Here is a 72,089-nt window from a genome sequence, read left to right on the forward strand (position 1 = left end):
TTTTAGTAATCTAAATCCTTTTAAAATCACTCCAAGTCCAAGAGCATTAGGAAATCATAAGGAGATGGGGATAAAAGGGGATTGGCGTAATGGTGTCAAGACTCTCTGCTATGCTTGAAAGAAAGACCTGTGGTTTTAATGTTGACCAGATCTCTAAGACCTGTTTAAAAAATCATATCCTTCTGTCTCTAGCCGGATAAAGAGTTTATTGCTTCACAAAATTAAGATTTCACTTTCTTTATCACAGGTTCTCCTGAGACGTGGCCTCTGTAGCTTTAGAGAAGTTCTCTTCCAAGCCAAAGTTTCTTTATAAAGTTAAATTAGTGCACATTCTCTGAGGGATCAGTAAAGAGAAGTAGCAACTTCTCTGAGGGCCCATTATTTACAAATAACTTGCCCATCTGAAATATAGATTCCAAAAGTTTCCAGAAAACACTGTTTGTGGAACAAAAAAGACACACCATGTCAGCCAAAGTTCTGATAGGAATATTTCAAATATCATTGTGCATATTTTGGAGAATAGAGAGGGGATGTTCAGAGACCCCAGTGAGGCAAATGTTGAGATATAGAAACTGTAGGACACTGATGACAAAAATTTGGAGAATTTGGAAGTATCGTTTAGAAAGGCAGTATGGTAGAAGTCTTTAGATTTGAGAGAAAAGAGCGAGAAATATCAATATTTAAGCTTATTGACTAAAATACTTCAGAGGAATGTGTGACTTCCCAATTAACATATAAAAGCAAACTCTTTACACTGAAAGACTAAAGAGGAAAAAGATTACTTAGATGTTATTACCTCTTGGTGATACTAGATCAGATCAGATCAGATTAGTCGCTCAGTTGTGTCCGACTCTTTGTGACCCCATGAATCGCAGCACGCCAGGCCTCCCTGTCCATCACCAACTCCCAGAGTTCACTCAGACTCACGTCCATTGAGTCAGTGATGCCATCCAGCCATCTCATCCTCTATTGTCCCCTTCTCCTCTTGCCCCCAATCCCTCCCAGCATCAGAGTCTTTTCCAATGAGTCAACTCTTCGCACGAGGTGGCCAAAGTACTGGAGTTTCAGCTTTAGCATCAGTCCTTCCAAAGAAATCCCAGGGCTGATCTCCTTCAGAATGGACTGGTTGGATCTCCTTGCAGTCCAAGGGACTCTCAAGAGTCTTCTCCAACACCACAGTTCAAAAGCATCAATTCTTCGGCGCTCAGCCTTCTTCACAGTCCAACTCTCACATCCAAACATGACCACAGGTAAAAAACCATAGCCTTGACTAGACGAACCTTTGTTGGCAAAGTCATGTCTCTGCTTTTGAATATGCTATCTAGGTTGGTCATAACTTTCTTTCCAAGGAGTAAGCGTCTTTCAATTTCACGGCTGCAGTCACCATCTGCAGTGATTTTGGAGCCCAGAAAAATAAAGTCTGACCCTGTTTCCACTGTTTCCCCATCTACTTCCCATGAAGTGATGGGACCGGAACCGTACTGGCTTCCCTGGTGGCTCAGTAGTAAAGAATCTGCCTGCCAATGCAGGCGACACAGATTTGATCCCTGGGTCAGGAAGATCCCTTGGAGAAGGAAACCCACTCCAGTATTGTTGTCTGGGAAATCCCACAGACAGAGGAGCCTGGCAGGCTACAGTAGGACACGACTTAGCGACTAAACAACAACCACAATTATTTGTAAAATCAACACCTGGGACACCAAAGTAAAAAAAGACAACACCAAGGTGCCTGACAATATTACATTATATGCACAGATGGGAAAGAAATTCAGAGGGAAGGAGAGATGTATGTAGGTTACAACTCATTATGAGAGACTTCTTAGGAAGCTCATTGAAGAAATGGCTTGAGATCACATATAAGTGATAACACACAGTATTTGCCTTTCTCTGTATGACTTATTTCATTACATGTAATACATTTCAGTTCATCCATGTTGTTGCAAGAGGCAGAATTTAATTATTTCATTGACTTATATTCCATTGTGTATATATTTATATCTATGTTACATCTTCTTCATCCATTCATATATTGATGCATACTTAAATTTTTCTGTATCTTGGCCACTGAAATAATTGGGCAATGAACATCAGGATGCATGTATCTTTTCTATTAAAGAGGGGTTATCAAGGAACATAAAGGCTGATGGATATGTTCACTATCTTGATTGTGATGATGTTCATTGTTGAACACATGTCAAATTTTATCAAATTGCACACTTTATGTGCTGTTTGTTATATATTAATTACACCACAATAAAATTATTTTAAAGACCCAAAAGATCAAATTAAATGTATTTTATGCTAATATCAGTGTTCTTTTGAAGATATTTTAATAGTTTGACATCCAGTGCATAACTATCAGGACCTGAAGTAATCATAGATAATGTTGAAACAAATTAGTCAGGCAACCAACATTACCTGTCTATTTAGAAAACATTAGGCATTCATTAGAGCATGCCATCCACATCAAGGTTTTCTGTTGGTGGCCACATATCATAGTGGCCAAGATATGATTTCTCTTGGAACTGGAACTATTAATGAAACCTTAACTGTATCTGATGATTTAGATTTAGTTAGAGACTAAGATTGCAGAAGACATCTGCCTAGTACTTACACGTTAAACGAAAAATAATCTAAAACTTCACTTATGGTTAATGCTTAGCTGCTTTATATGTGGATTTTCTTGTCTCTCTAATTTGATTATCAGAATATGCAAAATTTATTGCTCTTAACAAATAAGTTCCCAAGAGATGTCCAATGCAAATTATTTTCATGATTCTTGTTCTGTCCAAAATAGAGAATAGGAAAATTTCACTCAAGGGATTCCTTCCAGTGGTAAATATGTGTCAGGCTGAGGGAAAGTTCTTGCATGGATACTGTCTCTATCCAACAATGGATATTATCTCAAGCATATATTAGAAGAGAAGAGTAAAAAGTAATCTGGTCTTAGAGAAAATTGTGTATGGTAAGTTATCTCATATTCTCTGGGACTCTGTTCTTTAAAAGAATTTTTTTTCAATTTATGTATTTATTTATTTTTTACTTTACAATATTGTATTGGTTTTGCCATACATCAACATGAATCTGCCACAGGTGTACATGTGTTCCTATATCTGTTTCTGTCTCACACATGCCTGTTATGCTTGGAACTGAGTATGGCTCATTTAACTTCTGAACTTTAAAGAGATCATTCATGGGTTTTCTCCTCATATTCTATTCCTACTGGATTTTCTGCAGTTTCTTTAACAAATGGACATATCATCACGATGCTGTGTCTCAGAGATGCTCTCAAGTCTGCTTTGGGAGATCAGAGGGCTTTGACAGCTACTTGATTATGAAGAACTTCCAGCTATCCTGACTAAATGGCTCTTAACATTTAAGAAAATAAATGTTTTATATCAGAGAGAGTATTGCATACTAAGACAAATTTTAGCATAGAGATAGAAGTGAAAAGAGTTATGTACCCAGTGAGAAGTGATATAAAACTCATTTATTATGGGATTAACAGGATTAAAATTCGTAACTTGAGAAAAAAGGAAGGCAACATTAGGTAGAAGAAGGAACTTGGAGTATCTCCCTGTGTACCTCAACCAGTGTTTATATCAGGCAATCTATTAAATTCTCTGAGTCCAAGTTTCTGTTTGTAATATTATAAGTGTTGAGAATCTCACAGCTTTAGGATTACTATCATGAAAAAATTAATGGAAGGACATTGCATCCAGACTAGGATGAAAAATATGTTGCTATATTTTTTTTGTTGCTATATTTTAATACTCAAAAAGAGTAACTCAGTTTATTTCCTTTCCCTGATTTTTCAATTTCACTAATCCCAACTGAAAAATTCAAATCTTTCAATTTTACTACCTCCTTTTGTGAAAATCCACCCTAGGTTACAGAATTCCAAAGGTGCTTTAAAAGAACGTGTAACTACCTCTTGTCAGTCTTTTTAAAATATTAAATGCCTCCTGGATAAAAGCAGAATTGAAAGGTAAAAAGGTTATTAAGCTCGTGGAAAGCAAGAAGCAAGTCTGATAATTCAGTTGCCTCTACATCCTATAGGGTTGCTAAGCATCTACTTATTATTTTAGAGAAAATATAAGCAGTAGGTATTTTAGGGTCAAACTGGGGTCTCCTGCATTGCAAGCAGATTCTTTACCAGCTGAACTATCAGGGAAGCCCACAGAGAAAGGTTATCGCATGTATTTTGGTTACAGAAGGTGGTTGGCCATTCACTAAGATTTTTGCCAGTAAGTTTTGGAAACTGTAGAGCTTTAGGTTGCATTTTAATGAATGAAGAAGGGAAATAACTAATATTTATTAAACATGCACTATCAAAATTTTAATTGCTTTCGGTATATTTTCTGACTTGATTACAAGTCTATTAGATTGAGTGTTGTCTTTTTTACAGATGAGGACATGGAAACAGAAATAAATTTAGGTAAAAGGCATAAGGTCAACAAGTAACAGGGTTCAGACTAGATCTGACTATTTTAAAAAGTCCATGGTTATTCTATGGATTATCCCAAATGTTGGACTGATATTGATTGAATAATATCTCTACTAACATTGTGAAATATTAGCAATTTCAAAACTGATGAAACAATATGATTTCTTATTGATAAATTGTTCCCTTGCATTATACATATTCATCTTTTAGCAAATTTCTCTCTCAAACACAGTTGAAATTCTACTTTTGCTATTATTTATCTTCCATGTCTCTTATTCCAATCGGTACAAAACTAATTATTGAAAACTAGCTTTGGAAAGATTTACCTTGACAAAAGTTAAGTTCAAGGTAAAGGTCAAATTATTCAAATTTCTAAGGAGACATAGGCCATTTGAATGCAGAGTTCCAAAGAATATCAAGGAGAGATGAGAAAGCCTTCCTCAGTGATCAATGCAAAGATATAGAGAAAAACAATAGAATGGGAAAGACTAGAGATCTCTTCAAGAAAACTAGAGATACCAAGGGAACATTTCATGCAAAGATGGGCTCAATAAAGGACAGACATGGTAGGGACCTAACAGAAGCAGAAGATGCTAAGAAGAGGTGGCAAGAATACACAGAACTGTACAAAAAAGATTTTCACGACCCAGGTAATCACGATGGTGTGATCACTCACCTAGAGTCAGACATTCTGAAATGTGAAGTCAAGTGGGCCTTAGGAAGCATCACTACGAACAAAGCTAGTGGAGGTGATGGAATTCCAGTTGAGCTATTTCAAATCCTGAAAGATGATGCTGTGAAAGTGCTGCACTCAACATGCCAGCAAATTTGGAAAACTCAGCAGTGGCCACAGGACTGGAAAAGGTCAGTTTTCATTCCAATCCCAAAGAAAGGCAATGCCAAAGAATGCTCAAACTACCACAAAATTCCACTCATCTCACACACTAGTAAAGTAATGCTCAAAATTCTCCAAGCCAGGCTTCAGCAATATGTGAACTGTGAACTTCCAGATGTTCAAGCTGGTTTTAGAAAAGGCAGAGGAACCAGAGATCAAATTGCCAACATCTGCTGGATCATGGAAAAAGCAAGAGAGTTCCAGAAAAACATCTATTTCTGCTTTATTGACTATGCCAAAGCCTTTGACTGTGTGGATCACAATAAACTGTGGAAAATTCTTCAAGAGATGGGAATACCAGACCACCTGACCTGCCTCTTGAGAAACCTGTATGCAGGCCACGAAGCAACAGTTAGAACTGGACATGAAACAACAGACTGGTTCTAAGTAGGAAAAGGAGTACGTCAAGGCTGTATATTGTCACCCTGCTTATTTAACTTATATACAGAGTACATCATGCAAAATTCTGGGCTGGAAGAAGCACAAGCTGGAATCAAGATTGCCGGGAGAAATATCAATAACCTCAGATACACAGATGACATGACCCTGATGGCAGAAAATGAAGAGCTAAAGAGCCTCTTGATGAAAGTGAAAGAGAAGAGTGAAAAAGTTGGCTTAAAGCTCAACATTCAGAAAACTAAGATCATGGCATCTGGTCCCATCACATCATGGCAAATAGATGGGGAAACAGTGGCTGACTTTATTTTTCTGGGCTCCAAAATCACTGCAGATGGTGATTGCAGCCATGAAATTAAAAGATGCTTACTCCTTGGAAGGAAAGTTATGACCAACCTGCTGCTAAGTCGCTTCAGTCGTGTCTGACTCTGTGTGACCCCATAGACGGCAGCCCACCAGGCTCTGCCGTCCCTGGGATTCTCCAGGCAAGAACACTGGAGTGGGTTGCCATTTCCTTCTCCAATGCATGAAAGTGAAAAGTGAAAGTGAAGTCGCTCAGTCGTATCCAACTCTTAGCGACCCCATGGACTGCAGCCTACCAGGCTCCTCTGTCCATAGGATTTTCCAGGCAAGAGTACTGGAGTGGGGTGCCATTGCCTTCTCCATATGACTGACCTAGACAGCATATTAAAAAGCAGAGACATTACTTTGTCAACAAAGGTCCATCTAGTCAAGTCTATGGTTTTCTAGTGGTCATGTATGGATGTGAGAGTTGGACTGTGAAGAAAGCTGAGCACCGAAGAATTGATGCTTTTGAACTGTGGTGTTGGAGCAGACTCTTGAGAGTCCCTTGGACTGCAAGGAGATCCAACTAGTCCATTCTGAAGGAGGTCAGTCCTGGGTATTCATTGGTAGGACTGATATTGAAGCTGAATCTCCAATACTTTGGCCATCTGATGCAAAGAGCTGACTCATTTGAAAAGACCCTGATGCTGGGAAAGATTGAGGGCAGGAGGAGAAGAGGATGAGATGGCTGGATGGCATCACCAACTCGATGGACATGGGTTTGGATGGACTCTGGAGTTGGTGATGGACAGGGAGGCCTGGTGTGCTGCGGTTCATGGGGTTGCAAAGAGTCGGACAAGACTGAGTGGCTGAAATACGGTCTTTTGCATATAATATCAGAATATTTTTTCTTAGAAATTAAATAAATATAATGGAGGTTATGTTTATTTGTTAGTTGTGAAACTATTGTCACATGTTCCCATTCTCACAGCAAATATGTGACTTACCTAATTCCTTTAAAAAATCTTCTTGCTTTCCATCCTTTATCTATACTTCTTAGTTCTCAGTATGAGAGAAGGGAAAACCAGTGCTCATGATGAGGTAATGATTTTCATTTTTGCTCACCTGCTCTCCTTGGTACCACCCTTGAGATTTCAAAGGATAAAAGAAGATGCAACATATGTGCATATGAACTTACATACAAAACAGAAATAGACCCACAGACATAGAAAACAAATTTACGGTTATAAAAGGGGAAAGGGGCGGGATGGGATAAATTAAGAGTTTTGGATCAACATATATGCACTATTATATATAAATAGATAGCTAATAAAGACCTACTGTATAGCACAGGGAGCTATACTCCATATTTGTAATTATCTATAAGGGAAAGAATCTGAAAAATATGTGTGTGTATGTGTGTATGTGTGTATGTGTGTGTACAACTGAATACTTGGCTGTACACCTAAAACTAACACAACGTTGTAAATCAACTATATGTCAATAAAAAAATAAAATTAAAAAAAGGAGATTCAACAGCCTAAAAGTAAAATGAGGACAAGGGAAATAGATAAAATGGAAAGAGAAAGATATAACTACCTTTCCACCAGCCAGCTGGAAAGGAATTCTTAATTTACTTCAGGATGAATATTAGCAATATAAGCAATTCCATTTAAAGGTGATCTCTAAAGTTTTAACTTCACATCAGTTGGTACTAACATGTCTATAGCTTATTTTCACTTTAGAAAAGATACATTTAAAATTTTTATGGCAATATTTCAAAAAATCCATTGGCATAGTTGAAGGTAAATATTTTCTATTGATAAACTTGAGTTATAAAAAACCTTTGTTCAGAGGTCATTAAATCAGAATGTGAGTCTGGGTTGCCACCAAAGTAGAAACTTTGGTCAATCCCTTTCTCACATAACACTCCCCTGACATTTTTTTCCTAATAGATTCAGTTTACTAAATGAATTGTATTAATTGTAATCCTAACTAATGGTAAATTATGTGCTTATTTTGCATTTGAATGATCATGCCATGGTATTTTTTATATGGCCTTCTGTATAGCTTCTCTCCTAAAAAATCTTGTTCCAATACATACTTGAAAAGTGAAGTGGAAGTGTTAGTTGTTCAGGCACATCTCACACTGTGCGACCCCGTGGACTGTAGCCCGCTAGGCTTCTCTGTCCATGGAATTCTCCAGGCAAGAACGCCAGAATGGGTTTCCATTCCCTTCTCCAGTGGATCTTCCCAACTCGGGGATGGAAGCTGGGTCTCCTGCATTTTCAGGTAGATTCTTTACTGAGCCACCTGGGAAGCCCATATTTTAGAGTAATAAACTAAAAAGTTAGTTTAGTTTATTTTTAAGTTCAACTGACGCTTGAAGAAATCATTATGCTTAACACAGAGAAACTGTAATTTTGTGCCATGTCATTTGTTCTGGATTTCAGTATCTGTTCACCATCATCTTCCTAGGTAGACTACTTTTTTGGTTATTAACTTATAACAGATGTTGTTGGTCACCCATCCAGATTCTTTTCACTGGAGAAGCAGACTAAAGCTAGATTCTAGGTGGCCCAACAATCTTTTCTCAGCCTTTCATTTTGCTGTCTACCTTTCTCACTTGCTCATTGTGAAAGAACCCTCTCAGTCATTCATAAGAATCTGATCTTGGAAAGACAGTTTTGGGCATTTTACTTCTTTTTGGGCACACTACCCTGAATATTTTACCAAAATTTATCTTCCCAATTATACTTTTCACTTTCAGATGTAGATGCTAAATTTCAATGAAATTTAAATTTCAGTGAGATAAATTTTAACCAAAGTCTAGAAAATAAGTAGCCTTTCCCATCCTACTAACTGACAATCTATTTTTCTCTCTAGGTTATTTTAGAGGACATGCTGAGTAAAATGGATAAAAGAAATCTGTCTGTAGTGTCAGAATTCATGCTTCTGGGACTTTGCCAGTCATGGAATAAGCAAGTCTTACTCTTACTGATATTTTGTATGCTATATTTGATCATTGTATCTGGAAATATTGTCATCATGATCTTAATCATCACTGACCCCCGTCTGCATTCCCCCATGTACTTTTTGTTGGCCAACCTGTCCTTTGTTGATATGTGGCTTTCTTCAGTAACTACTCCTAAGATGATTACAGACTTTGTCAGAGAGAACAAGACTATTTCCTTTGGAGGCTGCATGTGCCAGATCCTCTTTGTGCATTTTGTTGGAGGGGGTGAGATGGTGCTATTGGTGGTAATGGCCTATGACCGCTATGTGGCCATCTGCAAGCCACTCCACTATTCAACCATAATGAACCTGCAAAAGTGCATTGGGCTTGTGGTGACTTCCTGGACCATTGGCTTTGTGCATGCCATGAGTCAAATGGCTGTGATTGTGCAATTGCCTTTCTGTGGCCCCAGGGAAATCGACAGCTTTTTCTGTGATATACCACTGGTAATCAAGCTTGCCTGCATAGATTCCTATAACTTGGGAATATTAATGAATGCTGACAGTGGGGTTCTGGCCATGACCTGCTTTATTCTGCTGCTGATATCCTACACATATATTCTTCTTACTGTTCACCAAAGCTCTAAAGCTGGTACATCTAGGGCACTCTCTACCTGCACTGCCCACATCACAGTGGTGGTGCTCTTCTTTGGGCCCTGCATCTTCATCTATGTGTGGCCACTCAGCATCACCTGGGTGGACAAATTTCTTGCTGTGTTTTACTCTGTTATTACACCTCTTCTAAATCCAGCCATTTATACCCTGAGAAATAAAGAGATAAAGAATGCTCTGAAGAGATTCAGAGGCTACTACCTACATTCCAAGAAGAATATTAATGCCTAAAATCTCACTGGAAGCACTTCAAATTGACAACATATAGACCTTATAAACGGAGAAGGCAGTGGCAGCCCACTCCAGTACTCTTGCCTGGAAAATCCCATGGACGGAGAAGCCTGGTAGGCTGCAGTCCATGGGGTCGCTAAGAGTCGGGCAGGACTGAGCGACTTCGCTTTCAATTCACTTTTCACTTTCATGGATTGGAGAAGGAAATGGCAACCCACTCCAGTATTCTTGCCTGAAGAATCCCAGGGACAGAGGAGCCTGGTGGGCTGCCGTCTATGGGGTTGCACAGAGTCGGACATGACTGAAGCGACTTAGCATCAGCAGCAGCAGCAGACCTTATACAAGAGGTTGAAAATTCTAGGCATTCAATTTATATCTACATGTTATGTCTGTCTCCAAGTCCAGAAATAGGATTAATTTAATTTATGGAATTTCAACAACTTATTAGTCAACCAGTAGAACACCATGAAATATTTATCTAAAATTTAAACACTAATAATCCCTTTTTGTGAGGGGATTATCTAATCAGTCTTCTTATGCCTTTAACTGAGCTTTAACTCTTTTAATGAGAGTTTAAACTCTCATTTGAAGTTTAACTCTGAAATGAGAAGCTTAAATTTATTCAGCCAAGTCATACCTCCCTCCTGATAGATAGCATCTGAATAAACTTCTCTTGATTTTTCTCCTAACTCCATTTGGAAAATGTTTCTGTAATATTCACTCTTTTCCTCAAGCTTTTCATTTAACCTCTGGTCAAGAGGCAACTGAATTATTGTTTAATGGAGTTTTTTACCCAAATACTAAAGAAAAGCTCTATGGGAGAGAATAGAAAGAGAATGAAATAACGGTGATACAATACATAAGGAATAGCAGTGGAGGTTAGAATAACAATGGAGGTTATTCTGTGTTTGGCTTCCATTAACTTGATAAAAGTGAAAAATAAATATAAAGCCTAATGATTTTTTTTTGATTATCTTAGTTGCAAGGACTAATATTTATGCTTTAAATTATTAACCATTTGTGTAAAACTTCTCAATTGTAAGCTCCTTAAGGGCAGGGGCTATGCCTTACCTGGTTAGTTCTTGAAATTTAGTACATAAGTTCATATGTAATCAGCATTTAACAAATATATTTTAATGTAAATATACAGGCCAGTTTTTCCATTCAAACACCCATAAACATGTATGGATCATGGTATATTTAAAACACTCTTCAGTCCTTAAAAACAAATTCCTAAAAATTTCAAATTATAAACAAAATCTACCCTCTTTCTTGCAGAATTATAAATTAAATGAATTGAAATTCAGTTGTAAGAATCAACAATATAAGCTCTAGAATAAAAATATGACACATATGCAGTTTTTATTTTTCTTAATATGGGACCAAAATACAAAAAAATAAGGCAGAATAAAAATAATGTACTGATCATTCTTGAATGCTTACTCTATGCCATTATATGTATTATTTTAAATGCATTAATTAGTCCCAAATTGCAAGTAAAAAATTAGACTCAGAAACATGAGTTAAAGTTCCTCAAGATAACACAGCTTTATTTTTCTTCACTTAAGGATTCAAAGATTAATTTGATTTCCAAGATTGTTCACTTATTAAATGACACTACGCAGTACAATAGAAAACTACTTACTGCAAAGAAAACGGAATGATTTTTTAAGAGTCTTGCCCATTTTTCTACTTGGAATTTATCACTTTAAAGATTTTAAAAACACATTTTATGAGTTATATGCATTCCTAGTATTTTCTCCTAATTATGTGATTTATGTTTCCAGTCTCATTTTTTTACTGAACAGAATTTAAAATTTTAATGTGTCTAATTTTTTTAGAGTTAATTTTTTTTTGCTTATTTCAAAGTTATGAAAACATTCTACTTAATTTTTTATAAGCTTTTCTATCTTAACTTTCACATTTAAGATCTACTATCATCTTGAGCTTAACTTCTCTGTAAGAAATAGAAGTCAAATTTCATTTTTCAACATGAAAATCCATTTGACCTAGATTTTTTCATTTTGGTAGAAAAACAAACAAACAAAAAAACCCTTTAAGTCCATCCCTGTTATGTATGCAGTCTTATCCCTGTATGTAGTCTTATTTTTATCATCTCCATAGGAAAGTGATCCTTCCCTCCTTTAGGATTAACACAGAGTTTACAACAGCACTACTAAATATTTAAACACTGTTTTCATAGTGTATATATTTTTGTTATTTTAAGTGTTAGTATATGCATGGATTGCTTTATGGATTCTCTATTTAATGCCATCTGCTTTTTGTACCTATTGACCAGTTCTGCATTCTCTAATTATCATAGCTATTTAATAAGTCTTGATATCTGGTAAGATAAGTCTTCTCAATTTATTTCTCTTTCAACTTTTTTTGGCAGTCTTGGCTTAATACATTTCCACATAAATTTGTGATCCACTTTTCAATTCGCACAAAAATTTATTGCTGGAATTTTGATTGGGATTACTTTGAATGGGTAGATTTATTGTCAGAATGATTAATTTTACAATCGATGATCTTGGCATATTTCTCTGTTAATTTATGTCTTCTTGAATTTCTCTCAGTAAATTTTTATAGTTTTCTATATAGCTTGCTAATATATATATTTTCCTTTTTCTCCACCAAGCCTCTTTGCCATTGTTTGCCAATGTTATAATATGGAGGGACAAGGAGAAGCAGGTTGTAATGTGAAAACATGGAAATCTGTAGCCAGTTGCATGGACGTTTGTAAGTTTGCGAACTGGCTTGTGGACCTCATTCCAACCTTACCCAGTATAAAGTCAATTTCTCATCACCTTCAGTTTTCTTCCAACTGAGGATACTTTTAACAGATGAACCAGTAAATCAGAGCAATGGGCAGGCCTAAGCTTCTTTCAAGGATAGTCTTGATATCCTAGCCTTGGAAAAAAGTTCCCAATTTTTCTAGGTCCTTTAACCCACTCTTAGGGTACCTTTCTGTCTGGTTGGAGTCCCCTCAATCCATTAAAATATTTTTCTGGTTTTATTGAGAAATAATTGACATATATCACTGCAGAAGTTTAGGTTGTACAGCATGATGGTTTGATTTACATATACAATGAAGTGAGTATCACAATAAGTTTAATTAGCATTCATCATCTCAGATGAATCAAAACAGATACAAACAAAAGAAAAGGAAGAAAATATCTCCTTGTGATGAGAACACTTAGGATTTACTCTTTTAACAATTTTCCTATGTATTATACAACCACTGTAATGGCAACTCACTCAAGTATTCTTGCCTGGAAAATCCCATGGATGGAGGAACCTGGTAGGCTGCAGTCCATGGGACTGCAGAGTCAGACATGACTGAGCGACTTCATTTTCTTTTTCTTTCTATTGTTTACTATAGCCATCATGTTTTACATTACATCCCTAGTACTTGTTGTTCAGTCACTCAGTCATGTCCAACTCTTTGCGACCCCATGGACTGCAGCATGTCAGGCTTCCCTGTCCATTACCAACTCCTACAGCTTGCTGAAACTCATGTCCATCGAGTCAATGATGTCCTCCAACCATCTCATCCTGTCGTCCCCTTCTCCTCCTGCCTTCTGCCTTTCCTAGCATCAGAATCTTTTCCAATGAATTGGCTCTTCACATCAGGTGGTCAAAGTATTGGAGCTTAAGCTTCAATATCAGTCCTTCCAAGGAATATTCAGGACTGATTTCCTTTAGGACTGACTGGTTTGATCTCCTTGCAGTCCAAGGGACTCTCAAGAGTTTTCTCCAACACTACAATTCAAAAGCATCAATTATTCGGTGCTCAGCCTTCTTTATGGTCCAACTCTCACATACATACATGACTACTGGAAAAAACATAGCTTTGACTATCCAGACCTTTGTTGGTAAAGCAGTGTCTCTGTTTTTTTTTTTTTTTTTTTTTAGCATTCTGTCTACATTTATCATAGTTTTTCTTCCAAGAAGTGAGTGTCTTTTAATTTCATGGCTTCAGTCACTATCTGCAGTGATTTTGAAGCCCAAGAAAATAGTCTGTCACTGTTTCCAATCTTTCCCAGCATCAGGGTCTTTTCTAATGAGTCAATTCTTCGAATCAGGTGGCCAAAGGATTGGAGTTTCAGCTTCAGCATCAGTCCTTCCAATGAATATTCAGGACTGATTTCCTTTAGCATTTACTGGTTTGATGTCCTTGCAGTCCAAAGGACTCTCAAGAGTCTTCTCTAGCACCACAGTTCAAAAGCATCAATTCTTCGGCACTCAGCTTACTTTATAGTCCAACTCTCACATCCATACATGACTACTGGAAAAACCATAGCTTTGACTAGATGGAATTTTGTTGGTAAAGTAATGTCCCTGTTTTTTAATGTGCTGTCTAGGTTTGTCATAGCTTTTCTTCCAAGGAGTAAGCATCTTTTGCTTTCGTGGCTACAGTCACCATCTGCAGTGATTTTGGAGCCAAAGAAAATAAAGTCTGTCACTGTTTCCATTCTTTCTCCATCTATTTGCCATGAGGTGATGGAACCAGATGCCATGATCTTCATTTACTGAATGCTGAGTTTTAAGCCAACTTTTTCACTCTCCTCTTTCACCCTCATCAAGAGACTCACCCTAGTACTTATTTATCTTTAACTGGAACTTTGTATCTTTTGACCACCTACCTCCAAATACCCCTCCTGCTAACACTCTATTTATGGCAACCACAAGTCTGATCCCTTTTTAAATGAGTTTTGTGCTTTTTATTTTTTTAAGATTCCACATATAGATAGACTGGTAAATCTGTTTTTTTGTGTTCCTGTGGAACTGGGTACAGTTTCACTAGCAGATAAGATTGTCCATTTCAAAGTAATATTTATTTGTCATTGTTCTGTTGCTAAGTCCTGTCTGACTCTTGGTGACCCCATGGACTGTAGCATGCCAGTCTCCTGTCCTCCACTATCTCCCAGAATTTGCTCAAATTCATGTCCATTGAGTTGGTGATGTCATCCAACCATCTCATCTTCTGCTGCCCTCCTTTCCTTTTGCCTCCAATCTTTCTCCTGCATCAGGGTCTTTTCCAGTGAGTTGGCTGTTTGCATCAGATGTTCAAAATACGGAACTTCAGCTTCAGCATCAGTCCTTCCAAGGAATATTCAGGGTTGATTTCCTTTAGGATTGACTAGTTTGATCTTCTTGCTGTCCAAGAGACTCTCAAGAGTTTTCTCCAGCACCACAATTCAAAAGCATCAATTCTTTGGTACTCAGCCTTCTTTATGGTCCAACTCTCACATCCACACATGACTACTGGAAAAAACTATGGCTTTGACTATATTGGCATTTGTTGGCAAAATGATGTCTCTGCTTTTTAATATGCTGTCTAGTTTTGTGATAGCTCTCCTTCCAAGGAGTAAGGGTCTTTTAATTTGATGGCTGCAGTCACTGTCTGCAGTGATTTTGGAGCCCAAGAAAATAAAATCTATCACTGCTTCCACATTTCCCCTTCTATTTGTTATGAAGTGATGGGACTGGATGCCATGATCTTAGGTTTTGAATGTTGAGTTTCAAGCCAGCTTTTTCACTCTCCTCTTTCACTCTCATGAAGAGCCTTTTAGTTCCTCTAGACTTCCTGCCATTAGACTGGTATCATCTGCATATCTGAGGTTGTTGATATTTTTCCTGGCAATCTTGAATCCGGCTTGTGATTCACCCAGGCTGGCACTTACCGTGATATACTCTGATGATCCCCTGGAGAAGGAAATGGCAACCCACTCCAGTATTCCTGCCTGGGAAATCTCATGGACAGAGGAGACTGGCAGGCTACAGTCCATGGGGTTGCAAAGAGTTAGACATGACTGAATGACTTAGCTCGCACTCTGCATATAAGTTAAATAAGCAAGGTGGCATTATTTATTTACTAAAATGTAATCTGATGAGTTCAGGTCACTTGGAAAATTTCCTTTTTACATTCCTAAGAGCTGTATAACTTACATAATATTTACTAGAGAGCCATGCCTCTAGATGGATATTGGATTTGTATTATAGTAGGTGATCCTTTATCAGTAACATTTTGATAAGGGAATTTAAGAGATTAAAGTCTGTTTTTTTTTTCTAGAAAATACCTTTAGTTTATTTACTTGGAGTCTAGCTGATAAGGAATTTAGTGTGGCTCCCCTGTCTTCTTTCCTTTACTCAGGAATTTCCTCATGGTGAAGGGAGTGAATGGATAACACACCAGCTGCTTTAATTCCTTCCTCTCATACATTTATAAACATATTACTTGCTACCATTTGGCCACCATCAAAATTGCCCCTATTATGACATTTTAACTGGACCAACAAATATATTCCACATTCAAAAAAAAAAAATCTGTAAGTATAGTAATGTGAAAAAATGGCCACTTAAGACAATTGACTAAAATGATGTTCACATAGTGATATTTGACAATATGGAAATTGTTCAACCTATAAAAACAGAAACAAAGAAAAGATTGTGAACAAAAGTTTTGACAATACCAATAGTTTAGACATACTAAGTCTTTTTCAATACATTTGCTTTCTTTATAATGTATTTAAAGAAAAGAACTTTATTATTATGTATTATTTACTACAATCATTATAGTAATTTCATTAATTACATTTTTCCACTTACCCCATATTCTGCAATTTGCCTATTCTATTGTTTCCTTTTATCAGAAATTTATTTCTCATTCTTTTTTTCCCTATCCTAAATCAATGTTTTAAATATCTCTGTAAAGTCCCATTTAATTATAAATTATGTCAAAAATTTCTTTTTAAAAGTTAGATGAAGAAATGATAGATTCAGGGACATAATCAAATGGATTCCTCTTGAAAATATGTGGTATGAGATAGTCTATTCAGTAATATCAAGATAGTGTGCTGTGCTGGGCTAAGTCACTTCAGTCGTGTCCAGCTCTTTGCGACTATATGGACCATAGCCCACCAGGCTCCTCTGTCCATGGACTTCTTCAGGCAAGAACACTGGAGTGGGTTGCCATGCCCTCCTCCAGGGATCTTCCTGACCCAGGGATGGAACTCACGTCTCTCCAGTCTGCTGCATTAGCAGGTGGGTTCTTTACCACTAACGCCACCTGGGAAGCCCATGGAAATAACATGTGACCCAGAAATTCCTCTCCCAAGGATATACTCTAAAAAAGTGAAAATATGTATTCACAAAATAAACTTGTCTATGTATAACTCATATAGACCAATAACGCAAGCAAATGCCATCAACAGTTAACTAGATAAACAAAATATGGTATATCCATACTGTGGAATTTTATTCAACCACAAATGTAATAAACTACTTTTCCAGTGGTCATGTATGGATGTGAGAGTTGGACTATAAAGAAAGCTGAGCGCTGAAGATTTGATGCTTTTGAACTGTGGTGTTGGAGAAGACTCTTGAGAGTCCCTTGGACTGCAAGGAGATCCAACCAGTCCATCCTAAAGGAAATCAGTCCTGAATATTCATTGGAAGAATTGATGCTGAAACTGAAACTCCAATCCTTTGGCCATCTGATTTGAAGAACTGACTCATTTGAAAAGACTGTGATGCTAGGAAAGTTTGAAGGTGGGAAGAGAAGGGGACAACGGAGGATGAGATGGTTGGATGGCATTACCAACTCAATGGACATCAGTTTGAGCAAGCTCCAGGAATTGGTGATGGACAGGAGACCTTGCATGCTGCAGTCCATGGGGTTGTGAAGAGTCGGACATGATTGAGTGACTGAACTGAACTAAACTGAACACATGCTACAACATAAATGAACCTTGTAAACATTATGTTAAGTGAAAGAAACCAGTCACAAAATGTCACATATTGTATGACTCCATTTATATGAAATTTACAGAATAGGAAAATCCATAGAAACAGAAAGTAGATTAACTATTTCCAGGGAATGGAGAGAGAGTAAATTAGGGAGTGATAGCTAATGGGTCCAAGTTCTCTTTGTGGTATGAGGAAAATTCTGGTTGATAGCATGAGGTACTAGTGTTCTTGAGATAGTTGGAAGAGGCAAACCTAACAATTTTGTAATTTGAAATATACCTAAGAGTCACTAGTCATTATCTTCTAACCTTAACCTACAGAAGACACAAATGATGTATTAAGAAAAGGTTTGGCTTTTTTTTAAAGAGAGCTCTTTCCAAAAATAATTATTAAAAGTACATATAAATGGCCAAATAGTAAAATTATTTTAATTAAATTTTGATGAGAAAATGTAAAGAAATAAAATTATGATAAATCAATTTTTCATAAGAAGGTGAATGCATTTTGCTATATTTTTAATATTGAGATAGTAAAATTTAAATGTTGTTTTATAAGTTTAGCATACAAAACTTTTGACTCACCAGAGAAATATTGGTAATAAATTTAAAATGGACAGATTGCATGTACCAGTATGTATGTATGTATGTGATATTGGCAGCAAATATTAACTAGCTTCAATCTGAATGCCAGCAAGATGACTGATCATCTGGCTTTTGATTATTTTTATTTGAATTTGAAAAGTTTTACTATTAATATAAAATTTTCTCTAACAATAAAAATGGATACAGTTAAAAAAACGGATACAGTTAATTTAATGAACATCTAATTACACTTGAGTATGTTCCTCCTCCTCCAAAATACATTTTCCTAATTTAATTAGTACAATTGAATACCAATCTTTTAATTATTTATTTCCCATACATTGTTTCAGTTATGAACACAGTTCTTCAGAGATTTCTTTCATGCCTTTGACTAAATCTCACCATCTTAATTAATTTTCTCAGTGCCTCTTTCATCTCCTTATTTCAGAGACTATAGATCAAAGGATTGAATAACGGAGTTAACACAATATAGGGCAAAGTCACATATTTTTGCATCTCTGCTGAATTGCCTGCTGTTGGACTCACATATATAATCATGATGGAGCCATAAAACAGGGACATCACAGCCAGATGGGATCCACATGTAGAGAAGGCCTTACGTCAGCCTTCTGCTGAGGGCACCCTAAACACAGCTCTGATAACCAGGGTGTAGGAGCTGGTAATGAAGACTAAGGTAGAGAAAATGATGACTGAGTTAAAAGTGGCACAAATGATTTCAGTGGCAGGGGCTGGCACACAAGGCAGCTTTATAAGGGGTCCTGGGTCACATAGGAAGTGATCGATAGTATTGGGGCCACAAAAAGGAAGCTGGGAGATGAGATAAACTGGGAGGAGAAAACAGGAAAAGCCACAGACCCAGCATCAGGCTCCCATTCTGATGCAACGTTGCACTGGCATGATAGTGGGGTAGTGAAGGGGCCTGAAGATGGCAAGGTACCTGTCAGAGGCCATGGCAGACAGGAAGAAGGTCTTGGCACCACCTGTGGAGAAGAAGTAGAACTGGAGGAAGCAGCCAGAGAAGGAGATGGTCTTGGTCTCAGAGACAAAGTTGGCTAGCATACTGGGGACAGTAGAAGTGACATACCACACCTCCAGGAAGGAAAAAATTGGCCAGCAGGATGTACATGGGGGTGTGGAGATGGTGGTCCCACCACACTGCACAGATAATGCACAAATTTCCAGTTAGTGTCAACACATAGATCACAGAGAAGAGTGAGAAGAGGAAGATCTGAACCTCCCAGGTACAAGGGAATCCAAGGAGAATGAATTCACTCACAGGGTCAGAGTGATTATTTCCTCCTGGACTTTTCATTTTTTTCTCCTAAAATTGCAATAGGAAGACATTATTATCTTTCAAATGACTCTACAGAAGTTTTCTCGTTAAGATATTTCTGAACTGCTTTACATCAATTCAGCGAGCAACATGATTTTAGATTACTTAAAGATTTTTAGCATTCTTTGACCCAGTGTGACACTGGGAAGAAACAAGGAACTTGGAGTGTGGGGGCTAATTATGGCCTCATCTTCATGATCATCATGCCTGTCATGGTCCATTTAATGTCTTCCTTTGTCTGTGTCCTCAGCAATACATAAACCAAGGTAGATACTCCTTGCCATTCAGAGGCTTTTTTTTTTTTTTCCTTTTTCCCCAGAGAATGGGAAGCAAAGTTTAATAAGAATAATTTTTTTTCTACTTTCGATTATGGAGGATATACAAAAGCAAACAGAAGAGTATAGTGAATCCCTACACATTTATCACATAGCTTTAACAATTATTCATGGGCAAACTTGCTGTAACTCCACCTACTTCTACATCTCCCATATTATTTCAAAGCAGATACCAAACGTATGATTTCATTACAAAATATTTCAGCATGTAACCCTGGAAAATTTTTAAAACTATAATCAAAATATCTCTATATAATCCAAAAATTAATAATTCCTTAATTTTATCAGATCAGATCAGATCAGATCAGTCGCTCAGTCGTGTCTGACTCTTTGCAACCCCGTGAATCGCAGCACGCCAGCCCTCCCTGTCCATCAGACTTGTTTTGTTTTACAATTTATTTGTTTGTTTGTTTGCTTTTTGGTCATGCCCACTCAGCTTGTGGGATCTTAGTTCCCCAACCATGGAGTCCTAACCACTGGAAAGAAAGGAGTTCTTCAGTTTGTTTGAAAGTGAAAGTGAAAGAAGTAGGAGCCAAATAAAGTTCACATTTTGTTACTGGTTCCTATGTCTGACACATCTTTCAATCAATAGTTTCCTTATTCATTCCTTTTAAAAATTTCTATTATTTTTAGAATTAATTTTAATTTGAGTATAGTTGCTTTACGATGGGTAAGTGAACTGTTTTATATTTCTCCCTCTTAAAGAAAATGTATATAGTCTAACTGATTTTTTTTCCCCATGTGGTTAGCCAAAGCACTTTAATAGAAAAATGTACTTTTCTTACTGTCTGATATTTTCTTCTGTCTCATATTCAAGGTCAAGAAATCTGGTACATGTGACTTGAATAAGTACTAAAGTATAGAATAAAGTGGTCATTCTACAATTTATTCCTGGCCTATGTGGTTCTGTGGTTCAGTTAACATCTCAACTTAAGTGAGATATTATTTTTCTTAAATATATTTACTTATAAATAACACACATATAACCTAACATTTAATTAAATCAGTTTTGATACTAGATGCTATGTTATACAGTTGAGAATCTAACCAATCATATGCAAGCTATTCTAGTTTACATTTTTATATGAAGAAACTACAATACAGGATTAGAGAAAAGTGAAAAAGACATTATAAAAAATTTTGAATTGTATCTTATCTGAAGTTTTTGTGTGAGAATTATAGTATCTGGTAGAGGCAGACTCCAATATTTCTCTCTCCTGGAGTATGCAGTCAGCCTCAGTCTCCTTGTTCTCTCATTTCAGCAGAAGGAAATGCACAACAAATTCAAACTGGCATCTGAGTATCTTCTTAATGGAGTGGGGTGGGGGAGGTGAGTGTTGGAATGTAATATTATTAAATGTAGTAATTATTCGAAGCCCACAGAATAACCATACTATTTAAACAATTTGAAAAGGTGATTCCATGTGGTTATAAATGGCAATGTGGTCTTTCCTGATTTAAGAAGAAACAATCACACCCTTTTCTCTACTAATACAGCCTTTGTGTATTAGTAGCAAACACATCCTGAGACATGGCTATTTTGTTCAAAACACTCTGCCTTGGGAGGAGATGATCCAATGTACTCCAGGTGTGCAGTCAGGCCTTACTACTGAAATCCTGCTCATAGCATGCTTTTCAATAAATATATGAAGATTGTGTCTGACTCTCTGAGATCACCAAACTTCTCCCAGTGGCTTCATCTAGGGACAACAATGAGAACATTTTGGACAGATCTAAGAAACTGCTGGTTTAGCCTTTAGGGGAAAAGGGAAAGATGATGAGGCAGGCCTGAAGTCCAAGTTGAAGAATAAGTTGGCTTTAAGCCTTGAATCAGAGCATTAAATACAACCAGCAGCATCTGTATATATTTTTATAGTAGTATAGCTATGCTTCTGCACAATAGAGGTGATATTGGCTTTAGGAATGAGAATGTAAAGGCAAGAGTTCTACAAAGTCAAAGGATATAAGGACAGAAGTTAATTATTGCAAAGAATTTACAAAACACTTCAAAATTTTGCTCCATCTGTTCCCTTCTTTCCACAATTCTACACCTGAACCAACCCCAAGTATGCTATGGTAATGTTTAGATTTTGGGATCAGTAACAAGTGTCCCAGGCTTCCCAAGTGGCACTAGTGGTAAAGAATATACCTGCCAATGCAGGAGACATAGGAGACATGGGTTTGACCCTTGGGTGGGGAAGATCTCCTGGAGGAGGGCATGGCAACCCACTCCAGTATTCTTGCCTGGAGAATCCCATGGATAGAGGAACCTGGCAGACTATAGTCCATAGGATCACAAAGAATTGGACTGTAGCTACTTAGCATGCGCACAAGTGTCCCCTCTTTCAGTTCAGTTCAGTCGCTCATCTGTGTCCAACTCTTTGTGACCCCATGAACCACAGCACACAGGCCTCCCTGTCCATCACCAACTCCCAGAGTCCACCCAAACCTATGTCCACTGAGTCCGTGATGCCATCCAACCATCTCATCCTCTGTCGTCCCCTTCTCCTCCTGCCCTCAATCTTTCCCAGCATCAGGGTCTTTTCCAATGAGTCAGCTCTTCCCATCAGGTGGCCAAAATATTGGAGTTTCAGCTTCAGCATCAGTCCTTCCAATGAATACTCAGGACTGATTTCCTTTAGGATTGACTGGTTTGATCTCCTTGCAGTTCAAGGGACTCTCAAGAATCTTTTCCAACACCACAGTTCAAAAGCATCAATTCTTCGGTGTTCAGCTTTTTTCACAGTCCAACTCTCACATCCATACATGACTACTGGAAAAACCATAGCCTTGACTAGACGGACCTTTGTTGGCAAAGTAATGTCTCTGCTTTTGAATATGCTATCTAGGTTGGTCATAACTTTCCTTCCAAGGAGTAAGCTTCTTTTAATTTCATGGCTGCAATCACTATCTGCAGTGATTTTGGAGCCCCCAAAAATAAAGTCAGCCACTGTTTCCCCATCTATTTGCCATGAAGTGATACTTGACTGTAAATATTACTCCACTTGTTTTGTGATCTGTCCTTTCAATATTACTTCAGCCAGAGAAAAATAGACATTGAAATCAACACTATGGTCGCCACAACTAATAACATGATATTGAAATATTCAAATGAAGGTAAAGATCTAATCCTGTTTGATTTTATCTGTATATATCAGATATAGAGCTCTTCACAAGTTCTGGGTCTCATAATTTAAGAAGACCATGGGCAAACTGCAGTAAATTTGTAGAAAACAACTTAGAGATCCTTAGAAGTATGACGTATGAGTAACAGTGGAAGGAATTGAAATTTTAAATTGGAGAACAAGATTCCATTCAGACAGAGGAAAGATGACCATTTAATAGAACAATCCAATCTGTCCCATCTATCTCTCAAAGTAGAAAATTAAAAATAAATAGTTAAATCTATAGTGAGACACATTGCAATCCAATGTGGAGAATAATTTTGTAACAGAATCCTACCTAGTGCTGTTTTCTATCAGAAGACTACTTTCTAGCATGGATTTCATCAGATAAAAGCAGGGAAAGTGGTAGAGGGGGTTTAAGCTTCAGCAGCAAATGTCTTTCAGTATTGAAATTTGGTTATATGCATTTAAGATGTATCAAAAACAAAAAGAAAAGAAAAGAAAACCTATCCAGGCAACATCAATGACATTAAAAAAAATGTAATGAGAAATATTAAGGTTAATGAGAACTTGAGGCTTTCATTTATATTGATAAAAATGAATGGTGTATTTTAATGGTCATTAGTTGACAGCAGACAAAGGGAGGAGAAAAGAGAATTCTGGACAGTGGTTTGGCCAGCAAAGTCCTTGGGTTATGCCTTGGGAAAACAGATAGTCTAATTCTATTAATTGAAGAAACTGGCATTTTTGTTTCCTGAAAAAAAGTGTGTGGAACTTGCTCTCTGAGCCAAAAACTGAGTGGCTCCTCAGTTTTGGTCAAAGACGATTCTACAAGGCATGAGTAGGGGGATCAGAAGAACTTCAGGTCTGAACAAGGAAAGAGGTGGCAGTAGCACACACAGTTTTATTTGGGGACACTGCTTTGACAGATTTGCATGCAGGAAATCCCTCACAGCAGGAGACCTTCCAGAGGCTGTAGACTTGGGAGCTAGTAAGAAGGGGAGGAGGGATAAGGAACGCCTAGGAGAAAGGAGAAGAGAGAGAAAGTTTACTTGTTGAGGTGATGTCAGCCTGCTGAGGCTGAGGACTCCGTGCCAAAAACTCTGAAGGGCAGGAGTAACTTGGAATCTTTATTTTATCTGCGGTCGGCAGAGGTGGGCACAGTTTCCTGGTATATGCAAAGCAGACAGGCCCTAAATAGCTAAAAATCTGCACGCTGTGCCATGCTTGGTCTCTTCAGTCATGTCCAACTCTTTGCAATTCCATGGACTGTAGCCTGCCAGGTTCCTCTGTTCATGGGATTTTTCAGGCAAGAATATTGAGTAGGTTCCCATGTCCTCCTCCAGGGGATCTTTCTAACCCAGGGATCCAAGCTGTCTCCTGCATCTCCTGCATTGCAAATGAATTCTTTATTGCTGAGCCACAGGGGAAGCCCAAAAAGCTGCATATTTGGGCTACATATGAAACAACTGGACATGTTCAATTTTTGGCCCTGGTGGGTATTTGAGTTAACAGAATTCAACTTGCTGTGAAGTAAACAACCAAGTCAATATATAGAAGGCATCTTTGGTTCATTTATATGACAGATGGTCTTTGACATAGATTGTTTTGGGTGACTTTTCATTCTGTTTTCTCCATTTATCCAAATTTTAGCATTCATGCTTTCTCTAAAGCTCCCATTGTGCCACCACAAAGTAGAGAACTACTTAAACTGGTCTACACTAAAGGCTGTTGCTTTTGAAATAGAATTATTTTATTTTTATTATTTTGAAAGTAACACGTTATTTCAGAAGATGAACAAAACTGAAATATATAAAAAGTTTAAATCATCCATGAAGGGACATTTCTAGTCTTTTTTCTCTTTCTACATATTTCATATTAGGTACATATGCAACTTTTAAAAAATTGGATTTATAGCACATGTGGTTTGTCAATATTTTTGTTTAGTATCATGTCTTGAGTTTTTTTCTTTTTCCAAAGAACTAAATATTCCTTAAGCATGATTTTTAATGGGTGCATGATTTTCCATTTTAAACAATGTATTTTATCCTTCTCTTTGGGAAGACTTATTTTATGTAATTTTCTGGGAATCTACTTTCTTTTTCTTTAGAAAATATTTTTGGGACTAGATCATATGTCTATGTATTTTTAAGATGTTTAACTCTTTTAAATTTGTAGCAAGCTAAGTCGGAGAGGGCAATGGCAACCCACTCCAGTATTCTTCCCTGGAAAATCCCATGGATGGAAGAGCCTGGTAGGCTGTAGCCCATGGGGTCACGAAGAGTCGGACACGACTGAGCGACTTCACTTTCCTTTTCACTTTTGTGCATTGGTGAAGGATATGGCAACCCACTCCAGTGTTCTTGCCTGGAGAATCCCAGGGATGGGGGAGCCTTGTGGGCTGCTGTCTATGGGATCGCACAGAGTCGGACACGACTGAAGCGACTTAGCAGCAGCAGCAAGCTAAGTTGTCATAGGTTAACAATCACTGGAAGACAGTTGTGTAGAGAACTTAGAATACTGGAGTGTGACTTAAGGAACTGGGGCCAGATCTAAACTTTAATGATACACTGGCTATGCCTGGATGATAAATCCCTAAACTTTATGTACTTAGATTTTCCATTTGTAATATAACATTGAAGATATTCTGACTCATATAATATTGATATTGTGAGAGTCTCATGAGTTAGGGAAACTATGAATTTTTGGAGTTTTGGTGAATTGCAAACATGATTTCAATCTAGCTGTAGAACACTGACAAATATCTCATTGATTCTTGCTCCATTCTGCTAGAATATGTATATTTTTATGTATATATATATATTTTTTTCTTTTTAACCAGACAAGTAAATACATTCCTTTCATTAGGCAGAATGAATTTATTATGAAAAATGTAGATTTTATAACATAGTTTTGTATATTCTCCCTGTCAAACAACAGAATGACTTGTGTTGAGAGGACTAGCAGCTATCAGAACTGGTTTTTTTTTTTTTTTTTTGTTTCCAAGTGCTTTCTAATATGTTATTCCATTGGGATTTGGTTTCTTCATCTGTAATTTTTAGTGTGGAAAATAAGCTTGAACTAAGCATTGCTTATAGATTGTCTTTCTGATCATGTCCTCCAGGGATGTGATAGCATACAGGCCCTAACTGAGAATTATTACTCTCAGCATGGCTGAATCTCTCTTTTACATCCCCTAATCCCCTCTCTCACCCAGCTTTCCTTAGCCTCTCCCAGAGCTGCTCACAGAAACATTCCACTCCACCCACCCTTCCTTGGGACAAATTGAAGTAGTCCTTCTTCTGCAGCCACAGGGTAAGGTGGTGGTACCTGTGCAGCTGCCACCGGCAGTAGGTTACAGAAATAGCAGCAGGAGGTGAGCAGTCTTAGGCTTGGCCACCAAGTGGTAGGTGGTGAGTCTTAACCCCAGATTGTACCAGGAACTTTCCAGGGCCTGGCAGTTGAGCACACAGAGGGTGGTCTGCTACTCTCCATGCTCGTGGCCATAGCATCCATCCTCTCCTGCTCAACACCAAATTCCCTCTCAGGCAGGCATTGCCTTAGACCCTTGCCAACTGGAAAAGGTTTCTCCAAGGTGGGAACCAGATTTTCTGGCACTCAGGCCTGGTTTGATTCTTAGCCACGTAATATACATGAACCCATATTACTCTCCTTATTCTACTGATGAGGCAGCTGGGTGTTAAAGACTCTTAGAGAGGTAAAAGTGACAGAGTTTTAACTACGGTCCAGGTTTTCTACCTCTAAATTTGGTGGTCTTTCCACAACAGAAATCCTCATGCAACACTAAGGGAATATTTCAAGTGAGTTCTCCTTTTGAGTTTTTTTTTGAGTTTATAAAGAGAATCACAAAAGTTATTTCAGGTAAAATATAAAGTATAGAAAGTAATAAGGTGAATGGGAAAATCTAAAGGGCAGTTGAAGGAAAATGAAACTTTGATACTTTTGTGCTCAGAATACAGTACGGAGGTAGGAGCTCCCACTGACTCTTTCTCATTGCTTACTTATCCTCCTCCATAGGAAGAACTCCATTTCCTCACTAAGAAATGGGCCATAATCACGTGTCCCTCATCTAGGTGCCAGAGAAAATAGAAAAAGGCAGGAGATCAGATGGCTGCTCTGGGAGAACAGATGTCAGTTAACTGCAATGAAGGGTGCCACTCTCCTGAGAGGGATTGAGATTGACTGGGCAAAGAGGATTTGATAGGAAAAGATACAGACTTTTCTGTCTTTTTCTTGAGTTCCCCATGAGGATAACATGCTTGGATGATCACAAAAGTGCTGGCTCTGGAAGCTTTGAAGCTACCTTTCCTCAAGCACACTGTTGTATATTTCTCACACTTGAATAAAAAGTTTAGAGGAGGCACGAGGAGAAAGGCCTGGGGAATATGCACCCAGGTAACTTGACCTTGTAAAACCATCAGCTTCATTGTGAACATTCCTCAACACATTTCATGTTGAGTCATTCTATTTCCATGGCTATTCCCTGGTGTATTACCCCACAGGGGTGTCACCTGGAGTTCAACTGGAGATGGGAAATGTCAGGGCAAAGAGGAGGGTACTCCATTAACCTCTCATTTTCCCCAAATCTACACGAATTTTTCTCTTTTTCTTCTTAACAATTTTTTCTATTTCATGATGTTCTCTTTTCCAGTCTGATTTGGGGATTTCTGTTTTCACTGCTTTTGCACCGTGTCCAAAGAACAAGATGCTTCTCCATTTTCCTGGACAGTTTTATTTCTTCTATTCATAGCAACACACCATCTTCTCCATTTTTATCCCTATACTCTGAGTCCTCCCAATGTCTTAATATTAAGCCCCTTTGTATGAGGCAGCTTGAAGATGGGCCCATAATTTTGCTGGAGAGAACTTTATCTTCAAAGTGAGGTTTGCAGTGCAGAGAAGAAGAAGAAGAAAGGAATGGTACATTTCTATATGAATGGTATTCCTTTTCCAGAGGATATGGGCTATTGAGATACTTCTGGGAGGAGGTCATGAAATCAGAACTAGGGCTGAGTTTTGGTAACTTAGCATCCAAAGAGAGATGGCCCCTCCTCCCCTTCTTCCTTTCATTTACATCATGCTTGACTTGATTGAGGGGCTTCCCTGATAGCTCAGTTGGTAGAGAATCTGTCTATAATGTAGGAGACCCAGGTTTGATTTCTGGGTCAGGAAGATCCACTGGAGAAAGGGAGAGGCTACCCACTCCAGTATTCTCTGGCTTCCCTTGTGGCTCAGTTGGTAAAGAATCTGCCTGCAATGTGGGAGACCTGGGTTTGATCCCTGGATTGGGAAGATTCCCTGGAGAAGGGAAAGGCTACCCACTCCAATATTCTGGCCTAGAGAATTCCATGGATCCATGGGGTTGCAAAGAATCAGACATGACTGAGTGACTTTCACTGACTTGATTGAAATTTTTTGACTGAAACTCTTTTTTGATTTTTTTGGTCTGTTTTTAGACTAATGATTTCATAACTTTGATTATGGATATATTAAAATATTTCTCTCATGTATTGTACCAAGCATTAGCTTTTTGAAGTGCTTTTGCTGGTTGAGGACCAGGAACACAAAGCTATGTATATTTTTTTCCACACAGCTTCATGAATTTTGGTTAAAATCATAGGTTCTATAGTGCCTCATTTTTTTGTTTTAATTAAAATTTTTATCCTTCAAAACTTTTCTGGCCACTAGCTCTTCCAGCCACTGTCTTTCTTGCTGTTCCTTTTATATGAAGATTTGCTTGACTATTGACTTTCATAAGTGGCAGCATTGAGAAAATAGGCTATTTCCACCCCTATATTCATTTTTTAATTTTATGTTCAGTACATGTGTGGTTGAGTGTGTTAATGCATACTTACTACCCATTTTTCTTATATTCCTGCCTATCACAATCTCCATTCTCTTATGGAGGCAATGTGCCCAGGTTAAAAAATCAAATGTTACAGCCTCGCTGGTATACAGGGGCCATTGTGTGGCACAATCTGGTCCATCAAAAATAATGTGGAATATGGGTGGCCTCTTTCCTGTTGCAAAACTCAGCTGCCATTTTCAGATATATATATATATATATATATCTTCAAAATCACCTTATTATCTAAAGATATATATATACACACATACATACCTGCATGTATATAGCAAAAACAAGAAAACAAGACTGGGAGCTGACTGTGGCTCAGATCATAAACTTCTTATTGCCAAATTCAGACTTAAACTGAAGAAAGTAGGGAAAACCACTAGATCATTCAGGTATGGCCTAAATCAAATCCCTTATGATTATACAGTGGAAGTGACAAATAAATTAAAGCAATTAGATCTGATAGAGTGCCTGAAGAACAATGGACAAAGATTTGTGACATTGTACAAGAGGCAGTGATCAAGACCATCTCTAAGAAAAAGAAATGCAAAAAGGCAAATAATTGTCTGAGGAGGCCTTACAAATAGCTGAGAAAAGAAGAGAAGCAAATGGCAAAGGAGAAAAGGAAAGATATAAGCATCTGAATGCAGAGTTCCAAAGAATAGCAAGAAGAGATAAGAAAGCCTTCCTCAGTGATCAATGCAAAGAAATAGAGGAAAACAATAGAATGGGAAAGACTAGAGATCTCTTCAAGAAAATTAGAGATACCAAGGGAACATTTCACGCGAGGATGGGCATAATAAAGGACAGACATGGTATGGGCCTAACAGAAGCAGAAGATGCTAATGCTAAGAAGAGGTGGCAAAAATACACAGAAGAACTATACAAAAAAGATCTTTATGACCAGATAATCACGATGGTGTGATCATTCACCTAGAGACAGACATCCTGGAGTGCAAAGTCAAGTGAGCCTTAAGAAGCATCACTATAAACAAAGCTAGTGGGAGTGATGGAATTCCAGGTGAGCTATTTCAAATCCTAAAAGATGATGCTGTGAAAGTGCTGCACTCAATATGCCAGCAAATTTGGAAAACTCAACAGTGGTCACAGGACTGGAAAAGATCAGCTTTCATTCTATTCCCAAAGAAAGGCAATGCCGAAGAATGCTCAAACTACTGCACAATTGCTTTCATCTTACAGGCTAGCAAAGCAATGCTCAAAATTCTCCAAGCAGGACTTCAACAGTACATGAACCGAGAACCTCCAGATGTTCAAGCTGGACTTAGAAAAGGCAGAGGAACCAGAGATCAAATTGTCAACATCCTTTGGATCATAGAAAAAGCAAGAGAATTCCAGAACAATGTCTAGTTCTGCTTTATTGATTATGCCAAAGCCTTTGATTGGATGGGTCACAAGAAACTGTGGAAAATGCTTAAAGAGATGGGAATACCAGACTACATTACCTGAGTCCTGAAAAATCTGTAAGCAAATCAAGATGCAATAGTTAGAGCCAGACATGCAACAATGAACTGTTTCCAAATTGGGAAAGGAGTGCATCAAGGCTGTGTATTGTCACCCTGTTTATTTAACTTATATGAAGAGTACATCATGCGAAATGCTGGGCTGGATGAAGCACAAGCTGGAATCAAGATTGCTGGGAGAAATATCAATATTTCAGATAGGCAGAACACCACCCTTGTGGCAGAAAGTGAAGAGGAACTAAAGAGCCTCTTGGTGAAAGTGAAAGAGGAGAGTGAAAAGCTGGCTTAAAACTCAACGTTCAAAAAACGAAGATCATGGCATCTGGTCCCATTACTTCATGGCAATTAGATGGGGAAAAAATGGAAACAATCACAGACTTTATTTTTTTTTAGCTCCAAAATCACTGCAAATTGTGACTGCAGCCATGAAATTAAAACACACTTACTCCTTGGAGGAAAAGCTATGACAAACCTATACAGCATATTAAGGAACAGAGACATTACTTTGCCAACAAAGGTCTGGATAGTCAAAGATATGGTTTTTCCAGTAGTCATGTATGGATGTGAAAGTTGTACCACAAAGAAGGCTGAGAACCAAAGAATTGATGCTTTTGAACTATGGTGTTGGAGAAGACTCCAACATGATTATATTGCTCTATTTTCAGTTTATAAAGGAATCTCCATACTATTCTCCAGAATGGCTGCACCAATCCACATTTCCACCAACAGTGTAAGAAGGTTCCCTTTTCTCCATATCCCATCCCACATTTATTGTTTGTATATTTTTAATGGCCCTTCTGACTGGTGTGAAGTGATACCTCATTGTAGTTTTGATTTGCCTTTCTCTAATAGTTAGTGATGTTGAGCATCTTTTCATGTGCCTCTTGGCCACCTGGATGTCTTAAATACCACCTTTCTGTGTTCTTTTGAAAGACTAACTACCAAGAGACAAACAAACAAACAGAACACTATCTTCTTACTGCTATTCCTTGTGCTTTTTCTCTCTTCACCTCTTTCTTTGGGAATGCATTTAGGCCTTTAAAACATATCCTATACAAGTTGTAATGTTATGCTATGGAATTGGTTGTGAAAATATCATAGTATTTTGGGTTTTAAGAAGGGATCACTGAAAACCAGAGGATGCACAACGTATTAATTTACTAACCCAAGGCAGAGAGTCTGACAATATGGTTGAAGCATTTCTTGCCTAGTCAACAGGTCATCAATCCCTTCTTCTTGAGCCCCGTGCTTATCTAATCTCAGAATATTTAAATGTTGTGTACCCTGGAAAGGGGTATAGAATTAGAAAAATTCTTCCATGGACTAAGATAAGTGAGAGATATATGGCAGAGGTTTGAAAGTAAGATTGACTAAGGAGCTTAGCAAGTTCTTAAATCAAAAGGAAAATAATTGTCTTACCCAGGATATCTGTTTCAAAACTCACAGTTTCTTCCTATCTTTTGAACCAAGTGCTTCCCTGGTGGCTCAGACGGTAAAGTGTCTGCCTGCAAAGCTGGAGACCCGGGTTTGATCCCTGGGTTGGGAAGACACCCTGAAGAAGGAAATGGCAACCCATTCCACTACTCTTGCCTGGAAAATCCCATGTACAGAAGAGCCTGATAGGTTACCATCCATGGGGTCGCAAAGAGTCTGACACGACTGAGCAACTTTACTTTACTTTGAACCAAGTCATTCATCTCTTTCCCAGAAAACTGTTCTAAGAGAAAAACTCTACAAGAGAAATTGCTACATGCACAAAACATTCTTATATCCTAGATTTTCTGGAGCAGGTTTGTTGTTGGACTAAATGAATCCTAATACAGATTTGCAATTTTTCATCATGACAAATATTTTAAAGATTTTATTGTGATAATTTAAAAAATATATATATTTATTTATTTATTTTATTTTTGTCTGTGCTGTGTCTTTGTTGCTGCATGTGGGCTTTATCTCGTTGCAGCAAGTGAGGCTTATTACAGTGGGCGGGCTTCTCATAGTGGTGGCTTCTCTTGTTGCAGAACATGGGCTTCAGGCAAGTGGGCTTCGGTGGTTAAGGTGAGTGCATTCAGTAGCTGTGGTTCCTGGGCTCCAGAGTGCAGGCCCAGTAGTTGTGGCACACAGGCTTAGTTGTTTTGTGGCATGTGGGATCTTCCCAGACCAGAGATCAAACCAGTGTCCCTTGCATTGCAAGGTGGATTCTTAACCACTAGATTGCCAGGGAAGCCCCTGAGGTACTATTTTTAACATTAAAAGAGTGGAAAGACTGTTCAAGGAAAGGACTGGTAATGAATGGAAGGAGAGTCTGATTCTCTGAGCACTAATTCTGTAAGCAGTCATTAATATATATTGGTAACATTCATTTTTTTCCTAATCTCTTTTCTTATACCCTTCACTGCTGAGTGCCAAAGAATTGATGCTTTTGAACTGTGGTGTTGGAGAAGACTCTTGAGAGTCCCTTGGAATGCAAGGAGATCCAACCAGTCCATCCTAAAGGAAATCAGTCCTGAATATTCACTGGAAGGACTGATGTTGAAGCTGAAACTCCAATCCTTTGGCTACCTGATGCAAAGAACTGACTCACTGGAAAAGACCCTGATGCTGGGAAAGATTGAAGGCGGGAGGAGAAAGGGATGATAGAGGATGAGATGGGAGGATGGCATCACCGACTCAATGGACATGAGTTTGAGTAAACTCTGGGAGTTGGTGATGGACAGGGAAGCCTGGAGTGCTGCAGTTCATGGGGTCACAAAGAATCAAACACAACTGGGTGACTGAACTGCGCTGATATGCTTCACAAGTTAACATCAAGCTACTTGGAAGGACAATCCTCTTTCTAGGAAAATTTCACTTCACCACATAAAAATCTGAAACCCATACCACATTACTTGAATGGAATATTATAGTTCCTAAAAAATAATTATAAAGGCTTGCTATAATAAAGGAACAACTGAGACTTTATATTAAATAAAACATACATATAAATGAAAATAAAAATATTGTTGTTGTATTATATGAATTGAATTCTGGATGCTTTTCTTCTTTAAAATTTTTCCTTAATGTTATTTTAACACTGTTTCAGCAACAAGTAACAATGAACTGTCATTTTTCTTTTAAATAAAAGTGATTTTTCCACAAGATCATTTCCCTCTCCAGTTTTTAAGAGGAGAGGTTCTATTTCCTAAAACCCCATTATTGAACCAATCAAATTTTTAGTGACACTTCATTTTGGTGAAAATATTATTACTGATAACACTCCCTTTCTGAATACTTTGATAGATACTGTTATATATGGAATTAGAACCACCCTTTAAAGGTTTAGAAAAGGGTAGTGTGTAGAGGAAGCAAATTATGTCTGGATGTCATTAGGCTAGCTTGACTTTTATTGTCCAACAGAATTTTTGGATGATTGCTTTTAAGGGCTTATTTACTATGAATGGCTATCACAAAATAATAAAGTAAAAAATGATAGGAACCACAATCAGAAAAGAATATATTTCCTTCTTTTATTTACAACTAGCTGAATAAAGATAAAAATGACATAATTATAATTTTGTTGACCCTAGAATTAATAATCTAAAATTCCAAAAAGAGTATAAAAATTTTTATCCCAGATGAATCACATGAACTATCAAGAAAACACCCATATGTGTACATTTCTCATTTAATATGCAGTCCACATAATAACCCAACACTTCTACTTATCTGAATAATGTTCATTTAATATGCAGTCCACATAATAACCCAACACTTCTACTTATCTGAATAATGTTAGCACTTTATGATTATAATGTATAAATGATTAATTTCATAGGCTAATATAAATTATTATCACTAGACCCATTTTTAAAAATTAGATAACAATATAATTCTGGTTGTTTTATGTTAGACTATACTGACCTGATAATGGACAGATCATCTAGAATGTCTTACATTATGTTGAAACTCCCCAGAACCTTTCTCAGGGCAGTCTTTATTTCCTTATTCCGGAGGCTATAAATGAGGGGGTTGAAGAATGGGGTCACCATAGCATAGAATAAAGTTGTGACTTTCTGCATCCTAGCAGAATGTCCAAGTCCTGGGCTCACATACATTACCATGAGAGAGCCATAGAACAGGGATACCACAGCCAAATGAGACCCACAGGTGGAGAAGGCTTTCTGTCTCCCAGTAGCTGAAGGCATAGGCAACACAGCTGTTAGGACAAGAGTATAGGACCCAAGGATGAAGAGGAAGTTACCAAAGATAACTATTGAGCTTAGACTGTAGCAAAGCAGTTGGGTTTTGGGGGCAGAGACACATGCCAATGCAAACAGTGGCCCTGGGTCACACACAACATGGTCAATGATGTTTGGTCCACAGAAAGGCATCTGAGAAATGAGAACAATGGGGACCAGGAACCACAGAAATCCACAGACCCAGCAGATAAGGACCAGTTTGGTACAGAGATGCCCAGTCATGATATTAGGGTAGTGCAAGGGACGGCAGATAGCAAGGTACCGATCAAAAGCCATAACGGTCAAATGCAAGCATTCAGTTGCTCCCAAGGAAGAAAAGAAATAAAATTGTAGGAAACATCCAACAAAGGAGATGGTCTTTTTATGTGAGAGGAAGTTGACCAACATCTCGGGGACTGTAGAAGAGACATACCAGATCTCTAGGAAGGAGAAATTCCCCAGGAATATGTACATGGGGATGTGGAGTCGCTGGTCACACCATAAAGCACAAATAATGGCCCCATTCCCTGTTATGGTCAGAGCATATATTGTAAGGAAGAGTGAGAAGAGGAGGCTCTGAATCTTCCACTCATAAGAAAAACCTAGGAGTATAAATTCTCTTACAAAGACAAAGTGGGAATCTGGCTCAGAGATGTTCATGTTCACTGGATCAGTAACCTGCAACATCAACAGACACATATTAGTTAGGACTACCTTCAAATGTGTTCCTATTTAAGAATTAAGAGAAGACAAATACAAATTGGGGCACAGTAGATAGCTGGCTTCACAGAAAAAAGCTTTTGCTTGCCTCTAAATTTTTCCTTACTATGATATCACTAAAAAACTTTAAACTCATTTTGTAAGCTTATTATTCTTTGGGGAAAGCATGATCTATAATAGTTTCTCATAGATTTGATAGCATATATCAGAAAGTGTTAGTTGCTTAGTAGTGTCCAACTCTTTGCAACCCCATGGACTGTAGCCCTCCAGGCTCCTCTGTCCATGGGATTCTCCAGGCAAGAATACTGGAGTGGGTTACCATTCCCTTCTTCAGGGGATCTTCCTGACCCAGGGATTGAACCTGGGTCTCCTGAATTGCAGGTAGATTCTTCACTGTCTGCCACCAGGGAAGCCCCATATTTGCTCTTAATAAATGTACTAGTTTCTTTCCCTAAACCCATTTCGTGGGGCAACAGACTCAGTAAAGGCTTTAATTTTACTATTTATCTTTCAGTTAAATGTGCTACTTAACATACCATTCAACAGTGAAACAAGTGACTATGTTTTACCAACTTGTTAGAAATCATTTTAAAGTCAATACTTTTGCATTTCTGCTTAAGCACCATAAAAATTTAAGACCATGATATTACTTACTGACATTGACTTTTAATATTGTAATGTTGCAATGTCTTCTGTAGAAAGCAGTGGCTTGACATTTTCGCTTAATCTTTCACCTAGATGGAAGTTTGTAAAATAAACCTAGGTATGAGACTTTATATTTTTAAGTATTTTTTTTCCACAAAATTCTGGGATTAGGTTTCTTTATTATTTTGACCATGGGGTCACAAAGAGTCAGACACGACTGAGTGACTGAACTGATTCTTTATATACTCATTTGAAGTAAACAATTTCCACTATATGAGAGAAATCAAAAGCTTTCTTGGTCACAAGTAAACGTCTTTCATCCTACATTCTCATGAAAACTATGACAAGAATATAAATTCCCTGAAATATTTTGTGTGTGGCAATATGCAGGGATGTGAGTCCTAAAAATTGTGAGGGTTTATATTATGGGCACAAACACACAATTTTCAGAAGGAATTTTTCCCCACCTATTCTCCACACCAGTGCTCTACGAAGTCTTCTATAATGATGGGTGGAAGGAATTAAAATTCCTTCATTTAATAATATGAATCTTTTCAAAACTACTCCAAATCAGAAACATTAATAAATCAACAATAAAGAAATCATAGAATAAAAGGGACTGACAAAGAGGTGTCAGGACTCTCTGCTGTGCTCAAAAGATAAAGGTGTTGATATACATTGAATCTCTAGGGACCTGTCTAAATAATTATATCTTCTTGTCTTCAGATGGATAAAGAATTTATTGCTGCACAAAAATTAAGATTGCACTTTCTTTCCCACAGATTCTTCTGGGATTTGGCCTCTGTAGCATTAGGGAAGTTCTCCTCCAAGCCAATGGTTCATTAAAAGTTAACCTATTGCATATTCTCTGAGGAATCAGTAAAGAGAAGTGACTATTACTCTGAGGCCCTATTGTTTACAAATCACTAGCCCATCTGAAATATGGATTCCAAAAGTTTCCAGAAGGCACAGTTTGAGGAGAAATAAGATACGATGTGTCACAAAAGATTCTTCAGTTCAGTTCAGTTCAGTCGCTCAGTCGTGTCTGACTCTTTGCGACCCCACAAATCGCAGCACGCCAGGCCTCCCTGTCCATCACCAACTCCCGGAGTTCACTGACTCATGTCCTTCGAATCAGTGATGCCATCCAGCCACCTCATCCTCTGTTGTCCCCTTCTCCTCTTGCCCCCAATCCCTCCCAGCATCAAAGTCTTTTCCAATGAGTCAACTCTTCGCATGAGGTGGCCAAATACTGGAGTTTCAGCTTCAGCATCATTCCCTCCAAAGAAATTCCAGGGCTGATCTCCTTCAGAATGGACTGGGTGGATCTCCTTGCAGTCCAAGGGACTCTCAAGAGTCTTCTCCAACACCACAGCTCGAAAGCATCAATTCTTCAGCGCTCAGCCTTCTTCACAGTCCAACTCTCACATCCATACATGACCACAGGAAAAACCATAGCCTTGACTAGATGGACCTTTGTTGGCAAAGTAATGTCTCTGCTTTTGAATATGCTATCTAGGTTGGTCATAACTTTCCTTCCAAGGAGTAAATGTCTTTTCTTACAGGAACATTTCAAAGGTCATTGGGCATATTTTGGAGGATAAGGAAGTGATGGGCAGAGAACCCAATGAGGCAAATGTTGAGGTGAATAAACTGTAGGACATTGAGGATAAAAATTTGGAGAATTTAGAAATAGCTTACAGCATAGTATTCTTTAGATATGAGAGAAGTATTTAAGTTAATTGACTGAAATACTTCAGAGGCACATGTGACTTCCTGATTAATATGAGACATCAAATTTTTTATCCTTCAATTTTTACCTTAAGTCATTTAGGGTTTACCAAGTATACTAAAACACCCAGGTGTGAATGAATGCTCTTATCATGTAGCATAAAATGATTGCAGACATCAGGAATAGATGCCTTGGAACACTGGTCTGTGAACCACAAGCTGTTTGAGCATGCACATGTGCTCAGTCATTAAGTCATGTCCGATTCTTTGCTACACCATGGACCACAGCCTGCCAGGATCCTCTATGCACAGGATTTTCTAGGCAAGAATACTGGAGTGGGAATATTTAAATGTAAATTGCTCACACTAAAAGTGTCATTCCCTTGTGGCTCAGACACTAACGAATCTACCTGCAACGCAGAAAATCCGTGTTCAATCCCTGGATCTGGAAGATACACTGGAGAAGGAAATGGCTATTCACACCAGTATTCTTGCTTGGGAAATCCCATGCACAAAGGAACATGGGGGGCTATAGTTCATAGTGTCACAAAGAGTCAGATAGAACTGAGCAACTAACACTTTCAAACCGAGAGACTAAAGGGGAAATAGATTACTTAGACTTTTATTACCTTTTAGTGATACTACGTCAGTCCTTAGAAACTCTTAAAACATTGCTTTGATCTTGTTATTTGCCTGCTTAAAAACCACCACTGGTTTCCTTATGCAAAATTTCCCCAGTTCTCCACAAATAGACTTCAAATGCCTTTCTCATTTTACCTTTTCCTACTCCCCCTTTCAGATATATTGAATAACATTTAATTCTCCAAGTACTTTTCAGTTTTTCATATTTGCATCTTTGTGGTCATTTTGCTTATTGGAAATCCTCATTACCTCCCTCTGCACCTGCAAAACCCCATCTATCCTTCAATCTCTAGTTCAAATGACATTTTCCCATAATACTTCTCCTTATTCCCCTAATGGAAGCACCTTTTTCACCTCTGAAATTTTATTTAACTGTCTTTGTATTTTTCTTATGATACTCATCAGAAACTTCTTTGTTTTGTCCTTAGTTATATACTTATTTTTTCTCCCTTCCCAGATTATAAAGTGTCTGGAGGCAGACAACTATTATTGTTCAGCTTTGAACTAGCAAATAGATAAAAATACATTGCATTTATTGGCCCTCATGAAATATTTGATTAAATGGCATTTTTTATGAGTTTTGTTGTTTATAAAATTAGCACCTTTGAACCAAAGTTATGGCAGAAAGTGAAGAACTAAAAAGCCTCTTAATGAAAGTGAAAAGGGAGAGTGAAAAAGTTGGCTGAAAGCTCAACATTCAGAAAACAAAGATCATGGCTCTGGTCCCATCACTTTATGGCAAATAGATGGAGAAACAGTGGAAACAGTGGCTGACTTTATTTTGGGGGGCTCCAAAATCAGTGCAGATGGTGATTGCAGCCATGAAATTAAAAGAAGCTTACTCCTTAGAAAGAAAGTTATGACCAACCTAGATAGCATATTAAAAAGCAGAGACATTACTTTGCCAACAAAGGTCTGTCTAGTCAAGGCTATGGTTTTTCCAGTAGTCGTGTATTGATATGAGAGTTGGACTATAAAGAAAGCTGAGCACTGAAGAATTGATGCTTTTGAACTGTGGTGTTGGAGAAGACTCTTGAGAGTCCCTTGAACTGCACGGAGATCCAACCAGTCCATCCTAAAGGAGATCAGTCCTGGGTGTTCATTGGAAGGACTGATGTTGAAGGTGAGACTCCAATACTTTGGCCACCTGATGCAAAGGACTGACTCATTGGAAAAGACCCTGATGTGGGGCAAGATTGAAGGCAGGAGGAGAAGGGGATGACAGAGGATGAGATGGTTGGATGGCATCACTGACTCGATGGACATGAGTTCGAGTAAACTCTGGGAATTGGTGATGGACAGGGAAACCTGGTGTGCTGCAGTCCATGGGGTTATGAAGAGTCGGACACGACTAAGCAACTGAACTGAACTGAACTTGAACCAAAGTAAAAAAAAAAAAAATTCAAGGTACATTACAGTATTACTCTACATCTGCAGATAATAAAGAGATTGAGCCAGGGAGAGCTCTATATAGGTTAAAATCATTATGAGAGACTTAGAAAATTCATTCAAGAAATGGTTTGAAATGTGACATAGAATAGTCCTACTCCAAGTGCAGTTAATGGATTAGCATAGTCCTCAAATTGTTAGCTGGAGAAGGCAATGGCACCCCACTCGAGTACTCTTGGCTGGAAAATCCCATGGACGGAGGAGCCTGATGGGCTGCAGTCCATGGGGTCGCTAAGAGTGGGACATGACTGAGTGACTACACTTTCACTTTTCACTTCACGCATTGGAGAAGGAAATGGCAACCCACTCCAGTGTTCTTGCCTGGAGAATCCCAGGGATAGAAGAGCCTGGTGGGCTGCCATCTATGGGGTCGCACAGAGTCGGCATGACTGAAGTGACTTAGCAGCAGCAGCAAATTGTTAGCTGTCTGTGATAAATTCAGATACTAAGATGAAGCATTTAGAAACTTTCATAGTTGACTAGTTTGTGATGCGTTGAATCTAATAATATAAAAGTTAGCTATATATTTTTTTATATTTCATTTTCTAGTTATTATCTTTTTATTTTATGAAACTATTAATCTTAACTGCAATGAATTGGGTTCTTTCACTTCAGTTAAAGGCACTGACTCACAGGACAGGTAGAATTCAAACTGAATGAGGAGGGCATTCTAAATAGGAGACCTGTGTGTGGGGTACATGGGTCGTTAGGCTGTGATGTGCATCTTTGAAGTTGATAGGAGAGAAGAAAAAGAAGACAGTGGTGGGTGGGAAGAAAGCCTTAGTTAGGGTAAGGAAAATGCTTTGGTTAAGTCAGAGAATTAAAGAGGAAGAGGCAGAGTAGAGACCAATCAAATTAACAAAATGCTCCCCTAAAGTAGTGCCTTTGAAAGATCATGGTACAGAAAGACTACTTTCTGAAGTGTCTTTTCTGTTTGGGCTGCTTCAACAGAAATACTATAAACTATATGTGCCATATAAACAGACTTTTATTTCTCACAGATCTGGAGGCTAGGAAATCCAAGATCAAGGCATCAGCAGTTAGAGTATCTGGTGAAAGCATGCTTCTTGTTTAGACAGCCTTGTTAACAGTGCAACCTTACATGGTGGGAGGGATGAAGGAGCTCTCTGGGGTCTTTTTCCAAAGGGCACGAATCCCATTTATGATGGCTCCACTCTCATGACCTCTTCACCTAAAGGCCCCAAATCCTAAGAGCATACCATCACGCTGAGGGTGTGGATTTCAACATTGGAATTTCGGAGGGACACAAACATTCAGGTTATAGTGTAAAGGTTATAAAGATTCCAAGGAAGAGGAGTAAAGCCATCCCTCCATATCTATGGGGGGATTGTTTCCAGGATGCCCTAAGGTAAAAGTCCAGGGAATGTCAAGTCCCTTACATAAAAATGGCACAGTACAGTCGATACTGCAGATTCCCAGTGCACCAGACACAGAGGGCTGGCAGTATTTTCAGACTTAGCAGTGGAAGCGATTCTGATTCCCAACTAACAAATTGTTTTGTTTTGAAATGTGAGAGCATCTATCTAGAGATATATAGAGAGCATTTATATTATAAGATAGAACACCGGGTTGCTAGATTTCCATTGTGCAGCAACAGAAATATTACATGATATTGAATGATATCTGTGCAGTGGAGAAGAGTATTTTCAGGATCTGGCAGATTTGAAGACAAATTCTTTTCCTATCAAAAGTCAGAGAGGTCTATGATCCCTGAGAAGCAGAACAGTGTATGTGTAGAGAGAGAGAAAGAGAGAGAGGGGCATAAGAAGAAAGGAAGAAAGGTGAGGAGAGAGAGGGAAAAAGAGACTGAGACCATTCTCAGATTATAGGTAACTGCAATCTATAATTCTGCATGTCCTATGTTCTTTCATACATGGACATCGGTTTTTTTAAATTGGTAATTCAGCGTTTGCATGTTCATTTGCTCATAACTCATGTTAAGATAGTCTTTGTCAGTCATATTACTGAGAAAACCATCTTGTGCTTCAACACACTAACATCTCTGCTTTGTGATTCAGCAACATCTATGTTATTGATACACTCTATATTTCTATATTGATATACTCTTTATTTCTCTGTAATCTGAGTATCCAATGTTTGACTTGTTAACTCTTTATTATACTGCCCACATTTTTAGCTACATTCTAGTAATTGGGAATTTGGGATAGAAAATTAACTTCCAAATTAGAACTTGTAATGAGAGTAAATTCCCTGTGAACATAAGCATGAAGTATTACAATGATGGAGATATTTTAAGGTTTACTCTTTGCTACACTCTCTGATAAGCAGATTGATTCATTTCACCCTCACAATGGCACTAGGAGGAAAGCTCTATCATCATTGCTTCTTTAAATATGAGTTAATGGAGGCATATACGAAGTCATGCAGTTAGTGCAGACAGAATTTGAATTCAGGCAGTCTAGTTCTGACCGTTACCACATATTGCCTGTTAACTGCAAATTATTTGTAACGTGTTATGGATAGGTAAGTAGCCTGTGTAGGGAATATTTGTGAGCTTCCTGACCTACCTTTGATGTTAGTTTCAGAGGTGGTGGGCAGTCCCTTGGGAGCTTAGAATCAGTCTGATGGCATCCCTCCCATCTCAAGCCCTATCCATGAGTCTTCCTGCTTTCTTCCCAGGGCCTTTTCTGAAGACACAATGGCTCATTTGGTGCACCAGTCAATGTGTTTTTGGAAACACGAGTAGTCAATATCTCCCTGTGTAACCATGGTTAGTCAATAAATATCTTAGACCTGTGCCATTTGAATGGACAATTCTCAGAGGTTCTAGTGGAATCAAATTTTCATTGGTCATAGTAGCTTCTTCTCATTCCTCATTCCTATTACCTGAAACCACCTTCTATTAATAATAAACTACCTGCATGGTTCTTCTTTTATGACAATCCAAAACAAGACACCCTTTTTTAGTTGTGTTGGAAAGAAAAACTTGTAAACCATTTGTTACCAAAGGATGTATTATCTGTCAAATCCATTCACTTTCACAGTAGAGTGATCATTATTTCAAATTATTTGTTCAGTGTCCCAACTAGAAGCTTATACACCCAAACAATGCAAAATATTAAGGTCAGAATTGGTGAATGGCAGGCTTTATATCTGAAGTGGGAGAAAAGCACTTGTGAAAGAGGATGTGTGCAATAAGTCCATTTGAAACTTCAATAAGAGATGTGTTCTTAGGCCCAGAAGCTTTAGGAAAATGTGCATATGTAAGTTGAAGATCTAGAAATTGAACTATGTATGCTTGTGTGCCTTTTGGAAAGTCTTCATGTATCCCAGGGGTAAACAAATCCCAGTTTCAAAGACTTAATTCTCCAGAACACTGTAAACACACACACACACACACTCACAAACCAAAATTAAATTAACACGTGGTATTTTGGCTATAAATGGAGAAAACATAATCTAGTTATGTCTCAAGGAAAGTTGAGAAGGAGAGCTGTTGTAAAAGGGCTTTGCCAAAAGTTATAGGAGGTGACTTTCATGGAGGACCTGAGATTTTGATTCTGATAAAGAACATGAGAACAAAGAATTCATTAACATTCATATTTAATTCATATTTATTATGTATTTTCTATGTACTGTTTTAAGAACTTTGGGACTCATGATTTGTTAAAACATCACACTAATTGTTCTCTGGGAGTGGCAACTGCCATTTCAATTTTAGTTGAAATGAAGTTACCTGCCAAACTCAGTGGATTAATGGAAGAATTGAGTTCCCACCTAGATCTTTTGATTTTAAGTCTCATATCCTTTCAAAGACATCATAGTAGGATTGAAAAAGCAATCTATTTTTAGCTTTTAAGGAGCATCCATACTGTTTCCCATGGTGGCTGTATCAGTTTCGATTCCTATCAACTGTGTAGGAGGGTTCCCTTTCTCCACACCCTCTCCCATTTACTGCTTGTAGATCTGATGATAGCCATTCTGAGTTGTGTGAGATGATACCTCCTTGTAGTTTTGATTTGCATTTCTGTAGTAATTAGTGATACTGAGTGTCTTTTCATGTGCTTTTTAGCAATCTGCATGCCTTCTTTGGAGAAATGTCTCTATACATACTCTGCCCATTTTTTGATTGTTTTTTTTTTTCCCATGTTGAGATGCATAAGCTGTTTGTATATTTTGGAGATTAATCCATTGTCAGTTGTTTTATTCACAAAAACTAAAAGCAGAACTACCATATGATGCAAAAATTCCATTCCTGGCATATACCTGGAGAAAATCATAAACTGAAAAGATACATGCACCCCAATGTTCACTGCAGCACTATTTATAATAGCCAAGACATGGAAACAATCATAAATGTCCATCAATAGGGGGTACAAGATAAAGAAGGTGTAGTACATATATACAATGGAATATTACTCAGCCATAAAAAGATCAAATAATGCCATTTGCAGTAACATGTATGGACATAGAGATTGTCATATTGAGTAAAGTAAGTTGGATACAGAAAAACAAATATCATATGATATTGCTTATATGTGGAATCTAAAAAAACAAGAGTATAAATGAACTTATTTATGAAACAGAAGTACAGTCACAAATGTAGAAAGCAAACTTATGGTTGCCAGGGGATAATGGGGGGAGGGATAAATTGGGAGACTGGGACTTACATATACACACTGCTGCTGCTGCTTCGTCGCTTCAGTCGTGTCCGACTCTGTGCGACCCCATAGACAGCAGCCCACCAGGCTCCCCCGTACCTGGGATTCTCCAGGCAAGAACACTGGAGTGGGTTGCCATTTCCCTCTCCAATGCATGAAAGTGAAAAGTGAAAATGAAGTCGCTCAGTCATGCCTGACTCTTAGCGACCCCATGGACTGCAGCCCACCAGGTTCCTCCGTCCACGGGATTTGCCAGGCAAGAGTACTGGAGTGGGGTGCCATTGCCTTCTCCATATACACACTACTATATATAAAACATAACTAATAAGAACTTGCTGTATAGCACAGGGAACTCTACTCTGTAATAGCTTATATAAGAAAAGAATAAAAAAAAAGAGTGGATATACGTATATGTATAACTGTTTCACTTTGCTGTACACCTGAAACTAACACAACATTGTGAGTCAACTATTTTTTATGAAAATTTTAAAAGTATTAATAAAAAAAAGAAATCTAGTTAGAAGTTAAACAGAATACAAGGCTTTCCCCAAACTCATCACAAAATATACATGTCTGCCATGATGTTGACTTAAGTTTTCCCTAACACTAATCCTGACTGCCCACGACCCCAGGCAAAATTAGTTGTTTTTTCCTTGTGTTTCATATATTGTACATATATCGGTTAGAATATTTATTGCATTTTATATTAATTATTTTCTTACCTGTTTGCACCATTAGAGTTCAATTTGAGGAAGAAATTGTGTCTGATTTATCTTCATAATTATATTCACAATACAGTGCCAAGTGCAGTGTCCAACATGAAGGAGGCGTTCGGTTACTATTTACTGAATGGATGATGGGACAAATGTGTGAAAGTTCAAGGATGGCCATTTTACCCACATAACACTAAACCAGATTATCCCACATTCCTCCTGCGCCTGCTGCCAAAGACTTTAAAAGAAATTTTAAACTTTTCCAGAACTTTCCAGAGAGCTTTTTTCATATCCTTATTCCTGAGACTGTAAATCAAAGGGTTGATGAGTGGAGTCACCATGGCATAGAACAAAGTCATGATTTTCGGCAATAAGGTGGAGTGGCTGGATCCAGGGCTCACATGCATCACCATAATGGTCCCGTAGCATAGCAGCACCACAGCCAAATGGGACCCACAGGTGGAAAAGGCCTTTTGTCGACTGGATGCTGAGGGCAATCGAAGAACAGCAAGTAGAACCAGGGCATAGGAGATGAGGATGAAAAGGAAGCTAAGGAGGATGATGAGGGCACTTAGAGTATAGCTGGTGAGCTTGGACATGGGAGCAGGAACACATGAAAGGGTCAGCAGTGGGCCTGAGTCACATACAAAGTGATCAATTGCATTAGGACCACAGAAAGGCAGTTGGGAAATGAGAATAACAGGCACCAGATACCAGAGAAATCCACATACCCAACAAGCAATCACTAGGTTGAAACAACGTCTACCAGTCATAATTGTGGCATAATTTAGAGGGCGGCAGATGGCAAAGTATCGATCAAACGACATTGCTGAGAGAAAGAAGCACTCAGTGGAGCCCATGGAAAAGAAAAAATATAATTGAAGGAAGCAACCAGTGAAAGAGATGGCCTTGCTCTCTGAGAGGAAGTTGATCAATGTGTTTGGAACAGTGGAGTTGACATACCAGATCTCCAGGAATGCAAAATTCCCCAGCAGGATGTACATGGGGGTGTGGAGATGCTGGTCCCAACACACAGCACAGATAATGGCTCCATTTCCTATGAGAGTCAGGAGGTAGACCATGGAGAAGAACATAAACAGAATGACCTGAATCTCCCTGCTGCAGGGAAAACCCAGAAGGATGAATTCACGCACTGATTCAGAATGGGATGCTGATTCGGAGATGTTCATTTAGTCTGTAAGCTGTGCTGCAATGAAACATTATTATTGTGAAGCCAAATCCAAACAACTGAGCATAACACACAAGGCCCTTCACAATCTGATCTTTATCTACTTGTTTAACCTCACCTCTTGAGTTCTATGTCCCAGATAAGAAAAGAATAGTCACATTTCTGTCAAATGACATGCTATTCTTCTTAAGATAGCTGTTGCTCTTCCTTTTGGGCTTCCCGCAGGTGGCGCTAGTGGTAAAGAACCTGCCTGCTAACGCAGGAGACGTGAGACAGGGGTTGATCCCTCTGTAAGGAAGATCCCCTGAAGGAAGGCATGGCAACCCACCCTGGTAATTTTGCCTGGAGAATCCCATGGACAGAGGAGCTTGGCAGACTACAGTCCATAGGGTGGAAAAGAGTCGGGCACAACTGAAGGAGCTTAGCACGCACACACGTGACACCCACATACACCCTTTCTACCTCCCTCTTTCTCCCCTCCCTTTCTTCCCTACACCCCTCCCTCCCTCCCTCTTTCCTTCCTTTCTTATTTCTTGCCCATCCCTTCTGGATCCCTTCCTTTCTCTTTCTCCATCTTTTTACTATTTATGTACTTTTTTTCCTTTGATCGAATAACTGGTACTTACAATCTACACCGTTTGTTGATTACCAACTTCATGAAATACTGCTGGACTTCACCATCATATAGTAATTCTTTGTTTTTTCCATAGCATCTGACATATGTGTATGTAAACTTATATTATGCCTTCTTGTAACTGTCACTTTTCTCTTTACCAGTCTGAGCTTCTGAAGGCAGAGATGTATTTTTCATCTCCATATTATGAATTCCTAGCACAGTTCAGTTCACTTCATAGGCATGCTAACATATTTCCTGAATCAACATTAAAGAAATGAATCATTATTTTTTAAGGATTGAAAAAACATTCTAAAATGTTTTCCAGAAGCAATAAGAAAACACTCTAAAAGCTACAGCATTTTTCTACACCAAAGACTTTGCACTTTGTACTTTGCATTATTTATTTATTTATTTTTCATGTCTTAATATAACTACTAGACTGTAAACCTCTGAGGACAGAGGCCAAGTGTTAATCATCTTTGATCTTTTTTGGTATCTAATACATCAGCTGGTAAAGAATCTGCCTGTAATGCGGGAGACCTGTGTTCAATCCCTGGGTTGGGAAGATCCCCTGGAGAAGGGAAAGGCTACCCATTCCAGTATTCTGGCCTGGAGAATACCATGGACTGGGGTCACAAAGAGTTGGACACGACTGAGCAACTTTCACATTATTTTTTAGGTAATATGTACATTGTAATTGCTTGCTAAGTGAATAAATCATCATTTCTGCCCCCATTTGAATTTTAATTCAGATAACTTTCCACTTGGAAGCCTTAATCATTTCACATATGCAAGGAAAGAACCATACCATTGGACCTTGAAGAAGAAAGTGGGGGCAGATGAGTGCAAGGATATGGCAAAAAGAGGAGATGGTGGATCAATATGGTGTGAGACTAGAGTAACCAAACGTGCCAGTTTGCCTGGAACTGAACTCATTTTAACCCTGAAAGTCTTGTAACTCAGGGAACCCTCAGCCCCAGAGAAGCAGGGATAGCCTGTCCCTTTGGGACCAAATGAGGTCCCAAAGTTGACCCAGCTACCTCAAAAATGCATGTGCACTGGTCCCCTTGGATCTTACTGAAGTCCCTCCTTTCTCTTATTTGTCCACAGAGAAAAAGGAAAGGGCTTCACTATGACCATGAGAGTATTAAGAGGACATACACAAGTACTGAGAAGACACTTGGCAACAACAGCAGGGGCTGTCCAAATGGACTTCCAAGAAGGCTGGATGTCCTGTGCAGCCAAGTACACTCATATCAACTGATGTCACACTCCAGAAATGCAGGCTGTGTGGAAATACATGGCCAAGGTCCTTGGGTGGGTAGATGCAGCCCTGATACTCTTTCCATTCTAAACTAAATTACTCAGTAATGCTGCATTTTTTTGACCCATATTTCCTTTGACTAAGTCTGCTTTTTTCTCTTCTTATGGTTACCTGAAGGTAGTTGATTCTTTCAATCAAATTTCTCTGAAGGTATTATTAGAAGAAAAAGACTCCATGAAGACCTTGGAAATGGGGAAATATAATTGGAAGAAGCAGCAGCCAGTGAGACAGATTGAATTGGCATTGTATTTAAGAAGAAATTGGGGCTGGTATTCTGATCTAGATTGAGTTGATGATTTTTCAAAACATTTAATGATCTGCTTTCCGATGATCAATATACTAAAGAAAACATATAGCAACCTTGGAAAAAGAAAGACCTAAAATAGTTTAATTTGGTTTCCTTACTTAAGGGAAAGAAATACTTTATTATTCCTGGTATCGGTATGAACCACATTGATGTCTGACACTTCCTTCAGAAGAACTTTGGATGTCTCCCTGACAGTCATTAGTCCTGGTTTGGCCAGGATCTGTGTCTCTGTCTCTTCTTTCTAAATGCAGTGATATGGAATCTATTTTATCAGATAAAACCATTGTTATGAAAAAAAAAGCATTGTTATGGTTTCCCAAGACTTGATTACCCAGTAGATAGACAATTATATATACATATAAGTAAAAACAAAACAGGGTTAATATTTTTTTAGTTTTAAAAAGAATTTATGAAACATTCCCAAACTGATTTGCTTTTCCTAATTCCTTAACCTACCTGGACTTCCAAGTGGATGGTAAGTATTGTAGTTTGTCATTGGTTCTGTCTCTCTGAAACAATGTAAGGATATGTAGATACAGCTCCTATAAGTGGAACCAGGGAAGCGATACTTTTAATCCTGTTTGACATCATCTCCTATGAATTGCTAGTCATAACTCAACTCTTCTCTTGCTTTCAAAAGAGAGCATACTGCCACTTAGAGTTGTGAAAAAGCTAGAAAAAGGATTCGTCGATACTTCCTTTAATGACAAACACCACAGATTTGCCTGGGAATTGAAGCTATTTGGATTTTTGGCCCTCAGATCTTTCATCAAGGATACCACCACCAGCATCACCACAAAGAAACAAATTCAGGATTATTTCTTGGGGAAAAAAGAAAAGATAAGGGCATGATGTGATTTCTGCATACCTGTGAGCTATGCTCAGGAGGAACTGAATCAGTTGTGTCCTTGTTTCTCAGCTCCTGTCTCAAAGGTGTGATTCCTAGGACTTTCACTGAAAAACAAACCTCCTTTTGTACAATTAACTTGGCAGTGACTGCCAAGATTCTCGTCAGGGGAGATGTCTGGAGGATGGTGAAGGTTAGACTTTGGGAGTGGTTTTTAGTTTTTAATTTGGAAGAAAGGATTCAAGTACCATCTATGTAAAGTTTTTAATCAAAAAAAAGGAGTTCTGAACCAACACAACATTGTAAAGCAACAGTTCTCTAATTAAAAACAAATTAAAAAAATGGCGTTCTGGAGAGCATCCTAAAGGTTTGGTTCTTTGTATATTTTAAAAAGTTGTCCTTTGGGAAGGCTAGTCTCTCAGGCCAGTATCTGCCTTTACCATCTGTGATTAAATACCTTTTAGAGAGCAACTAGGAAAAATAAGTAGTTGTGTGAACTGAGCATATGATTGTGTCTTCTGAACTCAAAGTTAATTATGAAATATCTTTTTATTCTGTAAGACCACGCCTCTAGGGAAAGGTGACAGCCATATAATCGATCACCAGAGAAATGTAGAAGATTGAAAATGTTTTCTTATGAGGAAAAAAAAGGGAAAAACTTAAGGAATATGAGATTTTTGTTGCTAGTGGTGCCATTATGGTTTATTTTTTGTTTCCTTCAGAATCAGTGGTTTAACTGTATTAGCTCTGTACTATCATAGTATGAGGCCTTCCCAGGTGGCGCTAGTGGTAAAGAACCCGCCTACCAGTGAAGGAGATTTAAGAGACATGGGTTTGATCCCTGGGTCAGGAAGATCCCCTGGAGAGTGCATGGCAATCCATTCCAGCATTCTCGCCTGGAAAATCCTATGGACAGAGAAGCCTGGCAGGCTATAGTCCATAGATTCACAGAGTTGAACACGACTAAAGCAACTTAGCATACATCATAGTATGATGAATTTTCTCTTAAGATTCTCGAAATTATTCCCAATGTTATTCTAACTTTTTTTGTGTACAAAAAAATAATTATCTTTTTTGATCAATATAATAGGCCCAATAATGCTATTTCAAAAATATCTTCCAATTGAGGTGTTACCTACATATTTTTTTCAGAGTCACTATGTGAATGACCATTTATTTTTTCAAACAAAATTCACATTTCATTTAGGTTGAAATAAACTTTACAAAATTTTTTTTTCACCAAAAATATAACAGGAATATTTTCTGTATTATTCATGGATAAACCACAAAACACTTATTTTTGTAGTTTTGCTTGTAAATCAAGACGAGGCAGTACGTACAGTCATGGAAAAACACAGAAGAAAACAGAAAAATCAGTTATGAATGACCATTTTTTTATACTTTAATTAAAAAAAAATCTTTGGTCATGCTGTGTACCATGTGGGGTTTTAGTTCCCCAACCAGAGATTGAACCCAAGCCTTTGCAGTGAGAATGTGAAGTCCTAACCACTGGACCACCAGGGAATTCCCCGAATGACCTTTTAGAGGATCTCTGGAGTCAGGTATAGTAAGACAGATTGATATAATCTGTCTGTTAGTGTCTATTTCTATGTGGTAGTGAAAGGTTGAGCAAAAAATATTAGAAGTTTATATAGGTCATTATAGTGCAAGGTGGGGAACCACGAGCATCAAGAGCCAGTTTGAGGTGTTAGAACTACAGCATGTGTATGATTAATAATGGAGGACCCAACGTAGAGTGAACATGGACCAAGACACACTTTCCCTACTTAACAATTTTGTCTAGGATCAGTTCTATCTTAATTTCATCTGTGCTAGGCTTGCCATAGGTTGCCAACTGTTGGTTTTTACCCTGTCCCAAATACAACTCTTTCTGTGTTGTGATGAAATAAGACCAGTGTTTCAAACTTCATGTGCATTGTGGTGGGAGGTTTTCTACTGTGATGGAAATATTTTTATTAGTATCAAGTGTGCAAAGATATCCATTCTATTTCACAAATTGGGAATTCATTGGAGGTATCTTCTGCTTAGTGGACAGAAATATTTGACATGTATATTTGTTTTCTATGATATTTAGAGTCATTTTAGCTGACAAAGTCCCTCTTCTTGCTGCTGGGGGAAGCCACCGTTCCCTAGCATTGGGTTTAGCAACCAGTAGGCATCTTTTTCTCTTCTCCATAAAAGCTAACGCTCAATGGTAAAGAATTCACCTGCCAGTGCAGGAGATGTGGGTTAGATCCCTGGGTCAGGAAGATCCCTTGGAGCAGGAAATGGCAACCCACTCCAGTAGTCTTGCCTGAGAAATCCCATGGATGGAGGAGCCTGGAGGGTTACAGTTCATGGGGTGGCAAACAGTCAGAAACGACTGAGCGACTGAGCACACACAGACATATTTTTCTCTTCTCCATAAAAGCTAATGCTCAACATTTTTTTTTAAACTTCCACCTCTTTCAGTCCTAAAAAGGCAGAAAAAGAGAGATAAGAAAGTTAACATAGGGAAATTCCCTGAAGCCCAGGGGTTAGCACTCTCTGCTTTCACTGCCGAGCGCATGTGTTCAATTCGTGGTCAGGGAACTAAGATCCCTCAAGCCAAGCTGCCAAACAAACAAGCCAAAAAAGAATGTCAACATATTTTTTAAAAGGCCAGACATCTGCTTTCCTAATAACTTTTCCTTGTAAGGGGACAGAGACCTTCTTGCATTCTATCATGGCAATTGATTTAAACTTCTAGTTTAAAAAGTCTAAAAGTCTAAAAGCTAGTGGGTAAAGATGTCATTTAACATCTTTACCCACTAGCTTCAGGTAGATGTGTCAACATGCTGATTAACAGATGTGGAATATTCTTTGGAGAAAAGTTAATGACCATCCAGAAATTTAAAAAAAGAAATTTAATGGACTAGTTTAACAGCAGATCAGAGAGCAGATAAAAAATATATTAACTCGAGACTACATCAGAAGAATAAGGAATGCATTCTGAATAGATAAAAAAGAGAAAAATGAAAGAGAAGTTAAAGTGGAAGTCCAATATTAGTTTGACAAATGAAAAAGACGAGAGAAGCAGACAGAAGCAAATATTTAAAGACAAAATGTTTGAAACTTTTTATAGATTTGGTCAAGCACAAAAATCTACAGTCTCAAAGAGCAAGCCCAACACATTACAAACAGTATAAATAAGAATAGATTCATAGTTATATGAGTTGTATGTAAGCAACAGAAAACTAAAGACAAAAATATTGCTTGAAAAGAAACAAGAGAAAAAAATTGATTGATTACATCTCCAGAAGTAGGACTTATGCAGAAAGTTGATTGCTCAATATCTACAGTGAAAACCGTATGTGGAATTATATCTTGAATATTCTGGGAGAGAAACTGCCAAATCAGAACTGCATCAGCAGGAACAACATCCATGGAGGATCAGTGTTAAACAAAGACACATTAAATAAAAGCAGTGTGGAGAAACATGTGAGGTGTGCCCTTCCTAACTCTAATAAATATCCAGACTTTGTGTTTTACTTCTTTAGACATAATTTTTAAACAATCTATATCTGAGAGTTCTTTTATAAACCATGTGTGATAAGCCCAGTGTCTGAAGTCTGGGTGTCTGTCTCTTGTGTCTGAGCTTTTTGTTGGCTCTAATTTGTGACACTTTGCTATATTGTATTTTGTGGTAAGAAAAATAACAGCACCAAAGATGTCAGGGGCCTAATCCTCAGACTAACATATTCCAAACCTGTGAATCTGCTACTTCACCTGGTGAAATGGACTTTGATGTACTAAGATAAGGAGTTTCAGCTGGGAAAACTTTCAGTTTCCAGGTGGCCCCATTCAAGGTGTATCCTTGTGTCCTTAAGAGCCTTGAACCTTTCCTGGTTTCAGGAACCAGAAAGATGGTAGGTGTGAGACAAGGCTTGATTTAGTGTTACAGGCTTTGAAGATTCTTGCCAAAGCCCCCAGAAAGAACTATAGCCCTGCCAACACTGATTTTTATCACAGCAAGACTTTGTTAGACTTCTGACCTATAGAATTATAAAGATAATAAATTTATTTGTTAAGCCACTGAGTTGGTGGTCATTTGTTGCATTACTGTAGCAGTACAAAAGTATTACAACCAAAAAAAATTTTTTAAGTAATACAGTTGTCTTTGGCATTGTCTGCTCATTGTCCTTGAAAAAGATGTTTGTGTGGATTCTGTGAGACCCAGGAGGAAAATCCCTTCCTCATCCAGGGTTTGGGCTTGTGGCTATCAGGCACCAGAGGACACTATTTGTTAAGGATATCCCTAAATGAAAGCAAAGTCTGAGATTCCTGATATGTAAACTAAGGCTGCCACATTCGTGAGGGCCTCTCTGTAACCCCAGCTTCTCAAGGGCTTTTTTTTTTTCTTTCCATCTACTTATTACCAAGGCAACCTTCCCTACATACAGTTCCCTAGAATTGGAGTGAGAAGCATGTTTAGTTCTGATTTTTCTATTTTTATACATTATATATATTATAGAATGGCTATTTGATAACAGTTTGATAGGGTGTTTAACTACCCTTAGACGATGTTAAAGCATATTTTTATTTTCACCTCTTTAAGAAACAAAAAGGAATTTTTGTGACTATAGGAATTCATAAAATGTGTGCTTATTCCTATCTGCTGAGATGTTTGTGTATGACAAAAATCCTCAAGTATCAGTTTGTTGACAAGTGTAAGTAATATAGGTTGTTGAGACTCTACTAGATACATAGGTGGCAAGGAAATACAAATGTATATGCAAGACAATAGATATGTTTTTACTTATTAAGAGCAAAGAAGAGTAATTTGTTTAAAAACATAAATGGCTAGTTCATTTCAGTTCAGTTCAGTCGCTCAGTCGTGTCCAACTCTTTGCAACCCCATGAACTGCAGCACACCAGGCCTCCCTGTCCATCACCAACTCCCGGAGTCCACCCAAACCCATGTCCATTGAGTTGGTGATGCCATCCAACCATCTCATCCTCTGTTGTCCCCTTCTCTTCCTGCCCTCAATCTTTCCCAGCGTCGGGGTCTTTTCCAATGAGTCAGCTCTTCTCATCAGGTGGCCAAAGTATTGGAGTTTCAGCTTCAACATCAGTCCTTCCAATGAACACCCAGGACTGATCTCCTTATGCTGGATATATATAAAATAAAAATGATAAAACATAAAATTTGAGATGAGACAGAACAATTTAGAAGTTTGAAGGGAAGTATATTACTCACGTTAGTTCAAAGTAACTGCAATAATTTTTTCTAAATAAATATTATTTTGGGTTAATTTTCTATCTCTGTTCATTGCAAACCTAAAAATGGTGGAATGTCAACTATGCTTATGGGAAATAATTCTTAGGATAAAACTGACTTAGAAATTTTTATCTAGATTAAGAAGATAATGAATGGCCTATTAAAAAGCCATAGATGAGGCTGATGAGAAGACATAGATTTGGGCATTCTGGAGAGCAATGACTCTAATGACTGGGTATGTTTCTTTCAGGGACCCTGGAGCTATGCTGATGCAGTTGGATGGGTGATATTGACCTCAACAATGCCTGAATAATCTAACTCAGTGTGGGTCCTACTCTCACCTGCGTATATCTCTTCTTTTCCCTTGAACTGTCACTTTGCAGTGGGAGGGAAAAAAAATCTAAAAACCTGTCTGCCATGAGAACTCCTTCTGCAAGAGAGAAATGTCTGATATTATCCTGCTGGTATGCTTTATTTCTTATTCTTATCCTAAAGTGAAATCCAAGTATAAGTGTTACCTTTTAATGTCATGTTAAAATGTTATTTAACAAGCCTACTTAAGGCTCATCTAACTCTAGAAGGATGTAATTTTAACCTAGTATTTGCTATTTATGGGATTTCAGATGTGTACAATTATATAGTTAGATATAATAGAAAACTGCTAAACTGTGTCAATTTTCTTGTTAGTGTGGGGGAAAAAAATCCCAAATGTTAAGGTTGTGTTTTCCTTTAGGGCATTAACTGGTTTATATATTTAGAAATTTTATTTTAGTGTTCTTTTTTATACTGTGATTATACAAAGTCATTATTTATATTGTTTTTTGAATTGGCTTTGTCATCCTACCATCCCTCATTAAAGAATTAAATACAATTTTGACATGTATTCATCATCTATTTCAGAATTCTGTTTTTTTAATTTATTTTTTATTGAAGGATAATTGTTTTACAGAATTTTGTTGTTTTCTTTCAAACTTCAACATGAATCAGCCATATCAGAATTATGTTTTATAACATAAAAAATTTTACTTTGACAGCAACACAAGTCAGTTACTAAAGATAGCATCTTTGTTTTCTGGATAAGATCCATACATAGGCACCAGTTAGAGAAGATGCTTGAAGTATCATCAAGAGACTTGTGTTGTATTAAGACTCTGTAACACCCTGAAGGAAGTGTTCCTGCTTGTACAGCTTCCTATGGTAACTTGGCATTTATCATTCAGCCTAACCCACTCCAGGAAGCATGGTTGGGAAACCATTGAGTATTGTTTTACTCAGATAACAGACTGACATATGGAAAATTGGTAGCACACGTAATGTCAAATTAATCAATACGAAATAGGTAAATGGGAGGGCTGTGTTGTACAATAAGGTCTGACTGTTTCAGAACCTTCAGAGCCCAAGTTCAGCTTTCCAGCAAGAACTGACATGCAGACAACTAACAACAGCAGCCCAGGGAATCCCAGGACTCATTAGGCTGAATGGTGGCATAAGGACCATAAAAGCGTCAGATACAGACAAAGCCCTAGGGAGAGGGGATCTCTCCAGTCCTTACAGCCAGCCCTCAATTAAGGCTTGACTCATAAGAACACCATGAGGGCACAGACAGGGCAACTTTGATGGTCATCTGAGAATTTCTCATTTTGCTAGCCTGAGACTATGAAGAAGGAGCTGGTGGAATGAAGAGCAGGGTAAAATGTTCTTTCTTTGAAACTGCATAGTTCCTGATATTCAATGATGTAAGTTTCTCAGATCTCCAGTCTCCTCCCTTATACCTCTTTCTGACTCTGAAATCCTTTTTATACCTCCTGTTGTTCATACTCTTTTTTTCTATATACTGACATTTATAAATCTTAAATTTAAGAAATAATTTGAGTCTTGTTCTTGTTTTATGCACTTAGAAGCATTTACAGAACAATGAAATTCCCACAGCATCAGGGAATTCTAGGGATGGTAGTATTTTGGAAGGTGGCTACAAGATTTGGATAAGACAGGATCAAATTTACATAACAGAAGGCACTGGATTCATGGGGGCTTCCCTGGAAGCTCAACAGTAAAGAATTCATTTGCCAATGTAGGAGATGCAGGTTCAATCCCTGGGGTGGGAAGATGCCCTGAAGAAGGAAATGGTAACCCACTACAGTGGGTTCGTCAACTGGGAAATCCCATGGATGGAGGAAGCTGGCAGGCAACAGTCCATGGGGTCACAAAAGAGTCGGACACTACTTAGTGGTAATACAACGATAGCTGGATTCATGGCAATACTGTCCTGAGCCTACCTAATTCTAATATAACCCATCTGGATCCTAATTCCCGTTTCTTCCATTATTTCAGTTTCCTCTTTCTTTCTTTTTTTTTTTTTTTTTGCCTTTTGTCTAGCTTAAATCTCTCTTGTTCTAATTTAATTCATCTTTCTTAGGTCACTTGGTATTCTTGACCTGATGAAAAAAGAAAATGATTCTAAGGTGACAGAATTTGTTCTTCTGGGTCTATCATCATCCTTGGAGCTGCAGCTATTTCTCTTCTTAATATTTCTGTTGTTTTACATGGCCATTGTCCTGGGAAACCTCTTGATAGTGGTAACGGTGCGAGCTGATACTCACCTGCTCCAATCACCTATGTACTATTTTTTGGGCCACCTGTCCTTCATTGACCTATGCCTGAGCTGTGTTACTGTGCCCAAGATGTTAGGAGATTTCGTACAGGAGGACAAGATCATCTCTTTTTCCGGATGCCTGGCCCAGATCTGCTTCCTGCACTTTCTGGGAGCCAGTGAGATGTTTCTGCTGACAGCCATGGCCTATGATAGGTATGTTGCCATATGTAATCCTTTGCAGTACCTGACAGTCATGAACCACCAGCTGTGCCTTCAGATGGTTTTTGCCTGTTGGTGTGGGGGTTTTGTCCATTCTATCACACAGGTCACACTGGTCATTCAGCTGCCTTTCTGTGGGCCCAATAAACTGGACAACTTCTACTGTGACGTCCCACAGGTCATCAAGCTAGCCTGCACAGACACATATGTAGTAGAAGTGCTGATGGTCTCGAACAGTGGTCTATTGTCTCTTGTCTGTTTCTTGGTTTTGCTCTTCTCTTATGCTGTCATCCTGGTCACCCTGAGAACTCGCTTCCGCCAGGGCCAGAACAGGGCACTCTCTACCTGTGCCTCCCACCTAACAGTGGTCAGTCTGATCTTTGTGCCGTGTGTATTCATCTACCTGAGACCTTTCTGCAGCTTCTCTGTGGACAAAGTTTTCTCTGTCTTCTACACAGTGATCACACCTATGTTGAACCCCCTCATTTATACTCTCAGAAACACTGATATGAAGACAGCTATGAAGAAGCTGAGAAAAAAACATGTGACATCCTGCTGCCATGTCCAAGAATGAACAGGAAGAGGTGATTTAGAAAATATATTCTTTCTTAACACTCTTAACTCATCCTATACCTGAGTACATGCATGAGAAGAAATTTGGTGACTTTGGTATAAAAGAGAAGGCAGTATAAAAATTATAATGCATTGTTCTTGATTATAGCTGGGAGGCATAGGTGACTGTATCAGGTGTCAAATATTAAGCAAGGACCTCAGTAGTGTTTACTGGCCCACAAATGATAATAAGAATTGAGTACTAAGGTCAAAGGGACACGTTGAAAGATCAGCTCTTCTAGCCTTTTGCCTATAAGTGGTCTTCCTTTATTCATTTCCCTTTTAAGCTCTTTTCAAATGAAAGAAGATTGTACAGCTCCTTTTGTGTCCTAGTCCTCTAGAGTATAACATTTCCTGGTGTCCAGAAGTTCCTTCTGAGGTCTCATCAGAGAATCTTCCAAGGCAATGTGAATCGCTTTTGTTTTGTCTGCAACAAAGCTTGAAAACATCATAAACTAGCCTGTATAATAGTGGTCACCCAGGAACTATGTTGTACATTGTGCCAATTTTTGGAAATGCAGTTGAACAACTCATTTGATTGAACATAAGCTCTTAATGAAGTTTATGTGTAAAGGAAAGGAAGTCTAAGGGTGCTGGAGTGAGGGAAGCTCTCAGCATTCTGCTGTAGAGAATTCTTTAGAAGAGGCATTCCATTTCACCTAGAGTTTTTCTTTTAGCTGAAGTATTGGGAGAGAACTGATAAGATTGTTCTTTAACTGTTCACAATGTTTAAGAGCTCTGAACTCTAAAGGAAAAAGAGAAAGAAATGAGCTATGGTTTAAAGCTCCCACCTACCTGGTTCCTGCCCTTGAAGAACTATTGCTCTGCCCAGAAGTGCTTTGAAAAGTAAGTAATATTATTCAACTTTGTTTTTACCAACTCAAATTTGTTAAATAATATCTTGCCCAAGATCATGTAGAAAAAGTGTAATTAACCAAGAAAGCTAAAAACTTTAATTAAGTCTAAGTTAATATTTTTTTCTCCCCAGGAAGAGTATTAATACAATCAGATGAACTAACTGCTTTATTTCAATTATACCTGCATAGGATCTCGAGACCTAGGAGATCCTTAAAAAGATTCACCAGAACATTTATATTTAAGATTATCTAGGTGACTCAGTGGTAAAAACCTGCCTGCCAAGCAGGAGATGTGGGTTCGATCCTTGTGTCAGGAAGATCCCCTGAAGAAGGAAATGGCAACCCACACCAGTATTCTTGCCTCCTACATCCCATAGATAGAGGATCCTGGAGGGCTACAGAGTCGCAAAGGGTAGGACATGACAGTGATTAAACAACTACAACAAACCTATGACTTAAGGCTCTTTGCAACTTTTTATGCCTATGGAAGGAATTCATTCTATTTACTAAATAATAATAGAATGATGGACTTTGAAGAATATTTTTATATTTGTTCTCTTTATTTCCTAATCAATTGCTATAGGGAGGCTTTTCTAATTACTTAGTTAAAAAGCATACTTCAGGAAAAAAACGTCTGAAATTCTACCTAGTACTTTGATTTACTAGATAATTTGCAATACTCATTATGTAAGAGTTTTCTTTACATTGGAATAAAGAGTGGATTTTCAGTTTTATGCTGGGAGTTAGTGACTTTATGCTTAAGAAACTGTGTGTGTGTGTGTGTGTGTGTGTGTGTGTGTGTATGTATATGTGGCTACAGAAGGAATTCTCAAAGACCAGGAACAAAGCTACCACTTGGGTGATTTCTTAACAGGATGAATGAGGGTGCATGGCCTCCTGGTACTGATTACACCCTCTTCTTTTCCTTTCACTCCATGATATTTCCACAGAGAACTATTGTCTACCATAGATATCCAGAAGGGCTGACATGAGGAAACTGCCAGTCAGAGTAGTGTGTGAGTTGACAGGAGGGATTAAGTGGTGCTGAGAGTCAGCCAGGCACATTGTAGGAACATTGCAGGAACATGAAGCTCCAGGCTTTCTTATTGCATCAGCTGACTGCAACATCCCCTTTTTCTAATGTCTCTTTCATAGGAAAATTGAAGGCCTTAGGAAATCACACTTATTAGAGGGTAACAAGTGTTATTGTGTTTAACTTTCCTGAGAACCCTGTGGGGCAGATACTATTATTTTATTGTCCTCATCAAACAAAGAGATAATCAAGAGGTAAAGTCTCTTGTCCCCTAGTAAATAGTGGAGCTGGACCATGATGAGGATGTCAAACTCCAACGTCCACACTTCTCACCTCTCTCTTCTACTCCCCCAGGCATCTGGGCTCACATACTGTCTTCGAATACTATTCACCTTCTCCAGGTGGATAGTGAGAGCCTTTATAATTAGATATTTGGGTGACCTGTTGATGCCTGGGGGATCCTCCAAATGGCAAAATGTCTACCACATTTCCAAGCACATAATAGGCTTTCAGAAAATAGCTTCTCACTCAATGAATGGATAATAAATTAATAATGAATTCACAAAGGAATAATGAATGAAAGAATATAAAAGGATTCAAAAATAGGATTTATTTATTAAAGGAACATCTTTCTGGAAATGTTTTTAGTAGATGAGGAGTAAACACTGTGATGGCATGTTGATTTCTTTTCCATAACACTTCATAATTTCTAGAGCTCTTAGAGGGGATAATTTGGCAATCAGAAAGTTTCTGTTATCTTCATATTGTGTATGCATGTATATATATATATATATATATGTATATATATATGTATATATATATACACACACCCATGCACACACATATGACCCAACATGTAATTTCCTGTGTTCTGACCACCACATTTTAAAAGTCCTTTTGATATCTGGAACTGGTAGCATAATATTCAGAAAAGCAAGATACTGTTTTTGCATTATCAGTTCTCTGCTGAGTGCTAAGTTGCTTCAGTTGTGTCCAACTCTTTGTGACCCTATGGACTGTAGCTTGCCAGTCTTTGTCCATGAGATTCTCCAGGCAAGAATACTGGGGTGGGTTGTCATGACCCTTCCAGGGGATCTTTCTGACCCAGGGATTGAACCCACCCATGTCTTTTATGTCTCCTGCATGGCAGACAGGTTCTTTACCATTAGCACCACCAAAAAGTTTTAGTAATAACTGCCGGGGTCCAGCCCCAGCAGGATCCAGGGGTACCCTCAGGATGACGGCCTAGGCGATTAGGGATAGATAGAAGAGAAAGAGGCTTGATCTTCCTTGATTAACACAGAAAGCCAATAAAGCTCCCGTGTTCCAAGGAGTCATCCTGAAAGAAGAACAGAGAGCGAAAAGGAGGGAAAAGGAAAAAAAAGAACGACACGGGGAGACCAAGCTTTGATGAGCGAGGCCCATAACTTTATTTTCAAAAGGAACTTTTATACCTTGAATTGTACATAGAGGGAAATGAAAGATGCAAAGTCATACAGAGTCAGCCCAAACATTACATCTATTTTGTCTTTATGGAAACCAGGATTTTTTCTGCATACCTTTCCCATAAACAATGTTGTGTACATTATCTTCTGGCCTTGGAGGCCTGTGGACATTTTATGACCCTTTTTTGATAAAGGCTGCTCAGCCAGAAAACTTTTTTTCCCTTAAAGTGTTTCTTCTTTATTTCTCCCAGCCTCAGAAAGTACTAAACAGAGTTACATTCTCACAGAGCAAAGGTGCAGTGGGTCACAACAAAGAAAGAACCAATTAGCTCAAAGGTCTGATGTGGTTAATTCCAAGGCTGCTGCTTGTTTTTCTCACATTCCAACTATGTTAACCAATGCACTCCCAGGTGCACATGGATAAGGGATATGGGCACTTGGCAGCAAGCATTGGCCCAATAATGAAGCTCTTTATCAGTACTATCTATTCTAATAATTTTTCATCCCTTAAAGGACATCCCATAAAGGACTCTATGCTCATTAGGACTTTTAGAATGTTTTGGCTTCCCGTGCCTTTCAAGGTTGGGGAGTTGTGAACGATCATGTGTGTTAATTGCAAGAGTATGGATAAACCTGTCAGGCAAGCTAGAATGCCAACAGAGGGGTTTGAATTGAAACACTCTTATCATGTCCATGAACTAAAGCCCTAAGTTGATTTTTTCCAGAGAAAGGCGGTCAGGGATAGCCCCCTGTTAATGTCAGAAGAGTTGGTGAAAGGCACAAAATAGTAAGACAGACAGATTCTGGTTTTGGGGTAGATGCTCGAGCAAATCCAGGGAATCTCTTGAGCCATGATCCGCCTTGCTCGTCATGGCTCTTCCACATGACCTTGTCATGGGTGGGATCTCCCATGGTGGCTCCCGGCAACTAACCTTATAAAATTTCTGTTTTTCAGACTGTACATTGTTGATATTATCTACAGAATTCACAGGACCTCTCAGGTGACGCTAGTGGTAAGAACCCACTTCCCAAAGCAGGAGACATAAAAGATAACAGGTTTGATCTCTGGGTTGGGAAAATCCCCTGGAGAAATAATAACCCACTCCACTATTCTTTCCTGGAGAATCCCATGGACAGAGGAACCTGTGGGCTACAGTGCATAGGGTCACAAAGAGTCAGACAAAACTGAAGTGACTGATTTAGCAAGCGTGCATACACAGGGTTCAGAATTCAGATGCGCCGAGAGCGCTTCCGTGGCTTGCCTGAGCTGCTTCAGGGCTGCCTCCCTGAGGCTGGATCATAGCTCTGTGTTTGTGTGCACCTTCGGACTGAAGGGCACTGAGTGAGAACTGCGTGACTAGAGCCTGGCTGGGCTGCAGAATCCACACTCATACATGAGAGATCTCTTGTACTGGGATTTGGAACCAGAAAATGCAGGCTGGGGACTGAGCACCCAAACTTGCTATATCCATACTGCCATGTCTGATGGGTTTTAAGTTTGAACCTGGCCTTCCAGTAGTTAGTTATGAGTATGAGAACATTATTTTCTATGATAAAATTAAAATTAATTTAAATGTTGTTACCTTGATTCATAGCTTTTTAAAAAAATTTTTTTGTTGGATTATATTTGATTTACAATGCTGTGTTAGTTTCTGCTGTACAACAAAGTGAATCAGTTATTCATATACATATACACACTCTTCTTTTAGATTCTTTTCCCACATAGGTCATTACAGAGTAGAGTTCCCTGTGTTATACATTAAGTCCTTATTAGTCATATATTTTGTATATAGTAGTGTTTATATGTCAATCCCAACCTTCCAATTCAATCTCCCCTCTCTCCCAGTCTGCTGCTGCTGCTAAGTCGCTTCAGTCGTGTCCGACTCTGTGCGACCCCATAGACGGCAGTCCACCAGGCTCCCCCGTCCCTGGGATTCTCAAGGCAAGGACACTGGAGTGGGTTGCCATTGCCTTCTCCAATGCATGAAAGTGAAAAGTGAAAGTGAAGTCGCTCAGTCGTGTCCAACTCTTAGCGACCCCATGGACTATAGCCCACCAGGCTCCTTCATCATGGGATTCTCCAGGCAACAGTACTGGAGTAGGTTGCCATTGCCTTATCTGCTCTCCCAGTCTATCCCCTCCTTTATTCCCTTGAAATGATATTTAATTTCTGTAACTCTTTTTCTATTTTGTAGATAAGTTCATCTGTACCCGTTGTTTTAGATTTCACAAATAACCAATAAATATGATATTTGTCTTTCTCTGTCTAACTTACTTCACTCAGTATAGCTTTTAGACATGGTACATGGGTTCTATTTGTACTCTTGCTTTGAGTCCCACAGATATTCAAGGTGGGTCTGCCTCTTCTCACAAGCTCTTGGAGTCCTTTGGGGTACTGAAAGAAGTGAAAGGATACAAAGACAAGTCTGATTCGTGAAGTCACAGGAGGGTTATTGACTTCACATTTCCAGAACTCGTGAGAGCTAAGACTGCACATTTATGGCCTAGCTCTAAACACCTTGTGAATGAGTCAAGAATAGTAAGAACAAAGTAAGGAAACCAATAGTAAGAAAAGCAAGTTTTATTTGTTGTTGTAGGGTTAGTGGTCCCAAATAGTAATACTGAGTACCATCCTTCACTTTACCTTGTGCCAACTTTGAGCAAATTGTACACAAATATATGGGAATGATTTGAATTTTAACTAGCTATTTACCAAGTCATCTTCAATATAGTTTTACAGAGTCATTTATTTGGGATTTTTAGAAACAGAAGCTTTCTTATGGTTAAATTATCCCCTCTTGGAGCCCTGGAAATTATTCAGTGTTATGGAAAAGAAGTCAGTGTGCTATCACAGTGTTTACTCCTCATCTAGAGGAAACAATTTCCAGGCAGATGTTCCTTTAATAAATAAATTCTATTTTTGGATCCTTTTATACTCATTCATTCATTATTCCTTTGTGAATTCATTATTAATTTATTATCCATTCTTTGAGTGAGCAGCTATTTGCTGAAAGCCTATTATGTGCTTGGAAATGCGGTAGACATTTTGCCATTTGGGGGTTCCCCCAGGCATCAACAGGTCACCCAGATATCTAATTATAAAGGCTCTCAATATCCACCAGGAGGAGGTGAATAGTATTTGAAGACAATGTGTGAGCCCAGATGGCTAGGGGAGTAGAGCAGAGATGTGAGAAGTGTGGACGCTGGAGTTTGACGTTCTCGTCATGGTCTACCTCCACCACTTACCAGAGGACAAGCGACTTAACCTCAATATCTCTTTGTTCAATGAGGAAAATAATAGTATCTGCCCCACAGGGTTCTCAGGAAACTTAAACAAAATAATAACAAAAAATAAGACTTGTAAAGCTCTAAAAAGTGTGTCTACAGGTGGTCAGAACTCACTAAATACTGTCTGGTTATATTAAAATTATTGCTAACTGTTCTGTTCAATGCAAAATAAAAGCTGAAAGAAGATTGTACAATTTTTTGATCCTGGAGAATCAGAGGAAACAAAGAGGAACTAGAGATTTTAATCCTAGACCCCTGCCACATGATAATAAAACTCCTGATAACTCCTTTATTCATATTGCAACTAGCTTTGACACAGGAAATTTCATGTTAGGTGATATATGTTTCCTCAAAATCAGGTTAAAATAATCTCATTTGGAATATAAAAAAATGTTCTCTACTTTCAAGGCTTTTATACCATCTTTTAAAAATCTAAGTATTTTGTTAAAATTTCACAACAGTTTCAAATTTACAGAATAGTTGCTAAGACAGTGGAGACAGTTTCTGTATATGTCACATCATTTCCTCTATTGTTAATTTCTTACATTACTATGGTACATTTGTCACAACTAATCAACCAATACTGCTACATTAACTAAACACCCCTTTACTGATACTCTAGCCCCATCATAGAACAATCAACTGTTGCCAGCAATAACAAAAGACACATTTTTTACGCTGCAACCAATGTAAGTCCTTTTTGCCTCAGAAAGATCACTAGCCAAGGTGCATTTTCATCTTAATTGGGTTATTATATCTTTCATGGTATATGGTGGTACCATTCAAACACACAGAACTTTAGCCTCGACCTGAAAGTTCACACTGTAATTCACTGAGTAAATTTTATACTCGATTTTAGAGGTGTAATCCTCAACTCGAGTCAAACCTCCCTGACCCAAATCCCTAAGAAACTGGTTCATGTACTAATAGGACTGAGGCACTGTCTTCACAGTGCTGTTAAATTAAACATTTTGCTTATCTTCTAGAACTTCAGCAAATTTTAAAATGAAGTAAAATATTGTCAGTTGTCTAAGCAAATATTTATTGTTGATAAAGGGTCCAATACATTGATACCGAGAATCACCTTCTCCTTTCTCTTGCCCCGATTTTGAGTAAATTGTGTAAAACTGTGGAAATGGCCTGAGTACTTATTACCTAGTTTTTTATCAAGTAGCCTTCAATATAGTTTTATAAGGAGTGGTTTAGAGGTTATTACACTTGTACTTTTCCTGTCCAGCTGCTACCCAATCACTGGCCCCACAATTCCCTCAGGGTTGTGATGAGGCATAAAGATTGCTGATGGTTTCTTTCTTCTGGCAGACAGGAATATAGAAGAAGTTCTTGCAGACCAAGATCAGAAGCTATGGCATGGTTTTAACCTCATGAAGTTCTATCTTTGAGAAAGAAAGGGAGAAAGAGATAGAGAAAGAGAGTGAGAAGAAAAAAACAGATGATCAAACTCAGGACTTTATCTTAGGCTGTAGGGCAGTCCTTTCTGTGAAATGTGGCACATACATAAGAGAAGCATCGCTATACAGATCTCAGTTTTTTAGTGTGAATTTCTGGATATATGTCGCATTTCTAGCTCAGAACATTTTATTGATCCAAGAAGATCTCAGGTTGTCCAAATCCATGTCGTGGGACCACACTCAGGAAGACAGCCAGAGTAAGTATGTACCTGGAATGCCAGGTTAACAACTGGTGAAAGAGACAGAGGTAATGTTATTGATGTAAATCATATTCATGCATAAAGGGAAATCTTAAATTCTTCATCCACTTTGCGATTTTTGTTCTTGTAATACTGTTAATTAAGGAAGAAGTTTATTACAGTTTGAAGTATCTATCCTATTATCCAATTGGAGTTTCATCCTAGTTTTACCAGTAACAGTGGAACCTCGATAATTCAGTTTCCTCTCTGCGTTTCATTTGTTTCACCAGTGGTTAAAGAAGTGGAATAAAGCAAGTCAAGCGGTCTCTCATATTCTTTTTACTTATTGTTGTTTAGTCACACAGTCGTGTCTCCCTCTTTGCAACCCCATGGACTGCAGCACTCCAGGCTTCCCTGTCCTTCACCATCTTTATATTTAGATTTCAAATTTTACATAAATTTACAAGGCTTTGAGAAAGTCTTTTAAAGGTATTACTTTAAAATGAATGGTTTTATGTCAAGAATAGGTTTTTATTCATCTTTTTATGTTCACAACACAGTACCAGACACAGAGAAAATGCTCAATAAATAATTTCTAAGTGATGGTTTAGTTGCTAAGTCGTGTCCGACTTTTGCGACCCCATAGACTGTAGCCTGTCAGGCTCCTCTGTCCATGGGATTCTCCAGGCAAGAATACTAGAGTGGGTTGCCACTTCCTTTTCCAGGGGATCTTCCTGACCCAGGAATTGAACCCAGGTCTCCTGCATTACAGGCAGATTCTTTACTATCTGAGATTGAGCAATTACTAAGTGAAAGGACAAATAAATATTTGTGCTGCATGAAATATAGAAATATGTGTATAGTCTACATTGTGTTACATTAACTCATTTGCAGATTTTTCAACTCTATTTGTTTAGACACTATTGTATAAAGAAAGTTTGCTGTGGGATGGAGCTTACTGTTAGGAAAAAGGTCCAGAATGTTTGGTCTCTGTCATTTGCAAATTGCTCACAGGAGAAACTAAGGCTGAGCCTTTTCTCTCAGAAAATTTTAGGGAGCTGCAATCTTGCTATTTGTGCTATTTGAAATAATTTAGGTAGGTCAGTGGAATAGTAGCAATGCTGTTTCTTTAGCAGCATAGATTCCATTATACCTATACCTAGTATATATTCTTTAGCGTCTTTGAGGAGAGGCCGAATTCAACCTAGTCTGATACTAATGCTCCTGAAAAGGTTGGCTTTGCACCAGTCTCATACTGATGCTCCTGAAAGTCTATCACAAAAATGATCTTGACTTAGATTTGCAAATCACATTGTTTCTATATCTGTTAACTGACTTGATCCTCAGCATTGGTGGCATTATTCCTTCACAGAGGAGGACTGAAGTTAATAGAAGTGAGGAAAATCTTAAATCACACAGCCTGTAAGAAGCAGAGCTATGAGTAAAGCCCAGTTTTTTGATCTCTGTGCTCTTTCCCCTAACGAAGATAGTAGAAAGGCTCTTGAGCCTTAGGCTTGGATTAATTTCATGGGCTACCGAGGTAGATTCAAAATAAAGTTGAGATAGTCGCTATTTAGGAAAAATAAAACAGCTGTGTAAGTATCTTTGGGTATCCTTGCTTGACTCTTAAAGAAAACCTTACAGGGACATAAACTACATTGTTCTTTTTTGTTCAGTTGCTCAGTAGTGTCCAGCTCTTTGCCACCCCATGGACTGCAGCACACCAGGCTTCCCTGTCCTTCACCATCTCCCGGAGTTTGTTCAAACTCACATCCATTGAGTCAGTGATGCCATCAAACCATTTTATTCTCTGTCATTTTCTCCTCCTGACTTCAATCTTTCCCAGCATCAGGGCCTTTTCTAAGGATTTGGCTATTCGTATCAGGTAGCCAAAGTATTGGAGTTTCAGCTTCAGCATCAGTCCTCCCAATGAATATTCAGGATTGATTTCCTTTAGGATTGACCAGCATGGTCTCCTTGCTCTCCAAGGGACTCTCCAAGAGATCTCCAAGGCACTCTCAAGAGTCTTCTCCAACACTACAGTTCAAAAACTTCTATTTTCTTCAGCACTCAGCCTTCTTTATGGTCCAAGTCTCACATCCATATACATGACTACTGGAAAAACGTTGTTCTTATTTCAGTTAAAAATGTATTTGAAAGGTTTGTTGTCAAAAGTAGATGTATTTTCTAAGATTTTGACAAGTGTGGAAATACATATAAATGGGAATTAGGATATGGACATGATAAGAAGACTAGTGTCCTAAGTCAGCTGCTATACAGGCTTCCCTTTCTCCAGTCACAGGTAATTCTAATCATATATTCACTTAACACTGTGCCATGTACATAAGTGCTTTATATGGAACACATATGTAATCTTTACAATACTTATGAGGTATATTTTAGTCTTATCCACCTTTTGCATTTGAAAAAACAGGCAAAGGGAGTTAAGTAGCTTTCCTAAAGTCATAGTGCTAGCAAGAATTGTAGTAGAGGTAGAATTTGAATCTAGGAAAACTGAGTTTCAGACCTCTTTTAACAAGTGGTCTTTACCACCTCCTGTTCCTGCTTTCCTCCTATCCTGGGAATCCCCCAAGTCATCCAAAATAAATTCCAACACTTCAACTTAACTCACAGGGCTCTTTTATGACATGAGAAACTCTTCCTTTTCATCCTCATTTCCTGACACTTCCATCCATGGATTCTGTACTGAATCACATCAAACTTGTTGACATTTCCCGTAGAGGATGCTATGATGATTTACATCCTATATTTACATCATATATTCTACTCACTATTCACTTCCTGCCTTGTCCACTTTTCTGTGCCCACACCCTGCAGGGTCATCTTCAGGTTAGCTCTAATTCACATTCCAAAATTCCACTCACTGATAACCTTGTGTGGAAAGGTGTTCCTGATTCTCCTGGACTTCTTTACCCTTATCTCAGAGAACTGTGATTGTAAGTTTTCGAGTGGACCTCCTCTATTTGATTGTGTTATGACAAATAAAATGATATCTAGATTAATGATCAATACCACATCACTTGCTATTGCATTCTTATTGTAAATTAAATTTGAGCAAAGTTGGACAGAAACTGTGTATGTTGCGATGATCTTGCCCATTGCAACAGTAGTCCTTCTCTCCAAATACTATACGTAATTAAAAAGTAAATAAACCCTTCATGATTAGCAGAAAAGGGATACAGTATTTTGACTATACAGAAGGTTTAAGACTTTCCAATGAGAAAGAAGATATGGTGATTTTGATGCCATCAGCCCCAGAAATATGAATATTGGTTTAAAAAATTGAGATCCCATTTCCTAGGTTCAAGTAGTAATGCCAGTCACAAGCTCCATGATCTTGGGCAAGTTATTTCCTCTCTTTGTTCTTCAGTTTCCTCATCTCTGAAGTGGGGATAATGATGATAGCCTATCTCATAAGATTTGTATGAGAACTAAATGTGAGCAATAACTGGCACATAGTAAGTACAAGATAAGTGTTTTCTCTTATTATCTAAATATTTTTCAATCCTTATGATCTTACCAGCTGGTGATAACTGAGTACAGGTTGGCTTTACTGTTACAGTGTCACAGAGTATTTGAAGATTTAAGGACACAGAGCATATCTTCCTACCAAAGGGCTTTACACCATAACAGAGCAATTGTTTTTTAAATGCAATTGTTTTTTCATGAGCAGTTTATCTTTCTCTGATCTATTTATCATCTATCTGTCCATCTATATCTATAATCATCAATCTATCATTATCAATTATCTATCATTTTTCTATTATTCTGTCTTTCATCATTTATTTAAGAGCTTGTGTATTTTGTGGGTTCTAGGATCAGAATAAAACAATTCAAATGTCAGCCCCTTCTGCTCAGTGGTAAAGAATACACCTGCAATGCTGGAGACTTGGGCTCGATCCCTGGGCCAGGAAGATCCCTTGGAGGAGTGCATGGCAACCCACTCCAGTATTCTTGCCTGGAAAACTCCATGGACAGAGGAGCTTGGTGGGCTACAATTCATGGGGTCACAAAGAGCTGGACACAACTGAGCACACACACATTGTGAGGATAAAATGAGGTAACATAAGATAATCGTTTAGCATACAATCCTGCACACAGAAAAGTGCTTAATAGTTCATAATAACCATTACTAATAGTATTTCTACAATGAAAATAAACAGACATTATGGTTTATTGTCTCAGGAATAAAGTTAGATATGAATTTTAGTATTGTCTCTTAGTTGTCTATATAGCTTTAATATAATTACTGACTACATCAAATTACAAATCTACCTACTAGAGAGATTTCACTTCATAGAATCAAATTATAAGGTAAAGCACTTCATAAATACAAAAATGTTATATAGATGATCTCATTTTATTTCTATAACAGCTTTGTGAGGCCAAAACTTTATCATCCATCTTTTATAGATGAGAAAACAAATATTCAGAGAAAGTAAGTAGATTTACCCAAAGTTAACAGTTGGTGAGGGTACTCAAATCACTCAGCTATGGGCAGTGCTCTTTCCACTATCCATGAAGAAAGAGGTTTGATTCAGAGAAAACATTTGCATAATTCAGAGGAGCCATTTTCATTCTGAGGATCTTTAAATTTTGTCTCTTGATTCATCTCTTTCAAGAATTCATCTCTGATTATTTTATCCAGTACTTTTTCTGTATGCCTTAAGCACTTCTGTATGTAACCTGTAAAACAATTTATACAATTGTAAAATACACTTACTACCATTATCTGTATGGGACATTTTATTCCTAATTCTTAACTATAATTGCAAGGGCTTTTTAAGGCAAAAGTATTAAGGATGATAAAAGTTTTAGTAATTTAAAAATTTTTCAACTCTTTAGCACAAAATGTGTATGCTAGTCATTCGTGTCTGATTCTTTTCACCCCATAAACTGTAGCCCACCAGGCTCCTCTGTCTATGGAATTCTCCAAGCAAGAATACTGAAGTGGATAGCCATTCCCTTCTCCAGGGGATCTTCCTGATCCAGGAATTGAATCCAGGTCTCCTGCACTGTAGGCGGATTCTTTACCATCTGAGCCATCACATAGGACAAAGTATTTTCCTATGTAAAATACTTTGGATTGTATTGTATTCTATCCAATACATAGGACAAAGTATTTCTCTGTATAGTTTGATGTATTCCTTACTGGCAAGTGAAGCTGAACTTCTTTATGCAGGTCAAAGATTAGGATTCAAACTCTTCCAAAGTAAATTTACAAGCGTAGGTTGTTGGTGAGCCAGGGAGTCAATGTATATGTTGTTCTCAGTCACTAAAAATAATTTCATTTTTAATTGCACTGAAACTTCCAACCTCATTTAGAAACTAGAAACTGAGTCATTCTCACTTGACTAAATAGAATGTTATTCTTGTAAAGTTGGTCTGTATATATTATATTAAAAGGCTCATAGGAATTTTAGACGTCAAATCTAAAATGCTAACTCCTTGCTTGTATCTTTAGCCTCAAAAATTAATTTATCCATTTAATACTTAAAGTGTTTTCATACCAAAGAGAATTTCTGATGTGGGAGTGGGCAGTGTGAGATCAGAGAGAGAGAGACTGAGAGAGAGGGACAGGATGATTATGAAGGAAAACAATTGGGAGAAAGGAACTGTAGGTCTAAGCATAATAGAAAATCAAATGGGAGTCAATAATGTGGTAAGAAAAAATATCCCTGAACTA

General features: G+C 38.2%; 5 protein-coding genes and 1 pseudogene across 5 annotated transcripts in view; 3 read left to right on the forward strand and 3 right to left on the reverse strand.

Moving 5' to 3' along the window:
• Window positions 1-8,933: 8,933 nt before the first annotated feature.
• Window positions 8,934-9,881, forward strand: LOC113899430 (olfactory receptor 4K14-like). Its single transcript, XM_027552790.1, has one exon. The coding sequence runs from the start codon at window positions 8,937-8,939 to the stop codon at window positions 9,879-9,881; it is 945 nt and encodes a 314-aa protein (XP_027408591.1). The 5' UTR covers window positions 8,934-8,936.
• An 8,780-nt stretch (window positions 9,882-18,661) lies between these two features.
• LOC113899588 lies at window positions 18,662-19,550 on the reverse strand (annotated as a pseudogene).
• Window positions 19,551-34,313: 14,763 nt separating this feature from the next.
• On the reverse strand, window positions 34,314-35,300 carry LOC113899431 (olfactory receptor 11H12-like). Its single transcript, XM_027552791.1, has one exon. It carries the CDS (start codon window positions 35,298-35,300, stop codon window positions 34,314-34,316), a length of 987 nt encoding a protein of 328 aa, XP_027408592.1.
• A 10,047-nt stretch (window positions 35,301-45,347) lies between these two features.
• LOC113899589 (olfactory receptor 11H12-like) lies at window positions 45,348-46,334 on the reverse strand. The gene has a single exon (XM_027552853.1). The coding sequence runs from the start codon at window positions 46,332-46,334 to the stop codon at window positions 45,348-45,350; it is 987 nt and encodes a 328-aa protein (XP_027408654.1).
• Window positions 46,335-57,125: 10,791 nt separating this feature from the next.
• Window positions 57,126-58,087, forward strand: LOC113899590 (olfactory receptor 4Q3-like). The gene is given in 2 exon segments (XM_027552854.1): window positions 57,126-58,032; window positions 58,035-58,087. Coding segments are annotated over 2 exon segments (960 nt in total).
• Window positions 58,088-64,670: 6,583 nt separating this feature from the next.
• The window catches only part of LOC113899591 (olfactory receptor 4S2-like), an 8,734-nt gene continuing 1,315 nt past the window's right edge, over window positions 64,671-72,089 (forward strand). Inside the window, exons 1-2 of the mRNA XM_027552855.1 lie at window positions 64,671-64,746; window positions 66,320-66,400. Coding sequence (XP_027408656.1) covers window positions 64,671-64,746; window positions 66,320-66,400 — 157 coding nt within the window. The remainder of the gene's footprint in view (window positions 64,747-66,319; window positions 66,401-72,089) is intronic.

The sequence above is a fragment of the Bos indicus x Bos taurus genome, chromosome 10 (genome assembly GCF_003369695.1).
Source record: "Bos indicus x Bos taurus breed Angus x Brahman F1 hybrid chromosome 10, Bos_hybrid_MaternalHap_v2.0, whole genome shotgun sequence".
Classification (NCBI taxonomy): Eukaryota; Metazoa; Chordata; class Mammalia; order Artiodactyla; family Bovidae; genus Bos; species Bos indicus x Bos taurus.

Bases quoted from the DNA above. Each gene is read 5' to 3' on its own strand.
- LOC113899431 (XM_027552791.1), bottom strand. From the start codon at position 35,300: ATGTGTCTGTTGATGTTGCAGGTTACTGATCCAGTGAACATGAACATC.
- LOC113899430 (XM_027552790.1), top strand. From the start codon at position 8,937: ATGGATAAAAGAAATCTGTCTGTAGTGTCAGAATTCATGCTTCTGGGA.
- LOC113899589 (XM_027552853.1), bottom strand. From the start codon at position 46,334: ATGAACATCTCCGAATCAGCATCCCATTCTGAATCAGTGCGTGAATTC.